General features: G+C 48.8%; 2 protein-coding genes across 3 annotated transcripts; one reads left to right on the forward strand and one right to left on the reverse strand.

Moving 5' to 3' along the window:
* Positions 1-14150: 14150 nt before the first annotated feature.
* On the reverse strand, positions 14151-18471 carry UTS2R (urotensin 2 receptor). 2 transcript variants are annotated; one of them, XM_009673984.2, is made up of 2 exons: positions 18284-18471; positions 14151-15826 (listed from the first exon to the last, which is right to left on the reverse strand). In XM_009673984.2, the coding sequence occupies exon 2, from the start codon at positions 15683-15685 to the stop codon at positions 14537-14539; it is 1149 nt and encodes a 382-aa protein (XP_009672279.1). In that variant the 5' UTR covers positions 15686-15826; positions 18284-18471; the 3' UTR covers positions 14151-14536. The 2 variants fall into 2 exon arrangements, with proteins under 2 accessions (XP_009672279.1, XP_009672287.1); XM_009673992.2 differs by lacking the exon at positions 18284-18471 and adding an exon at positions 17245-17325.
* A 12951-nt stretch (positions 18472-31422) lies between these two features.
* TRIM16 (tripartite motif containing 16) lies at positions 31423-38253 on the forward strand. The gene is given in 6 exon segments (XM_009673971.2): positions 31423-32441; positions 32443-32520; positions 32522-32752; positions 32754-33411; positions 37267-37535; positions 37974-38253. Coding segments are annotated over 4 exon segments (816 nt in total). The 5' UTR covers positions 31423-32108; the 3' UTR covers positions 32928-33411; positions 37267-37535; positions 37974-38253.
* The last annotated feature ends 32058 nt before the right edge of the window (positions 38254-70311 follow it).

Here is a 70311-nt window from a genome sequence, read left to right on the forward strand (position 1 = left end):
CTCTCTCCCTCGCGAGGTCAGACCGGCTCAGCTGCTTGCTGCCAGCGGGCCGTGTCCCAGCTGGGGCTCTGGCACGTGGAACAAGGAGGGAACCTGAGCGTGGCTGAGCTTTGCGGAGAAGCAAGGCGGGTCCTGCTTGGGTTGGACCTCAGTTTTATGCCATGAAATCCTGCCCTGGTGAGCCAGGTCATCTCAGGGGAGGGGAATTTTCAGTTTGGAGCACTGTAAGTAACGGAGATCTTAAAACTACAGCAAAGCAGTTGGGGTGTCCTGTCCAAAAGTCCAGGACACCTCAATCCATCCTGCTCCTACAGGAGCAGGAGAGGGACAGAGACCAATAAAAACCCAGGGGGTTTGTTGCACTTGTCAGGCACTCAGAGCAAACCCGAATTCCTGAGTATGAAGTGCTTTGGGTGACTGCTGCTTCTGAAAGTAAATGATACCAGGCCACTAAATTCTTTGTAATATCCATCCAGCGTGACATCAGTGTTGGAACGAAGATGCCTGTGTTTTGTTTCTCCCACTGCTGTCTGCTTTTTCACTCTCCTTTTTGCCATCCAAAAGCCACTACTGTTGCTGCCGACTGGGATGAAAGAAAACGCAGAGTCCCATCGGAGAGCTGTGATCATTTAAGGAATGAAAAAAAAGAGAGAAAGAAAACAAAAACCAGGAGTAAAGTTTGCTGCTCACGGACGATGAAAGTGCAGAACGAAGAACGCTCTCAGAGCAGGCGCTGTGTGGGTATGGGTTTCTCCCACTCTCACTGTGCTGCCAAGCCCTCAAATTCAGCAGGGATTTTAGTACTTGGTCTGTCTTGGATGGAAGGAGAAACTAGAAGGGCTGGTGACTTCATAACATGGAAAAATGTCCATTAGTGAGAAAGCTGAAACTGTCGAGCTCTTCTAAAAAGACCCATAGTGAATGCCAAGGTAATGTTTCCATAAGATTTGACATTCCAGGATGACCCCTAGCGAAAAATAATAATAATAAAAAATCTCTTCCTTCTGGGAAGCACTCGGATTCCTTTCTTGCCTGATGTATATGGTCTTAGTTTCTAGACATCTGTCTACTTAATCTGTTTTCATTGCTGTAGTAGTACTAACAGCCAAAGTATATGAATTTCAGTCTGTAGATGCCATGCCTTGAAATGGTCATTTGTTTCTCAGGCCTGGAAAAATACAGGACCTGGATGCTTTCCTCATCCCATGGTTCTGGGGCCAGCTTGTCCCCGCCATCAGTAGAGAGGACTTTTATCTTCCATGCTTCTAGCCCAGTGCTGTTGGTGGACGTCTGCGATGCAACAGCCACGGCTCTGCAGGAAAGTTATCCTCAAAGCGCTTTCAGGGATTTGTCTGATAGATGAGGGTTTTAAAGGTAGCTTTTCATGCAAGAGCAGCTGTCCAAGGAAATAGCAAACAAACTCTCTTCTCCCTTTTTCTCTGGGCCTTGCTGACAAGAGGTTGGAGTTATTCTACGGCTTATAAACTAGAGGTTATTCTGTAGCAGTTTTAAAATTGCTACAGTATGTTGGTCTGAGTCTGGATAGGATTCCTTGTTGTAAGCTTGCAGTAAATCTTTTTGCTAGACTTTTGAGGCAGTCTTCTGCAGTTAAATTGCTTCATTTGATGAGAAGAGCAAGGGGCCAGGAATTAGAGATGGGTGAATGTGTGAGATGGCAGAAAAGGAGCTTGCTTTTGAGAATGTACCAGCGTTTTTCCTCAGACTCCAGCGCTGGCGTACAGGGAGGAGCTGGGGTGCAATTACACAAACAAGTCTCCATATTTTTGAAGTGCTTTGAGGGTGAATGAAAATTTTCCTATAAATGTGCTCTGCATCCAGCAGATTTCTGTTGTGCTAGCATTGTGGAATAGGTGCCCTGTCAATCCTGCCAGCTGTTAATGTGGCATTATCTAAGTAGCTTCAGCTACAACATCATTATCTGGTAATTAATTCAAAAATGCTTGTTTTAAAGCTTACCCACCTATGCACACCTGCTGTCTCTCTATAGTAGCTTCTTTAATTTCTGTTGTATTGAATACCCCAGGGATTGTCACAGAAAATACTAGTAGTTAAGACAGAAAAAAGATCCTCCCTCCGTGTGCTGTCTCCTGCTTTTCTTGTCTATATCCCTGCTGAAATGGGAAGCATTCATTTCACACATGAGTGAGCTGGGGCTCGGAGAGCTCTACCCGTGTGCTGCAAAATGTAGGCAAGGACTTTCGGCAGCGGGAGTGCACAGCACTACGGGGCCGATCCAAAGCCCGTCGGAGTCCGTGGGGTGTTCTTCGCTGTCTGTGGTGGCCTTTGAACTGGTCCCACATTTATTGCTTCAAATAATAGTGATTTGCTGTAGGGACCCAGTGCTTTGAGCTGCAGAGTTATATCAAGCTTCTTTATTGTGGCTTGGGCCAGCAAGGTACAATTTCCTGTAGGATAACTACGTACTGTATGATACCAATTATACTGATTATCTGTTGCTGTCAGGTACCGAGTAATAGAATTCAGGCTCCGCTAGTTAGAGCGGGTGCACGCTGTTCCTGCTATATTGGACTGTGGAGCCAACCAAGATTTCTGTAACTCCTCTGCTATCCGCAAAATTATGAATCAAGTTGCAGAATCTAATGTGTCAGTGCTTGACTTCTGTGTGATGCAGAGCTGTCCTAGAGCTTAGTGGGCACAAGCATTAGGTCTAGGACCTACAGAAAGGGGCTCTGAGGGACCCCTCATGCCCCTTCCTCCAGCCATTGACTGATTTTCTGGGTCACGTGGATCTGGGCAGTCTTCAGATCAGTTTGCATGTTCCTGTAGTTTCAGGTTTAGCAAAATGCTTGCAAACGACCCTTTCCCCACCGTTTGCATGCAGAGCCAGGCCCTCCTTCCCTGCATGCTCTGTGCAGCGTGCAGAAGTGGGTTTGCCAATTGTAATGACCTTTCTGACATATTGATGTTGCTGAGTTTTTTCAATGTGATGAATGCAGAGAACATAGAAATTCACTGGGGTCCAGTTTAGCTTTCTGTTACAGGAATGATGAAGAACAAATTGTTTCTCCCTGTGGGGGTTTTAGGTGCCATTATTACACGGTTCTTGTATTCCCCTGGCTTTGCTAAGCCTGTTTGGCACCTTGCAGCAGGAGCTGTTTAGAGGCTGTGGGTGTGAGGCTAAGCAGATCTTTGTGATTACGGAAGTCTTGGAAAATTCATTGCATAAAAGTCATTAGTGCTAGTGGCTCTTGATTGTCTTGCTGTGACCCCTTACCCAAAGCCTATGCACCAGAAGATGGCTTTGTTATCCTTACTGCTGATCCACTGGGAATGCTACAGGGTTGCTCAGGGTTGGGAGGAACGGGGCCATTTCACTCAAGTGCATGGCCCTGTGCAGGCACTGAGCTCCTAACTCCTCTCTCTCTGCCCTGCGGGCAGGCAAACGAATAACCCTTCCAGGTATTTGCACATGGACAGCTACATCCATATCACTCGTACACATCCCCTCTCTTACTCGGTTATTTTGCTGCCCATAGGCAGTTTTCAGTTCCTCATCAGTAGGCACTGCGAGTCCCTGCCACCCTGTGCCACGCAGGCTCTGCACAGCCCCAAAAGAGAGCTTACAGATTCACAAGGAGTACATAAATAAATAAAATGGAGACAGAGAAACCTCCACAAGAGTGCCGCCTTGGATGGTGCCAGGACAATCCTGTTCTGCATCCCCCGCCGAACTTCGGCCTAAAGAAACATCTGCCATTTAATTCAGCTTGGGTATATTTTTCTTTCATTTAAAAGAACGCCCTTATAAACATCACTTCAGCTCTGGGGAGAGGTGCCAAGGATAACTCAGCGTTGTCCTGCCCTGTGTGAGCTGCAGCATGCTGAGCAGCGTTCGCATTTCAGCCTGCCTCCCAGGAGGGCAGATTTTTCCGTAAGCTCACCAGGTCCTGTAGTGAGGAGGTGCTAAATCACTTGGTGCCGAAGCCATTTTGCAGCCTGCCAGGTAGACGGCTTTAGCTCAGCGTGGCCTTAGGCAGAGCTCTCAGGTCTCCCTGCTTGTACCCCAATGTTACTTACTCCTTTTCCCAACAAACCTGGCAAATCCTTTCTCTTCTTGAAAATTATTTAGTCCAGAAATAAAGAAAGCATATAACCAGGAGCTGGCATGTATACAGCAAGCTGCACTGTGAAGTGTTTCGTGCGCGGCTCCCAGAGCACTTCAGAAAGGAAAATGAATATTTTGAGCTTTCCTATATAGATAGAGAAGTAGCGGGACTTGGTCAATGTCCAGACCTGGGACGTGAACTTATCTCTCCCGGAAGGAGAGAGGCACACCGTCTCCCCCGTTCAGAGCTGAGCAGTTTTGAGACGCGTGCTCATCTGGAGGAGTTTCCTCACCCCTGGGAGAAATCCACAGCCCTTCTCAGTTTCTGATGGGTCAGCTCTGTTATCCAAAGCTGCAAAACATGCACAACACCTCATCTCACTGTTTGGTAACTGTGTGGGGGCATTTGCTCTGGTCTGATGTTTCCATGTCCTCCTCCAGAAGAACTTTTGGAAAATTTGCTTAAGTACGGTGGGGAGTAACACGTCCAGGCACTTGCAGATTTATGTGGAGAAGCCCCATGGAAGGTCCTTAGACCTTTCGAAGTTGGCTTTCAGATGTAGCTGGAAGGCTCAGATTGGCCTATGGGCAGCTACAGTGGGCATTAGTGCAAATGCAGGGTAGTGCTGGGAGGACTTCACGCTCCCAAAGCTGAAAATTTGGCTTGCTTCTCTTAGGAGAAATAGCTGCATTTTACTACTCCTAAGGTCATCTGACAGTAGCCCAGTTTCCTTAGCCAAGATATGCAAAGTGATAGCTAATCCATTTGGGCAGCATTTTTAAATGTCAGTGATTGATTTGCCTGACCAGTCAGAGTAGCTCCAACTATGCCAGTGCAGCTCTTCCACATAAACAGATATTCGGAGATATCCATTCTTTTCACAGCAGGGCAGAAAGGTTGCTTTATTATTCATTGGAAAGAAAAGAAAAAAAGAAAGATTTTTACTGCAATGATTCTGGAGCCAGCTCTCTAACCTGGCTCACGCCGAGCCGAGCCGAGCGAGCTGTCCCCCGGTGCTGGGTACGCTCGGAGCAGGCTCTGTCCTGCTGCAGGGAGATCTCCAGCTGCTGTCTTGCTGGGGACTGCAGGTGTGGATTGCTGTCTCTGGATGGGTATCAGACACCGCTGCACCAACTTTTTGCAGGATTAAAGCTGTTGTAAATTTTCAATTAGCAGCTGAAAGCTGCTGTTTATATCACAGTTGCATTTGAAGGTATTGGTCGCTGTTGTGGCCCTACTGCACTGACCACCTAACGTAGGCCTTGGAAGAGGTAGTCTGTACCCCCGGGAGCTACAGGCTAAATAGGCAAGATGGACAAAGGTTGGGGAAAAGGAAGGACAACTTATTGATGAGAAGCTTGAAAAAAATTAAGTGACTGGCCTAGGCTCTGTGTTGAAGTCAAGAATTTAACCAAGATTTCCTGAATTTCAGCTAAGTGTCTTCAACACATCGCCATTGCTCCTCTCTGTTCAGGGAGAAAGAATGATATATCTGGCATGGGAAGGCCGCTGTGACCATCTCCTCACCCTGGAAATGGCATTTCTTTGTCTCAGCAGTTCAGCTATTGGGTTGGAGGCTGAGCTTTTGCTTTTCATGGCTTTGAGGAGACTTTTTCCTCCAAGAGAAATGTCTAACGTACGTATCTGCAATTCTCAGAACGCCCAAGATAATCCTCGGGCACTCCAAACGCAGGTATCAAAGCCTATGGGCTTTGATTTTCAATTAAGGATTTTAGTAGAATAGTGTTCCTGTAGAATAGGCGAAAGATGACTTTTACATCTACTGGGGCTTAGTGCAGCTTCTTCACGTGCTACGGTCAAAGTTGTTCCTTTAACGTGGACCGGCAGAGTCTTGATGCCAGGTGCTGTGTGTCGATGTTTGGGGAGCACCCGCAGTTGGTAGCTCGTCTGCCTCCCTCGCGGGTGTGGTGAGATAAGGCCTTGGGACCCCTCTTGGCTGGGCTAGTGTGAATGAAAGCCCATCTCTTGCCATGGTGCAGAAGTGTGGTGCCATATGTGTTTGCTTTAGGACATGAGCTGTCACAGACTGTCCCAAGGACAGATTTTTTTTCAGACGTCGCTTTCAAATCAAGGCAGAATTTTTAGACAGCAGAAAATGAATCAGGCTCCGGCAGCTCACCAAGATATTTTCTCTTTAATTAACCAAACTAAATTGTAATCAACCCATCAACTACCACTGATTAATGAGGGATTGCTAAATGGGAAACTGCTCTTACTATTTTTGGTCCGTCAAAAAACCAAGGGACACGATGATGTTCTAATGCAGCCAGATGGCCAGTGCTGTTGTACTGAAACGCAGCTCTAGCGGAGGAGGCTGGGTAGAGCTCAGTGGCACAGGGAGGCTCAACACGGCCTGCCGTTAAAGAGCGGAAATGTGCCGTTTTCTGATATGCCGAGGGCTGGAAAGCTTTGGAAATTCCACCTTATTTTTTTTGCGCTGGTTTTAGTGTGACTTATGAATAGGCCTCGCATTCGAATGCTGCAACTCTTAGTAAAGTATTACCTTATCATTCACAATATCATTTCATATCTTTGCTGTTACTAATGTAGATGATGTAAATTGATGTTTAATGGGGTCAAAGGGTCAAATTCTCTCTCTCTCTCTCTCTCTCTCTCTCTTTTTTTTTTTTTAAGCATAAACCGGTTCAACTGCATTGACTCCAGTGGAAATCAACCTATTTGTATTGTTTGGAGACTTGGCTCCACGGTGTTTCCTTGGTAAGTTCAGTGTGCATGAAATACGAGATTCATAGCCTCAGTTGGAAACATAGCGCAGGCAGACTTTGTACGAACTTAAACACACAGTCCTTCCAGAGAGCTCAGCCTGAACTGTAATATATCTCTGTATCAGCCCCGGCTCCCCACGTGGCTTGGCCCGTAGCCTTCCTCGTAAGCCTTTCTTTTCCGCGCGGTACCTGCACATGTCAGCCAGTGCCAGGTGGGACCCACCTGCGGCTCCACTCCTGGCTCGCTTCTAGCCAGATTTTGCTGAACGTTGCCAAACTGTCTGAATATTTTGGCAATAGGCAAGGAAAGGATGAAATCCACAGAGCTGTTTTCCTCCCTTGGCTACAAGGGAGCTTCTTCTCTCACTTGCAGTCAGGCCCAGCATCTCCCAAGGAGACTTGCTGGAGCGTTATCCTGATGCAGCTCTAGCCCCACAGGGAGAGGTTTTCCTGCAGGGGCGGCTGGGTCCGTGGACGCTGCAGCCGTGGAGGCTTCGGGTGCGCGGTGCCCTGGCCGCCTTGTCCTCGGTGCTGAGCTCCCTCCAGTCCCTGCTCTGGAAACAGAGACTTGGCTCCAAAGATGCTGCAGAGTACAGGTGACTCATCGACTCGCAGAGACATTTTGGATGCAACAATTCTGTTTGTAAAATGCTTACGGTTAATGAATTAATGATGTGCCGCTCTCCTTAGAGCAGCAAACCATAAACGAAGCAAGTAATCGGCAGGAGGCTGGCTGGGTGCGTTTTCCTTAGCGTGTAAAATTGACACAAGCAGAGGAAAAGGCAGAGCACGCCGGTGCTGACCGCGCGTGCTCTGCTCTGTGCACCTGCAAAAGAAAACCTTGGAAGGAATAGTTGTTACATGCATTCTTAAAGCATGTGGGAGCCTGCTGCCACTGTGCTGTAGAAATACCCCCTTCTTTTTTTTTTTTCTCCTGCTTTTTGCAGTGTAGTGATTAAGAGCTAGAGAGGTTGCTCTAAGGTTAGACGTACCTTGCGTCCAGGGGGCTGAAAGCGCTATACTGATGTTTGTATTTGGCTACTGGTGTTTGCCTTTCTTTTCCAAAAGTATTAATTGCTTTTGAGGATCTCTCTGTTGGCGGTTAAACCATTTGTAATGCCTGAAAAAACAGGTCTTGGCTCTTTGGTGGCTGGAACTGCATTTGGTGCCAGTATTTTACCCCTCACTCTTGCTGGAGTTACAGGATGCCTGAGATAAATGCGTGATGCCTGAATCAGCCAGGTTAGTTGTCACAGTCAAAACTCCCGTGACAAATCCTCTGCTGTCTCATCCTGTGTCAGTGGATGTTTTAATATATCATGGAGGCAGGTTCTTTCACTTATTTTTAATGTTTGCCGTTATTGTGTTATATTATAGTCTTTCTAGACAGCTGTAAGCTAGTAACAGCAGCTACTTGACAAATAATTAAATCTAGCGCCAGTTAAAATTCTGACTCCTTGAGTGTTTTGCTCTTTAAAATTAAATTTATGATATTTGCACTTTCTCTGGTGACAAAAACATGAGTTCTCCTCACAAGCAGATGGCTTTGCAGATGAGAAACATTTGGGATGGCTGGATTTAGCAGCAAGCCTTCAGTTTGCATATAAACTTCACCATGCTCTCTGACTTTTTTGACTGGCAGCCTCCCTGATCTCTAGATCTGTCGACGGGGCACTTGTTCTTGGGAAATCAGAATAAAATCAAGTGAAGCTGTCTCTTAAGGTGTTTCCAGGGCCTGTTGCAGCAGCCCTACTGCTGCTGCTTGGCTTCTCATTGCAAGGGGAACGTTGCAGCCGGCGAGCCACGCGCGTGGATCAGATTTATGTGCCTTGTCATCATCCGTGATCGGAGACTGGCTCTGTTCGGTCTCTCCCGACGCAGGCGGCAGAGCCGTAGCTAGCCCCTCCGTTGCAGCGGCTCTTCCCCTGCGGTGCAGCTCTCCAGAGAGGCTCCCGCCAGCCTGGGGCCCTGGGCACTTCCCCAGCGCAAACTCTTTCGGGGGCTGGTTTAAGGGAAGGTTGATCCACAGCACATTCACAGCCGTGGGACCTGAAAACAGGCCCATGTGCAGCAGGAACCTTCCTCCGCAGGCCTGTAGTAGTTTCAGTTGATGATACTCGAGGTATGTGCCTAAGTGAAGTGAATTAGCTTGGGTCATAGCATGTGGCAGACTAACGTTGTATTTGAGTAACATGAGAAGTGATGAAGTCGGGGAAATGCCTCAGTTGTAAACAAAGGTGGAAGAAACGTGTAAATGGCTGGATTGGGTCAAATCATTTTGCTCTTGGTGCCTTTCTTCACAAGTGGCATGTTTGCTTCTTGTATTGCTCCTGACTGTGAAGCTGGTGACTTGGGACTGGTCCATTGTAACTCCAAGGTCTCTTTCCTGAGCAATAAGAGTTAGTGAAGAGTCCATCACTGTGCATGTAAGGATAAGAGTATACTTCCTCCTATGCATTCCTTTGTCAGCATTAGCTGTGGACTTTATCTGCCACTTGGCACCCACTCACTCGACAACGTGAGAGGTTTCCGCAACTTTTGCAGTCAGCTTTCAGGTTTACTGCTCTGAATAACCTAGAATAGTCAACAAACTTTATCCTTTTGCTCTACCTCTTCTTTTCCAGCCCACCTACAGGCATGCCTCTGTTCTTGCAGCACAATTTGTTCTCTGATGTTCTCCACCAAGTTTCTGGTATGCCTAAACCAGGATCCTTAACTGCAAATCAGATGGACTAGAGCATCTTACAGTTGCGATGTTGGATTTGGAGATGCAAAGGTGATCAGAATCACGTAGAGCTGGCAGTTTCTCCAGGTATGACATCTCATACGATGAGTAGATGGAGTAGATTTCCATGCATAGCTCACCCAGATTGAAGGTGGGCCTAGGGGAGTATTTGGCATGCCTGGGTGTCGCTTTAAAGCAAAGCTGATCAAATACAAAAGAGGATCTGTTACTTTTTTTTTCTTTTTCCCAAAGAATTTTCCAATTGTGCATCAGAGACAGCAGGATTTTGATGTGAGAAAGGAGTAATACCTGAGCGAGGCTCCCAGGATTTGATCTTGCATTTTGAAAAGAAAAAAAATAGCAACCCTATATGTGTGTGTGCTAACGTAGCAGCTCCTCTGGAAGATGCGTAGGGCATGGCTGGGGCAGCTGCACTTCACCTGAGGTGTCCTGGTGTGGCAGCCACCGTCAATGCAAGTGGAGCAGCCCTGGCAAGAGGAATGATCTCTTCTAGGGAGTTCTGCCAAGGTGCGGATTTGCTATTCAAGATCCGCTCAACCTTTGTCCTCCTCTTTCAGTGCCACCCAGTAAACATTGAAATGAAAAGTTTCCTAGCAAGCACCCCTGAGAAATGAAATGCTACTGATTGAAAAATTCCCCCCTCACAACCCGGCCAGGTATTGAACTAGTGACCTAGAGCTAAAACCTCCTTACATCTCTGCTCCTAATTCAGCCAGTACATGCACATCTGACAGTTGTAAATGAACCAAACCTCTGTTGATTTATTGCCCAGATCCTCTTCTGGGAGCACACGCCAAGGCTTTTCTGGCCGGTTAGCGATAAGCTGAAGAGCTGCTGGCTTGGCCGTTCTCCCTTGAGACTCCAGGGTGGTGGGAGGAGGGTGGCCCAGGTTTGCCCCATCCTACACCTATCCTTGCAGTCAGCGAGGCTGCGGGGATGAGGAGGGGGCTCAGCCAGGACATGGGCCGCAGAGCCGCTCTCCCTTAGACCGGTCTGCAGCCGCTCTGGTGGCTGCGAAGGAAGGCTTCGCGCCGGTGACTCCCGCGGCTCTGGAAGCGGAGCAGGGCAGAGCGGGTGGGCGCCCACCCCGTCCAGGCAGGTGTTGGACGAGGTGAATGGCCACTCTCTGCTTGCTGAACTGCGAGACTTTTTATGAGAGTCCTGTGGTTTGAACAAAACGGAGAGAGGCTTTTTTTTAAATTAGGTTGAGGCAAGCTGAGGAGTAAAAGTTTTTCTTGAAGTGAGAAATTGTGCTGTTTTGCCTCCTAAAGGCTGAAATGAGGCAATTCAGTATTTTCAAGAAAAAAAAAATCCAAAAAGATTCTCGAATTTTTGGGTAGATTTGCAAAAAGTTTGGGTAAACATGAACATCATGTTTTTCTGGCAAAGACAGATGAAAAACATTGCCTGATCCTAACTGTAATTTGCTGCCCTGTTTCAGTCCCCAGAGGTGCAGAGGCCCGTATCTGCATCCTGGGTTGTTTTGGACATCTCGCCATGGTGCGTTTACAGCTAGAGTTTAAGTCTTGAGCTGTTACTAAATGTTCCCTGGCTTAAACTAGCAAAAACCTGGACTTTTGACCTCACCTATGTGGAATTTAGTTGGTGAAACCTGGCCTGCGGCATGCCAAAGCCCCAGAGGTTGGGGGGGGATTTAAGATTTCAGGATGGTGAAAAGGCGGAAATACGAAGCAAACGGGGCACAATCTGGGGTATGCAAACACACGGACATATATACGCACACCCCTTTCACACCAATTTCAACCTGCAGTGGTCTGTTTCTGCAAACCCAGGGGCAACAATTAGCTTTTGGATTTTTGGCTGATAATAAATTTCTGCAAGGGGGAATAGATAGAGCACAATAATTATTTTACAGCTGTAGTTAACCAAGTAATTCTTCTTGGTCTTGGAGGAGGCAGTTCCTCCTCTGGAGTTTGCTGATGGTATGGGCTCCACTGCTTATGCTTGGCTGGTGTCACGGATCAGTTGCTGTTTGGTTTTAGGATCAGGACAGCCATCTGTTTTCTGGTCTCTGAGGGTGGCTGGCACCTCATGAGGCTAGTTGGGAACACAGGTCTGAGACACATGCTGCTTGTAGATGGCTCAGAGCCTTGTTTTTTTATCTGTGGACTGGGTGTTATGTTCCCCTGTCATTGCCTGAGCTGGGTCGTGATGGTTGCAAATGTTTGAAAGAGGAAAAAAATCAGCCTGGGGTGGAAATGAAAAGGCTTGAATGAAATATCTCATCATTCAAAGATGAGCCAGTATTGACGGGAACGTCACCTGCAATCGTTCCTTACTCGTGGGTGTCTTCTTTTCTCTTGGCTTTGTTGTGCTGATTTAACAAACCCACTGCAAACCCCTGCTGAGAGCACAGCGCCAGCCTCAAACAAGAAATGAGAACCAATGGCCCTGGGTGGAGGCTCTGTGTCCTCCCTGAGAGGCAAGGAATCCTGGCCGCATGGCCCCGTGCTGCAGGAGGAACACCTTCTGTGGACATCGAGCCCAGAGAACCTCTAGGGGCATGGCAGGGCTTCTGGCACGGCCCTGGTTTCACAGCACATTTTTCATATTGCTTTTAGGGTTTATTTTTTGCATGTATAGAGCCATAATAGAGAGATACGTTATGGAGATGCTTTCGTTGTGAAGAACTTGGTTATGCTGATCAGTCCCGTCGAGGAGAAAGGGGTTAGGCTGATTAATGCTGGCAGCAGAGCTGCTCCCTTGCATTCAGGTAACGCTTCTACACTGTCTTCATTGATGTGTAAAACCTGGATGTGCTGAGATTTTCAAAACAACCTCTCATTTTGATTGTCTGATTTCAGAAAAGATGGACTGCATTTTCTCAAGGCTCAACCTGCGGTAGCTTTCCTTCAGAACAACGGGAAGTTCTGGTGCTGAGCTTGTCTCAGACCTTGCTATTTCTGGGCAAGGAATAGTTAAAATTGTGACTTCTCAAGCAGGAGGCTTAATTTTGCGTTTTATTCCCCGGCAAAGACCCGAATAAATAAATGGATAGCATAGGTTCATGAATAAAGCAAGCCTCTTTATCTCTCATGCATTGGCTCCCCCTTCCCTAAAATGGTGTGGATGACGTTTTCCTGTCTCTGATGCGCTTTGACTAGTGTGACTCCAGCCTGAGGAGTCAGCGTGCTAATGAAACATTCTCAGTGTAGGGAAGAGCCAAATAATGAGGGAATGTATAATCGGGAAAGAGCTGATAACAAAGGAGGACTTGCTGTTCAGCGTGGTGCACCTCCAGAAGAGCACAGGGAAGGAGTCTTGACTTTGCAGAACCAGTGGTGCATGGGGTGCGTGGAGGAGGTGAGGAACACAAAGCGAGGCTGTTCCAGTTTCTGCACCAGTTAAATGTTTAAGCTGTGTGCGAGAGTCCTCCTTCACCACACAGGGAACCTTCCCTTTTCGTAGTATGCTTTGAGACTGTGTGTGCAAAGGCAATATCTGGCCAAGCGTATCATCCAGGTGGGCTAGAAGCAGAGCTTTTGTTGTCCCCATGAGGAATCACCAGCTAAATACCCTGAAGGGGAATAGATGGTTTAAAGCTGAATTCAGTTCCTCTGTAAGCAAATGCAGTTTGCTGCCAAATGGAGTATCATGCCACAGCTCTGAGTTTGTTCCTAAGCGTTAATTTACTTCTAATTCTGTAATGTGGTTAGAGTTTTGTTGGCATTGCCGGTTGCAGTCGTTGTATCCTTTCTAATGAGGCCACAGGTCTAATGCAAGCAGAGGACTCCTGCTCTGATATTGGCAGCATCCCTGTAAAGGTACTTTTAGACACATTGGAGAAGTGCCAAACATCAGGGAGGGTATATTTATACTAATGAAGCTTTATTGTCAGTGAAAGGCAGGACAGGCAAAGTGTTCTCGGTGTGTCTATATTCACACTTTGTGGCAGTAAAGCAAAACCAACCCCTGTGTACAGAGCAAGTTGCCTTATTAATGGGGAACTTTTGCTTTTGTAATTGAGGATATTAGAGACTCCTGCTAGCGCAGCTCTGCCAGCTGCAGATCCCATCTCCTCACCCACCCCCTTCTTCCTTTCCCTGCCTGGACTGTGCGATGTAGGTCTGGTCTCTCTGCTGGATGTTGCAGTTTGCTTGTGGATGTCCTAAGAATAAGAAAATCAGAAGTTTCTGAGTCTTCCTTGGAGGAAGGAAAAGGGAAGATATTCTGGTAAAGGAAATGTTTGTCTGGGACAGATGATGTTCTCCCCATGGGTGCTCTTGTGTTCAGAGTGACCGTGTTAGAGGATGTTGAGTGTCCCCTGATGGTGGCACTGTCACGGGGATGCCTACCTGCGTTAACATGTACACCAGCATGCTGTAACTCTACTATGGACAGTTGTGTGGGTGGAAAAATTAAGCCCCGTGCATATATGCTAGTGTAAGATGTGAATGAGTAAACGTGAATGAGACCAAAACCAGGATGTAAATGTCCCTGGATATTCTTCCTCCAAACTGTTCATTCAGTTCTACCCCAAACTCAAACTGGATTGCATGTCACAAACATCAGCTGCTTTGTCTTTATTTCATTGTTTTCAGTCCTCATACAACTACTAATCGAGCATTACTGCTTTAAAAAGAGCAAACTACAGCCATTCACAAAATAACAAAACTTTTAACTCCATGAGACAGCTGATACCATTAAAAATCATGGCCCTATTACAGGCTTTTATTATTGATGGCTACTTGAGGAGACATACACTATAAAATACAAAGATAAAAAGCAAAAGGCTACGTAGACAGATGTTCAGCTGAGTGTTGCTAGCATCAAATCAGTGGCACTGAAGGAAATGAGAAGAGACATACGGCACAGTCTCTGGACTAAAAGTATGCACATTATGGATCTGCTAAGGCCTTGCCTTCACAACGTAGACTTTAAATGAAAGCAACTTTGAAGTCAATATTGATTGTTCTTGGGGATATATTTTACCTTCAGGCACTGCTGTTTCCCAAAGGAGCGTGAGCAAGAACATATGTCTCTGTGCAGTGCTGACTGCTCGTGGAGAGGGATCTCCCTGAAATCCTCTGAAATCGATTCCTCCTTTGGAAGTACCCACTGCTGCTGCTAAGAGACCGTTGCCTGTTCTTCAAGTATTCCCGGTAGTTTTTGGTAAGCAGGGTATAAAGGAAGGGGTTGATACAGCTGTTGCTGTAGGTCAAGCAGGTTGTCAGGTAATTAATGTTTTTCATCACCTTGGGAGACAATGGAAAGGATTCATAATACTGGAAGAGAAGCTGCCATATCCAGAAAGGCAAGAAGCAAGCCCAGAAAACCAGCACTATAGTGAAGATTAAATAGAGCACCTTTTGATTCGGCAGCCGCTTGGTCTGCTTGAAGGATGCTGTTTGCGACACCCAGTAAATCTTAGCTAATCTGATGTAGAGGTAGCCAATGATTACCCCTGGGCCCACGATGCTGGTACCAAAAAGGATGGTGAGATAAACTTTGTAGGACAACTTGCTCCAGGTGGGCAGGCAGATACTTTTGTTGTCCCTTTGCACGAGCTGGATCATGATGAGCATCGGGAGGGTGAGCAGCAGTGACACCAGCCAGATGACAACGGCAATGGCCTTTCGGTAGCTCTTGGACCTCTTCACTGTGTCCAGGGGCTTCAGCACGGCAAAGTAGCGCTCCGTGCTCATGACTGTGAGGGTGAAGATGCTGGCATGCATAGTGAGGAAGTCCAGACTGAAGAGGATGCGACAGCCAATGTCCCCAAAGTACCATTTCTGAATGAAGTAGGTTCCGACAATGAAGGGGATGGTGAGAAGGTAGAGCAGGTCTGCCAGCGCAAGGTTGATGATGTAAATATACATGGAGGCAGACGATCGCAAGTAATGGCACATCACCAGCAAGGTGTAGACATTGCCTGTCACCCCAATCACGCACATAAGGGAGAGGATCGTCCCAATGGTGCAGATGGCGATCATGTCCTCCATGGAACTGGCAGCTGGAGGGCTGTCCCAGGTGGCATTGACAGAGGCGTTGGGTCTGATCCTGAACAGGCCGCCATCACTTGTATCTGTGACCATGTAGGGAGTTGCTGAAAAGTGGCTCTCTAGCTCGTCGGTTAGGGACATCCTCCTGGTCTTTTAATACTGGATGCTTTGTTCATGCCACAGGGGTCTGGAGATCTGTTTTTTCTGCTCTGAGAAGTGTGACTGCTGGGAGCTGGTAAATCATTTCTTAGCAGATTCTCATCCGAAGGTGTGTTTTCTCCACTAGAGGAAAGACATCAGCAACCAACATATTAGAAATTGGGCAGAGCAACAGAAATTATCATTCAGAAGTCACCTGTCCTGAGTACATATCTGCACTGTCTGCAGGTATCAAGGGTCTTCTGCGTTGAGGCTACTCAACAAAAAGGTTGTGCAGATGCTTGGAACCACTTGCTGCAATCCTCAAAGTTAGTTTGGGGTTGGGGAAAAAAACCCATCCTTCCTAAATTCATAATGGCATCTTACAGACCTATCGGCATGATTGCTGAAACCTTGGTGATCTGGCACTTGCTAAGCTCTTAATGTGAAGGAGTCCAAGACATCAGAAAAGGGAAAGCAAACCTTAACTTTCCATTTGCAGCTAAACCAATGCCTATCTTGTTTTAGTGACACACTCCAAGTCCTGCCCAGCATTTCTGCAGAGTTTCCACAGAACAACTTTCCTTGAATGAGAAGCTCCTGCTAAGTCTCATGCTGCAGTTTCAAACTGTAGTGAGGTGATGGAAAACAAAGCCGTTTCCATCTATATAGCAAGTTGCACTGTATGCACATAAACTGTTTTCTTCATGCTCTCTATCTAGCGCGAACCCCCAGATATTCACGTGTCCGCACGTAGATACTTTTCTGACAGGCTTGTCTGTGAACATGCCTAAACAGCCTAATGCAGAGAGTTGCATGCTTGCTCTGCAGCATTCCGGGCAAGTAGTAGCCCTTCGTATGCTGGAGCTTTTGGTTAGCTCAAGCCCAACACTATTCGCTGGCTCTGGGTGTAGGCAAAGGGAGATCAGACCTGCCTGAGAAAAACAGTGAAGAAGTACCTAAAATGCTAGAATTTTAAGGTGCGGTACAAGTTTGTGCCAACCTGCACATAGATCTGCATTTGTACCATGTGTTTTATGGAGCTCAGATTGTCTATTTTTATGCAAAAATGTTTCAAGAAGGGGTCCTGGGCTGCCTTGTCCTTGCAGGGCTCAGCAGGCAAGGATTTCCCTCTGCCTCATTCTGCTGGGCAGGTTGGGTTTGTTTTATCATAGGAATTTGCCGAGTTTTGTGGCTTTTCGCAATGAATTCAGTATCCCTTTGCCTCCGCATCAGCTCTGACCTCTTTGCCCTTCCTCCTCCTTGCTCTTTGGCAGCTAGGTAACAGCACTAGGCTCTCCTCTGGCTGTACGTATACCACAGACCCTGACAGGGTCACCACTGCAGCGCTAGAGGTGGCCAACATTCATCTTCTTCATGACTTGTCCTCACCTTCCCTCCCCGTTACAACCTGCTGTGATTGGTGCTGTAGAGATGTTATGCCAAGAGTCTGTATAAAAAAGGGCAATCCAGTACATAGAGATTTCTCCTCACTTAACAATTGGTAGAGGAGTGCAAAAAATAAAAAAATAAAAAACCACAATACACAGAACCCATCCCACCTAAGTCCCTTTGAGAGCAAACATCCAAGGGGTAAAGGCCGAACGCGATCCTGGCGTGGACAGTGCTCCTTCTGTGAGCGGTTTCTCCTGATCTTGGCTCTGACAGTCTCACCACCATCTCAGCTATCCTGGACCCTGCAAAACCAAACCTGCCTCCTCGCTGCCCCGCTGAGCAGCACGGTCCCTTCCTGCTCTGGCTTTGGGCATGTGCAGCCAGCCTCCCAGCGCGCCAGCTTGCTTCCCCGTCACTCACTTTGTCAGTGTGCTTCCTTATTTGCGTATGAGCTGCCCTGGCAGCTAAAGCGCCGTGCATGAAGGAGACATATATGCTCACAGGCTCTGCCAGCGCCTCTGTCACCCGGTCGCTGCTCACTCCGTCGGGAATGAAGCGCTCTGCACAGGATGCTCCAAGCTAAGCCCAGCGCTGGTCACGCATGCTTGCCCTCAAGCGCCGCTGGTTTCATGCTAGCTCATTTCAGGAGCATGTTTCCATGGCCCAGGTGCTGTTTTTTTTTGCAGCTGCCCCGACTGTGTTCTGGGCACTGTGAAGAAGGGCAGATTTGCCCTGTGCCTGTACACATTTGTGTGGTGTCCCCGAAGTGACAGCTCGTGCCTGAGAGAGCTCAGCACACCACGTCTCCCTGCCCTGTTCTTCCACTGAGCCTGCGTTTTGCTTAATTCATCAAATTGCTACAGCCGCTAACTTCATTCAGATGCTTCCACCTGTCTTGACACAGAGCTGGCAGCTAGGCAGGTCCTCAGTCCTCAAGGAGGAAAATTAAGCAGAATGAGGAAACCCTGCATTGTTTTAATGCTATTGTCCTTCCTGCACTCATGCATAAATGCATATACTCACACACATGCACACACACACACACACACAATAAAGAACTTGCTATTCCAAGCAGCAGTTTAAAGCATCTTATGGTCTAAGCATTTTTCTCAGCCGTTCCTGCCTTTTGCTCTGCAGTATCACCACACAGGGGTACCATGCACATCCCATTAGCTACAAACATAAATTAATTTGTCCTGCTCAAACCTGGCTCTTAAATCCAGCAGATGAAGTTTCCTACAAGAAACAAAATAAAAATAAATCTGGTTATTTAAAAAAGGACTTAAAACTGTAGCTTAAAAATAAAAAGACTAGAACAAAAGAGAATCCTTCTTCGTGGGAAGACAGTGAGAGATCCCTGGTGCTCCGTCGCATCTGGAAAGGCAGTGGCAAGAAGTGAGCGTGCTACCTAGCCAAGTATGTTTGAAATCTGTGCGCTCTTAATACTCTCATTCTCCTCCCTTAACTCACGCCTGCTATTTCTGTTACTCAGTGACGTTAGGCATAGCGTGGCTTTGACTGCAGCCAGCGAAGATCCTTTTTAAAGAAGCAGCGTTTTGATAGCTGGGGCTTGTTTTGCCAGCTCGCCCTGCCTGGCCATGAGCCAGCTGGGAATGCAACATGTCACTGCTGTTTTCATCCCAGGACTGGTGATAGGAAAAGCTGGCCAGCCCCTCTTTGCGTTGCGCAGAAGAGTGCGAATGTCTAACGTTACCTGAGCAAACGGTTGTGTTGGGGAAGAGGTGTCGGGCCAGGGAGGGTTAAATTCCTCTGGGGAGAGTTGGCAGCCCACGGAAACGGCCAAGCTCCTCAATGCTGTGATCGATTCCAAAGTGAAGGCAAAGTTTATTTAGGTTGGACGGCACATGAACAAATCTGTGCGGTGGTATCACGCACGACAGCATCTGAGATATTTCAGACTGGCAATAACAAAACGTTAGCCAGGTTGTTTGGGGTTCGGCTGGTTGCCTTTCCCCCGTGATACTCAAGGAGTGCACAGACAGAGTGCGAGCTACCAGGCAGCTAGAAAAACAGCAGTGCTGAGGAAGGGGCTGGCGCTGAGAAATGGCTAAGCTAAACTCAGGAATATTTTAGCAGCTGAATATCGTGTAGGTTGTTTGCTTGTGCTAGGCTTGATCTTTCTCCCGCTTTAGCTCCGTGGAGAGTTGCCTCTGATTCACACCAGCGTGAGGCAAGGAGTGCCCGTCTCTGAGGGTGGCCCCCGATGGATGCAGATATCGGGGAGATGCTGGTCAGGCCTGTTGCTTTGTCGCTGGTCTGCATTCGATGGTGCTTCCGAGCTAGTGGTTTGGTGCTCCTGCAAGGCAGCGGTCAGTGGCACGAGCTGGTCCCTGGCTCGTTCCTGTATCTCTGCTGTTACTAACCGAGAGCTAGCTCCTTCTCTAGCTTGTTCCCTTAATACCTATATTGTTTCTTTGTTGTTCTCTACCTTTTACACTCTGCTGTCTGGGAACTTTCGGATGCATCCCGTTTCTCAGCTCTTCCTGCAGAGTGAACTCAATTCATTGCTACGTGAATAAGTTCAGTGCAGCCTGAGAGCACCCTCTGAATAATGCCTGAGCTGTGTGGGGTGACTGCCTTAGCACCTGGCAGGTTCGGTGAGCACCAGCCGTGGCCGTCCCCGCAACGGGCCAGCTGGAGTTCAAAGGAGGGTGCTACTGAGATAAGGGCTTTTTTGTGTGGTGAAGATTCCAGTTAGGAGCTCAGGTGGAGGCTTGATTTTGCAATGAAAATAAATTTCACGTTAGCATCTCTAACAAGGGCTGGCCAAGCTCTAAAATCCTAGCCCAAACAGCCTCTTCTTTAATTCTCTTTGCTCTAAATCTGCACTTTATGGCTAGATCCTAGAAAATCTTTCAGAAAGTGCTGGCTGGGAAGATGAGGGTGCACCAGGGCTATCCACACTGACTCTTGAGCTGCTCTCCAGGCTTCGCCGCAATGAGGTGGAGCAGGCTGTTGACACTGGGTCGCTGCAGTGGCTGATCAGTGAGTGCTGACTGCAGACCTGAGCTCTGAATTGTGAGAGCAAGAGTGTGGTTGAAAGTTGTTATGCGTAGATCCCACCTCTCCTCAATATCAGCGGCAGTTCCTGCAGTCATCCGTGGGTACCTGAGTTCAGCACCCAAGGGTGGCCTTGTTTGGCACCCAGCTCTCATGTCCTGCTGAGGAGCTGATGCCCTTAGCTTGGACACAAGCCCTGCTCCCTAATCGGTGACGCTAATTTGAGACATAGGTGCCTCCACTTGGCATGGCTTGGATGTGCCAGTTCCAGTTTGTTCTCCAGCATGTGGAAGGTGTGTCTAGAGGCCGCTCTAGGCCGCTCTACTGGAAGCATCAAACGCTTGTCATTCCTTGGTTGCTGAGGCTGAGTTGGTTTTGAACCATGCCCTGGAAGGCAAGGGAGAATGGGAAGGCTTCTGCCTAATCCATCAGTTCCCTGGACGAGTTGGTCACAACCTGGTATTTTATCTTTGGTGTTTAAACCACTTGAAAAACTTTATACCAGCGTGCTTGTTTATTAGGAAATATCCGTGCCCACAGAGCTGCTATTAGGGCAAACTGGATTCACATACGGTCAAAAAGCATTTGTGCCCTGCGGGAGTCATTAGAGAAGATGTCTGGAGAGCCGTTCGAGAGCACTGTGGACAGTGTCAGGTTCTCAGCCCTGGCTCCGAGGGTTGTTTGTGGTTTTATTTTCCCTTTTTCTGTTCCCCTTATTTTCCTCATCTGCAAAACAGAGATCACTGAATTCACTGCGTTTGCTCGTCTCCCAGTGCCTGGAGTATCAGGGCTTTTCAGATCTATCAGATACTTTTAGAGCTATAGATAGGAGTCCCAGCCGTTGTTTGTAACATGATTAGGAACTGCACAGTAAATATCGGATGAGGGTACAAGCCCTCTGAGTGACGAGCCGGGTCTGTTTAATCGTTCATACAGCATTCACTGCCACAGGGCTCAGCTTCTGCACGGGGGCCTTTTGAAGTTCCTGCAATGGCAATGACCGTTATTATTCTATTATATACAGGGCAAAGAAGACCTGTTCTCCCCCTTGCCATAGGGATTTATGCCAGTGCTATGGGAATTTGATTGTGTTTCGTTGCTGATTCAAACCTCGGTCAAGCAGTCACACCTCTTGGGTCTCTCTAGCTGGGCTGTATACCCTGCTGGGCTGTCTGCCACCTTGACCTTGTCTGTGCAGGAGCCCATTTGGCACTTTCTGGTTTTGCAGGGGCAATTTTGAGAACAGATTTGTCAGCATCAACAGGCTTCCTTCTGCTCCGTGCTGGAAGTATGAGTTTGCCTACATATCACACTCTAAAAATGTAATAAAGTGCTGCTCCCTCTGCAGGGAGCAGCTTGTACAAATGTAACTAGAATTGATGAAGAGAAAAAATGTTTCGAATGTGTCCACGTTCTTAGTCTAGGTCAGTTCTAGAAACGCGTGCAAGCTCGGGCTAAGATGTGATTCCCGTTTTTCTAACTTTGTTTACTCCTCTCCATGCACGGACCCCCCCTTAATACCAGAAGCAGGCATGACATAATATACATCTTCACTACAGAAGTTATTGTGGCAGCACAGAGATTCAGGTTAGCTTCTGACAAACCATCCCTGACTTTGGAATCAGCCCAAAGAAGACCGAGCGTTTGCAGCATCGCAGATACTAATGTGGATTAAACCTAGGTCTCCGCAGGGCTTAATACCACTTGTCTTCCTCCACGGGGCTCACAGAGGTGTAGTCAGAAGCAGGCTCTTCTTCAACACCTTTAGTCAAATCCTTTGTCTTATCTGGGTCTCAATTTCTTCTTCTGTAAAATGGGAGTAGCAGTTCCTTGCAGGAGCAGAAGGTCAGCTTTTCTGGCATGCCTTTGGGGTGAATGGGCTGCACATCACAAGGCGTGGGATGCTGGTGTGGTGATGGGGTTACAGCTCCATGGGCTGTGTTTCCCTGCAGTTGCCCACCCTTTAGGTACCCGCTGTGTGACGATCCCTCCACTGCCACGTTCTTCGCTGCCGAGCTGGCAGCACCTGGGCCACAGAGCTCAGCGCCAAGCTGGGGTCCTTCCTGGAGCTGCAGTCAGAAGTGCACAGAAACAGCGACCGCTTCTGAGAAAGCATTAGTGAAAGGGTTGTTCGTTGCCATGCAGGGCATAGCAGTCCCTGAGTCACCTCTTCTTCTTAGGCTGGGACTTGGGCACAGACAAATACGATATTGAAACTCCCAGGCGGGCCCTGACCTTGGAAATGTGCTGCCTGTTGGTGGCTTGCCTTCTTCATCCTTCTTGCTCTCTGTCCTTGTCAGCTAAAGAGCCATCCAAACTTAGCCAACACATTTGGAGACTTCATTCAGCTTTTTTGGCCTTGTGGTCTCCTTTCTTCCTGTTTTTTTTTTTTTTTTCAATATGAAACTCCAGTTGTCCTTTATGAGTCAGTTTTGATTTGCTCTTGGCTGCTTTCTGTGAAAGTGAGACACTGGGGGCTGAAATAACCAGCTTGTTTTCCATCATCCAGGTTCCTTTACACAGATATTGGGTTTATAGCTGCTTTGCTCACGGAGGGTGTTCATCTCTTGCTGGGCCATATACCAGCAGCAGAGGATTTATGTATTGATAAAGGCTTGCTCCCTCTGCACTGGGGTAAATTGCATGCACTGAAATGCAACTGAGACTGCTGTAATAAGTTTGTAGCTAGCAAATTTTGTGTTGTTTCTGGCCTAAAAAGTGTCGTTATCCGGGGCAGGGAAAGCAGTTCGGATGTTCTCTACTGGTATCCTGATGTTCAGGTAGGAAAGGGCAGAGGGCTCAAGCTACGACTCCCTAGGATTTGTAGATAAATCCTGCTACCAACTCTGTTGCTCTGGAGCATTGTGAAGCGAGTCCTGAAAGGATGGAAAAAACAGAGTATGCTGAAGCGGTCAGAGCTTCTCTCAGCTCTTCCCTAGGGATTCCTGTTCAATCTCTAAAGAACTGCTGCTCCTCTCTCTCCTGAATGTTACCGTAATAAATCTCTTGCTCTTACGTGAACCTCTTCAAGACCATAGAAGTCACCTCTGTTCTTGTGGCACAACAGTTACAGCTTTTGGTCTCCTATTAGCTCTGAAGCCTGTTACAGGGTGCTGGGAAGTGCTCTGTGGTCTATATGTGAGTGTGGTGGGGCAGGGTGTTTGCTGAACATGCAGGCTAAACCACTCTTGAATAACTGCGTGGTCCAAGACTGAGGTTCATGATGCAGGGAGTCCTTCTAGGCTCAGGTGCCTGTTCCTGGGAGGTGCACAGGGTCAGGATGCAATTCGTGCATAGCGGCGGTGTGGTGAGCCGGGGGGAGCTGCTGGTGGGATCGCTGCACCGTGACAGTGGGACGGAGGTACGGAACTCAGCAAAACTCTGTGGCCTTGGTGCTGGATGGGCTGGGTGGGCGGAGGAGCTTCTGCTGCCTCCTGGGCAGGGCAGGGTAGGTGGGCACTTCAAGGGGCTTCTGCCTCTCTTGCTCTCCTCAGCACTGATTGCATCATCCAGCAGAGGAGACTCTGGGCTGCCCTTAGGTTAGGCACACTTTACAGACAAACCATATTAGGAGATGATGTTATTCCATCTCCACAGCTGATCCGACTCCAGCCCTGAACTCCAGACTGCAGACTGGATGGCATTCGTTTTCCTGTGTGAAACGAGTGAATGGGATTGTTTGGCTTCCATTTCAGCAGCCCTTGACATTCACAGTCCAAGCTGAGTCTCAGCAAGGTGTCCCAGAGCCTGCTGTGGGCACCGGAGCGCTGCCTATGACAGTGCGGAAGCAGGGGAGCTGAAAAACCCGAGAATCTGATTTAACATCTGGTATTTGACATGTGAACAGTGAGAACTTCACCACGCTGGAGGAGTCATTATTTTGGGGCTGGCCCTGGACATGGGCACTGAGCTTGGCTGGGCGCTGCCAGTCTCTGGGGGAACGGAGCCAGAGCTCTTCCACAACAGCTTGGGATTGCGGGAGCTCCCTGAGGAGGGAGCAGCACCGTGTCCTTCAGGCAGCTATGGCTCCACCAGCTCCTACCTGGTCCTGCCCCCTGGGGCACAAGCTCTTCACCAGGAGGAGATCTGTTGCCTGCATGTCCTGCAGAGCATCTGAATCCTGAAGCCTTTCCCAGCTACCTGGCAGGACAGCTGGACGCTGCTGGCTGAGCACCCTGTGCACCTACCAGACAGGTGAATTTGTCCCTTGTCTAACCTGCAAGGCACATTGCAGAGCTATTAAATCGGCATCACCATGAAACTGCATGCCAGATCCTGCTGTGCTCTGCACAGTTGGGAGGGGAGCCTGTGACCACCAGGTATGACGCAGACCACCTCAGTGGTGGGTGATAGGAGGGAGTTACAGCTCCCTTAATCTCTCTCTTTCCCCCTGCCCTCCACAAAATCCATATCTGCATCCTGAAGAACTTTGTGCCTTTAAACAAATGGCCACTGTATCTTCTCCTCCATTCCTCATCCATCCATTCATCCCTCCGCTGTTTGGTTGCCCTAGTGGGACATGGTGACTTGGACATCTCATGTAGGTGGTTCTTCCTTCCTATTCCAGTGCTGCTAGCGTTAAATGCTCTCTGACCAAGCTATTACTTCCTTGTAGTTTTTTAAGTATTGGTGGCTGGCTGGGGCACAAATGGATTTGTCACAGCTGGTCAGGGCTCATTCAAGATTTGGCTTCTGTTTGCAAACCACTTAGCTTGCCCTCGGGGTATGGCTGGGGAAGCCCTGGTGGGGTGAGCCTGTTAGGAAGCTATATTTATACAGCAGATATGACCATGCAGCGGCTGCCGCTGAGATGCAGGAGGCCCGTGACCTTTCTTTGTCTGCAAATAGCTGGCCCTGAGTGTCTATCAGCCTAAATGAAGTGGTTCTGCTTCATCTTTAGGTCCTGTATACAGGGAATGGATATTCACTTGGAAAATGAGCCTGCTGGCGTATTGCGGCTTTGCGTAGGCATATTCTTGCCCTCCACTGAACTAACGGGCTCGCTTTGCGCTGTAGACTGCTCTATCTGGGCAGAGGCTGGTCTTGCGCCTCCTTAGTCCTGGAGCCTGGTAAAGTAAAGGAGATCCTTACTGCACAGTGGTGGGATGTCTGAATTAGGCTGTTGCTGCATGGAAGGAGGGACAGAAAAGTACAACAGTGTGCAGATTGGGGTTGTACTCAAATTCACTCCGTGACAGTTCACTCAGTCATAGCCCTCTGTGTTACTCTGGTATGAAATTAAATGCAGTGAACAACATTAACACAGTGCTAGGGGGTGATTTTTCAACTGCATAAGGCAAGGTATTCAGTGTTACCACTGCCACATCAAACTGTGGCTTGACCACGGAGCACATCTGCATGTAAAAAATCCTGCCACCAGGGAGGCAGAGCAGCAGCTCCTTTCTTGGTTGTTTGTGTGTAAAGCTTACTCTGTTTACAAATTTCTAATGTGCTCATAAATGAGCTGCAGTATCAAATGCCAAAGGGCCTTGGTACAAATGCAAACAAGAACTTCATTGAAACATATTGATTTACAGTATATTTAAGCTTTGCAAGTGTGCTTTGCCAAGCCCGTTTACTCCTCCAAGTATTTTAAAGTGTAAACTGCGTGGATAGGAACAATAATTAGACCTAATTGATGTACTGTGATTTTCATCAGAGGACCAGGAATGTCTCGCCAGAGCACAGGCTTTCAGAGGCTTTCCCCCAACTCATCACATTTACACACAGCAGCTGTTATCTGCAGTGCAATGGTGATCATTCCAAGCCCAGGTAGTGAGTCAGGCCTTAAAAATTATGAGATTGTCTAAAATGTCAGGATCTTTCCATGTGTCTTTTTTGAAACTTTATAACTCATTTGCTCTACTTTTTTTTTTTTTTTTCCTAAGCTCTTTGGTCTTCTGTGACTGTTAGAAATTCTCACATAACTGCTTGTGTCCTGGATCTTGAGACTTCTGAAGAAGATAAAATCTCCAGGAACTGCCAAGGAGAAGTTTTACTCATCTCTTTTCTATTGTTACTGCAACAGTTGTTCTCTGGGGTCAAGACAACTGCAGCAGACAGAGGTAAGGGTACCAGGAATCTTTGCTGCTGAGCATATATTTTGTATAAATATAGCAAACCATAATAAGCTGTGAGTTTTATCTAAAATCAGCGATTAATATGCCTGCTCACTGATTTGTCCGAGTCGAACATGTCCCTGGCCAAGTACTGTTCGCTGTGGTGGGAGAGATGGGTCCTGACTGAAACTGCCAGTGTGAAGTTGTCGGCTTGTCTTAGCCTGAGACAGTCTCTGGAAAGGCTTTGGCGGTGCTAAAGCTGTTTCGGCAAGGCTTTCGTTGAAATAACCTGGTGACTTTGCAGACAGCCTTTTGCACCATTTGGTGTAGCTAATGTGTCATGCGCACAGCTGCCTCATTAAAAATTTTGGATCGCACCAACCTCCCCGATCTTCCATGACTTTGTGAAAATAGCAGCCCCCAGAGTTTGCACAGTCCCATTTACATTTTTATTAACGAGGTCCGTGATATGCTATTTGAGCTTGTTTATCCTCCCACCTCCCCAGCTCCTTTTCAGTTCCTGGAAGAACTGCAGGGACTCGGATTACGCTGGGGAAGGGAAGCAGGCTGTGCTAGCCAGGAGTCATTGCTTCCCTCTGAAAACCATGAAGCGCTTCACTTTTACAAATGCTTTTTGAGAAAACCTCTTCAGCACAAAAGTGAGTTTGGCCTGGGCAACGTTTCACATCTCCCTCTACAGCAGTTACAATCTGATGATCTTTTTGACCGTATTACGAGAGCGACAGTAGTAAGGGACATCAAAAGTTCCCTCCTTGGGGGCTATTCTAAATCTTTCAGCCTCATCCCTCATAGCTGGGAATTAGAGATGATTTGGGAAGGTGTTTTGGGGCCAGAAGACTTGTGGGGAAAGTCAGGCTCCCAGCATTTCCAGGTGAAGCTTCTGCTGCTATTTCTTAGGCACTTCCTCAGCATGGAGGGCAGTGCAAATCCGCAACTTTTGCCTCCTACCCGGCAGCAAAGATTTCTTCTGGGGCTTTTGAAAACCTCTTGCAGGATATGTAAGGCAAAGCCAGAAAGATTGTCTGGTGGTGTGTAAAGAGCAGCAAATGTCATTGCATAGAGTTTAGGGCCCGGTAGACTGTGGTAGCATTTGCCATGCATGGGGTAGAGCTGGAAGGAGCTGGAGATGGTGGCAGTCACTGCAGTGTGTGTGGAGGTAAGGGACACCTCTCTGAAGCCACAGAGGCTAATTTAAACTCTCTGTTAAAAAGCAGCTTTTTGGATAGTAAATTCTAATCCCATGGAATATATTTTCTTACTTAGTCTGAGAAGCAGATTTTTTTCTTACTGGTCAGCGATAGCTCAGTGCTGATCTCTAGGGCCCTGATTTCACATTGCTGTGTACGAGGAGACACTAACGCCTTCGGCCAAGGAACTGGCTGAAGGAAGTTGGGTCAAGTAGGCAGAGGATGTGGGCACTTCTGCCCACAGAGGGAACCTGTTTCACTTTGGAAATGATTGCTTCCTTCTTTCATTTCCGTTCGCCCAGGGGCAGCCAGTCACCATCGCCCACTCTCTCATCCGGCCTTCCCACCACTGTTTGCTCCTGTGTTTCTAAAAACGATACCTAGGAAGGATGTTGCGTTTATTTAGTAATTGGTATTTCATGCTAAAGGGAAATTCACGTGGCAGCACCTCTAACAGTGACACCGAGGCTTAAATCCCCAGTAGAAAGTTGGAGCAGGTGTCAGGTTTCAATTTGGAAAACATATTTATTATTCAGATTATTATTATTTTTTTTGATGGCTTGATTTGATCCTAAACAAATAACCCTTTGTTTATAGTAGGCTTTCTGGTAGCTGTGCGCTGCAAAGGGAAGAGGACTGGGTGTACGGTCAGGGTAGCTGAGAACTGCACCCAAGGAGTAGCCCCAGCGTGTGGGACCCACAGTGGTTTGCGCTGTGAGAAGTCAGAAGGTGTTGGGTAGGTTTGTGAGATGTGCATGAGGCATGGACAACTCCTTTCCTGGGAGAGGGCTGCAGGGTGGCAGTGGCTGAAGTTGCCGCTTCTGCCCTCCCTGTGTCCCTGCCTGAGCTTGACCACTTTAAACAAGTCTGACAGCGCCACGCAGCAAGATTAGATCATTTTCTTCTTATTCCTAGAGTACTCGGTGCTCCTCAGGACATGTGTCACCTCACCTAAACTCCACCGTGGACATGGCATCCTTCCCACACTGGCAAGCATTTAACTTCAGCTCTGTTATTTCCCAGCAGTAGCTGAGCCCGGCTGCTCCCTATAAAGGAAAAGCTTCCAGCAGGGGCAGCAAAAAGTCACCACGAAGCCACAGCGTAAAAGTCACTGCAGAGCTGCAGCAAGAAATGCCCCAGTGGCTTCGGGACATTTTTATTCTACCATTACTGCACATTTGGAGGCCTTGTAAAATCTTCATGTTTAAAACAGACTGTTCCCAGTGGGCTGGGAAACAGCCTTTGAAATGTGCCGCTGCCTTTTGATGCTGTTTGGCTGCAGGGTACAATTTTTTGGAAGAGGTGTCGAAGCCACAGCTGTTTTATCGCAGAGTCAGAGGGAGCAGCGTCCCTTGCACATCCCTTCCTTTTCAGGCTGTAAATGGCAGAAGGTACAAACACCTGCATCAGTAATAATAGAAAAAAATCACTCCATGCAGAAATCAACAGTAGATTAAAGCACTATTTTTCTGTGTCTCCAGACCCTGAGCATGTTACTTCTCGATCCCCATGAGGATGGTGTGGGTTGCAGTTTTCGGCCGCAGCACCAAGCTTTCGTCACTGGGGGTTGCTGTTCCAACTGCCCCTGGGCTGCCTCCTGTTTTATCGTAGCATTTGTGGTCCTGACTCACTCTCTAACATCACAGGGTTGTACAAACAGATTTGCAAGGAACTGAGGTGCTTCATTTTCATGCTTAAATATCGAAGCTGTGTTCAAAGCTACTCTTATTTCACTGCAAAAGGCTGCTTCCTGTGCAGATGGGAGACAGAAGATTGCCTCAGATGTGCATGTTTGGAGTCACGGCCCGGTATCCCACACTCCTGGGCTCTGTGCACTGCAGGCTTTTCCATAGTGCCTGCCTGGCTAGTTGCATCCCAGCCTTCTAGGTGCCAGCTCCCTAAATCCTCATGATTCTTTTTAACCCCTAATCTAGCTCTTTCTGGGGAGCCAGCGCCATTTTCACGTCCTTAGCAGAGTGTTTTGAACAAAGTAGTTCTTCAGACTAAAACATCGAAGCTCAGGGCCACGGATGAGCCTGCGTGGATGGGTTTGGCAGGATGCTCTTAAACAGCTAGCACTTTGCAAGTTCTCTGTGTCCTACACAAATGCGGGACACTGGGCACCGTGGTGCAGCACGTGGTGATGAACATGAATTGTGGGTGCACAGCCCATTGTTGCGAGCCCTTAAACAGCTCACACGTTAGCTCTAAGAAAAATGCCCATTTAACGGTCGCAGTGGTTTTAGGCTACTTTTGCTCACCTTCATTAGCAGTGCATGAATCACTGCGATCAGGTATCCCAATACCTTCTGCAGACAGGCTGTGACCTGTGCTTGCCATAATGCCTGTCTGAGTGAGTATGAGTCCCCTCAGGGCATTCCCGTGGTTTCATCCATTCTCTGGGTGACTGCAGTGTCTGGCAAGGTGTTTCCCTTGCAGAAGAGCAAGAGCTCCGTATTTCCCAGCTGGGTACTGAAATCCATGGGAACTGACTGCATTTCACTTGATCAGAAGGGAGGGAAATCTTTTTGACTTTGCTACCTGCTCCAGGCGGTAGCTGTTTCCAGCAGTGACAAGCATTTCCCTTTCAAAATCATTTCTTCTTCACTGCTAGCGCCTCTCATGAGCTGCCCTTTGCACCAGGCTCAGCCAACAAGTGATGTCCCTGTGCTGCTGCAGCACCCTACAGGGGGAAGGAGACGCGTCCCCAGCGCTGCGGCCATCCCTGCTGCACATGGCATGGTCGCCCCTGACTCGTCTAATTGCCTCAAGTTAATTACATTGCTCTGAAATATACAGTCTTTACTTATTTGAGGGAAAAAAGGCCTCAGTCATGACGATAAGAATAAACTAATGGTGCTTGTGTCTCGCCCATTTGGCTGGGTTTGGCATGAGCCTGTAGAGCTGGGCACAAGACGACATGAGCCCAAACGAGCCCACAGAGCACAGCATAGGCCCGTACAAACCCCTGGAGCTCGGCAGGGGCTTGTACAGACACGTAGAACCTGGCAAAGGTGCGTATGAGCCTGCAGAGCCTGGCCCGTGCCCATCTGATCCCAGAGAGCGCAGAACGGGCCTGTATGAGCCCACAGAGCCCAGCATGAGACTGCAGAGCCTGGCACAGGATCGCATGAGCCAGCAGAACGCAGCGCAGGCAAGTACGTGGCCATATGGGCCGGCACGAGCCCGTATGAGCCCAGAGAGCCCAGCATGAGCCCGTACGAGCCCTTACAGCCTGGCATGGACTTGTATGAGCCCGCAGAGCCCAGCACGAGCCCAGATGGGCCTGTAAATCTCAGCATGAGCCCATACCAGCCCTTAGAGCCCGGCACAGTTCCATACAAGCTCGGAGAGCGTGGCATAAGCCCTCAGAGCCCGGCAGAGGCCCGTACAAGCCCTCAGAGCCCAGCGCTCACCTGTACGAGCCCGTCCCAAGCCCACACGAGCCTGCAGACCAGAGCACGAGCCCACATGAGCCCGCGGAGCCCAGCACAGGCTCGTGTGATCCTGTAGAGCTCAGTACGGACCTGTATGAGCGCGAAGAACCCGGCACGGGCCCGTACGAGCCCGCAGAGACCCAAACGAAGGCGGACGACCCCACAGAGCCCAGGACGCGCCCGTAGAGACCGGCCCGGGCCCGTATGTGCCTGTATAGACCGGCCCGGGCCCGCAAGATCCCCGTAGGAGCCGAGCCCGGCCGGCCGCGGCTGCCCCGTGCCCGGGACAGGGCGCGGGGGCGGGAGCGGCGTTCGCAGCGCGTCCAAGGCGCTTCCGGGCAGCCATCTTGGCCCTCCACGCCTGCCGGGAGCTGCCGTTCCCGCCTCCCTTGGCAGTGCATGCCGGGAGGCGAAGTCTTCCGGCAGCGGGCTGCCCGTCGGCCATTTTCCTTGGCAGTGCATGCCGGGAGGCGTAGTCTTCAGGCACTCTACCGTCCGGCCGGGCTCCCGCGCTCTGCGGAGCATGCCGGGAGATGTAGTCTGCCGACAGGGCGCCTCGGGGGGGCCCGCCCTCGGCCGCGGGGCGTGCTGGGAAGCGTAGTCCTCCCCTGTCTTCCCGCTCCGACCTGCGTGCCGGCCCGGCCCGGGCTCGGCGGGTTCGCCCGCAACAGTAAAAAATTAAAAAAAAGGCGTCTGCGGGCTCGGGCCGGGCCGGGCTTGCAGGGATTCTTCTTTCTAGAGACTTTCTGGAGACTGCGGATGAGATCCGTGTCAGCTGTCCGGCGCCTGCCTCAGCTGCGCCGGCGGGAGGTCTCTCAGGGCCTGGGCTGACTCGTGAGGACATCTGAGAAAGCAAATCCACGTTAGGCAAAGCTGTGTGGGTGAAACTCCTTGATAGGAGGATCTGGCAAGGAATTCAGTTTACTTTCATTCGCTTAAGGAGAACTAAACTGAATCATGGTCACTTGAATTCTGCCAGGACTGGGACAAAGTAAATGTAATGCGGCTTACCTTAATCCACTTGAAAAATCAATTCAGATTAATTTTCCTGAGTTCCTTGCACAGTTTGCCTTTTATTTTTTGCATCCTAACTAGTTTTACTGTTCGTGGCTGAAGCCTAGCATGACCGTAGCTTCCGTCAGTCACTGGAAGCGCTCCTGTGGTTATGCATGGACTTGAAACGCGAAGCTCGTACGTTGAGTAGCCAGTACTGAGAACAGGCGTGGACAGGTTCTGCTAACCATTTCACAGAGCCACAGAACTGCTGAAGTTGGAAGGCGCCTCTGCGGGTCTCTAGTGCATCCCCATGCTCGGAAGAGGGTCAGCTAGAAAAGGTTGCTCAGGGCCGTGTCCAAGCCGGTTTTGGAATATCTCCAAGGATGGAAACTCCACAACCTCTCTGGGCAACCTATTCCAATGTCTGACCACCCTCGCAGTAAAAAAAAGGGTTTTCTTATGTTTCAAAAAGTACTATTTTTCTTTTTCCGTGTGCCTCTTAGTATTTGATCGAGACACAGCTCACAGATATTTCCGGCTCCTGGAAGACAATCACAAAGTGACTAACACTGCTGCCTGGGAACAGCCTTACCCGGATCATCCCGAAAGATTTGAACAGTGGCATCAAGTGCTGGCTGATACTTTGGCCGCTTGGTTTGTACTTTGGCCGCTACTGTTTTGAGGCTGAGATCTCCAGGCCTGGCATTTACCTTGGGATGGCGTACAAAAAGCATTGACCAGAAGAGTTGAGAAAGCAACAGCTGCATCTCAGGGAACGACTTCTCCTGGAGCATTGTATGGAACGGGAAAGGGTTCTCTGTGTGGCACAGTGATGTGGAGACACCCCTCAAAACTGAAGTGTTTAATAGGATAGGAATCTACCTGAACTATCCCCGTGGGACCTTGAGGTTTTATGGGGTCACCTCTGATGACATGACTTTGATACACCAGTTTGAGTGAGAATTTTGCTGAGCCGCTTTATCCTGCATTTTGGCTTTCAAAGAAAGAAAACTCTGTCAGGATAATCAGGCTGGGGGAAGATGCTGAGAAGACCCCAGCCTCTTTGCCTCCCTCTGTGGAAGCTGCTCCTTCAAAAGCATCTGAGTCAGAAGAACTGGCCAGTACTTAGGTTACGGTGTGATGCAAATGCGGTTACTGCAGGTAGCTGGGAAAAAAAGGGAGACAAGTTTCAATAAACACTCTTGTGATCAAATGTGGTTCTGGGCATCTCATATCTTAGGGATGGACAAGACTTGAGAGTTCATGTCCTCGCTCATCAGCCAGTGCGAATTGTTCCCAGCAGTATATGAATACTCTATTTGGTATGAGTTAAAGGTGTTTTGTTTTTTGCTTTTTTCTCCAGTGAGGGTGTTGTGCTTAACGCCCCGAGGCCCGATTTTGGTCTTACAAGTGGGTGTGAATGGGCAGACAGAAGCCAGGAAGACAAGAGTGTGTTGCCATTTTCCCTGCTGGCTCTGGATAGACAGTCGCAGCCCCCAAGGACCAGCTCAGTTCTCAGCTGGCTTCAGGATCAGAGTGGTGGCATTGAGGTGGTGAAACATCCCTCTTGGTCCTCGCCCTCCCCGGTCTGCACGGAGGGCAAATAGCTACGGGTAAGGCTGATGCGTGGCAATACTGTTAGGTGAGGAGGAGTCTGTTCAGTGTCTCCAGGAACAGCCAAAAAGCTTGTTCCTTCTCCCGGGGTAACTGGCAAGCAGGTGGAAAGAGGTTGTGGCGAGCAGAGAACAGCAGAGGCTGCGAAACTGTAAAACCACGAGGCTGAGAGCAAGCGTTGGCTCTGCACTAGGCAGAGGGGTGAATTCCTGGAAGAGGAGCATGCAGCAGAGCTTGGGAGCCCACAGGAGGGTGCTCTCAGCCCATAGCTCGCTCCTGCTGCCTTCCCCGAGAGGCAGAGGAAGGACTGGAGGAAACCCTGCTCCCTCCTTGCTTTGCAAGTGGTAATTGGGGCCGAGCCCCGCAGGCTGGGGCTTCTGGCAGGGCAGTCAGTAGCGACAAGGAGGTCGCCCGCATATTGCTGACAATCATTAGCCTTCCCTTCCCCATGCCCTGGCCTCTGGCACTGCTGCCGTCCCTCCCACCACTGCCTGGCTCTCGCCATGCTGCCTGCGGGACATGCACCCTGCAAAGGCAGCCAGCTGAGGGGTGCTCCCCTGTTGGGTGATGTTTTCTCTGCCCCAGTATCCCTGCCCCTGGCCAGCTCTTGCCTTCACCTTCGCGAGTTGCTCCAAAGTGCAGCTCTTGGAGCCCCATGGCAGCAGAGGGGATGCAAGAGGGCCCCGTTGCATGCTAATTTAGGTGTGCATTCTGCAAAGTGAGTTTTTGCAAAGCTGCTTGCTCCCAGGACCAGAAAACAAACAAGTGGTGGGGAGCTCCTCGCACTCTGCTGCTCGTTCAGCAGGATGGGTCAGGCCACAAGGGACAGATCAGCGGAGCTGCAGGGACTTCAGCGTGCAGCTGAAGATTTCCACCTTCCAGAAGCCAGCAGAGGGGGAGAAGCTTTTACAGAGCGCTTTGCGGAGGAGGTCAGTCCATCGTCACCCCCATTCCACAAGTGGGGAAACTGAGGCAGTGTGTGGGGAGACCATTTGTCAGTGGTCACCTAGCAGAGAAGTGCAAAAGTGGGAGTAGCAGTGGGCTATTGGGGAGCCTGGGCAGCGCTGTATAAAGTACAGCATTAAATGATAGAAATGGTAAGGTGAGGGGGAAGAAAATGGAAAGGGAACAAGGCACGGGAATCTGCACATGGTTCTTCTACTGCTCACCAAAAGGTAGGCTGAAAGCCAGGCTTTAATTTTTGAAATTTTTGACAGGGGGAAACAGACAAAAGAAAAAAAACCCAAACCCAAAAACAATCAAACAAGGCCAAAACAAAGTCAGTGGCTGTTGAAGTCCAAACATTTTGAGGCTATTTTTATTTAACCTCTACAAAAATATGTGAAACTTAAAAAAAATCCACTTATGACCCAATGTCTGAGGAGTTATGTTTCATAAAATGGTCTGACAAGATCCAGTGTCTTGGAGATGAAGCTGGACAATGGTATCTAGGCATGAGATGCCCATTTTCATAGTGAGGGCAGTAACAGCTGGGTCACCTTAGTGGGTCCAGCGCAGCTTCTCCTTTGCTGAAAGCCCGTAAATTAAGAGTGGATGTGTATCTAAAAGATGCTGCTGTTGTGATAGGGCTGGTGCTTGTAGAGACTCTTTGGTCTGTGTTATGAGAAATGCCAAATTAGACAATTACATTGGTCCCTTTTGGTCTTAAGCTTCCGCTGATGGAAACTGACTGAAGAGGGACAGCCTGGCCAAAGCAGTGGCTTCCCACTGGCAGTGTGGCCCTCAGGGGGCTTTGGAACGAGGTTACCCGTAGCACTGGGGTTTGAGTGAGTCTCTGGCAGTCGCAGGGATGGGGGCAATGCGTTGCTTCTCCTTCCTTTGCAGGCTGAAGTTTCCTCTCTCCCTGCAGCACTCTGTACCCACACCTGGAACGTCACTGGCTGTATCCCTGCTTGGGCTTGTCCTGCCAGAAATAAAGTTCCTTACAGGAGAGACAGAGTTCCAATTGCACCCTGACATGGACAAAAAGGAGGAACAGCCACGGCACTTGCTCCTCTTGGGCTGTTACAGAGTTGGGACCAGCCATGAACTCAACTCCCAAGTCTGGTTGCAGCCACAACTCATGTTTCCGGGCTTAGTCCTGTTCCCTCTTCATCCTGGGCACAGACCCGCCAAAATCTGCTTCCTTGCCCCCATGGCAGCACCAGCGTGGCAGGTGATGCCAGACCCTGTTGGGGAGCATGGTGATGACACTGTATAGCCCCATACCCCAGCGCTGCACCTTGATCTTGCACTGGGAGAAACCTCCACCCAAAGCTGGCTCTGGCTGCTCTGGCTCTGCTCAGCTCTCATTTTAGCTTGGCAGCTCCTGCCTGGGAGTTACACATTTTATTCCCAGAATGCCAAGCTGCTCCATCCCTCGGGTGCATTTAGGGATTGGCATGCAGATAAGCCTGTCGCTGCATCAGGCTGCGATAATTAAAAGTGAAGTTGTAAAACAAGCAGTATCAATTTTGGTGTACGTCCCCGGCAACACAGGGTGATTGGACTGAGATGGGAGGCATTTCCAGCTAAACAGCAAACTGGAAATAGCCTGCAGAGAATATATGAGAATTTAGCTTGTGCAGCAATTTCAGATGTCAAAACAAGTTTCCTTGTTAATATAAAACTATTTGGACTTTGCATTTTTAATTAAAGCTTTTAATTATCCAACTGTATTTTATTAGCTTTTATGAAGACAGCTGCTTTAAATGCTATAAGCCAAATGTGTGCTCTGAAGCACTACTTGTCCGAGTAAGGATTTCGGTTCTGAACAGCCTTCACGATGAGTAAATGGGGTTACTGAATTTAAACTGTAATTTACTGTCCCGGCTTGACTGAACCTCTTTTATGGCAGAGACAACAAATAACCCTGGCTGGAGGGTTTGCGTGCCCGTAGCTGGGAGAGGATGCTGCATTTACAGCATGGGGACACGGCTGTTGGTTCCTTCCAGGGAGAGCATCAACTGCTGTTAGAAAGGGCTCGTCTCCCCACCTCATTTCCCTTCTCAGGCTGTTTTTTTGCCTTTGAGCACCAGAACGAGACTGAAAGCTCCTGGGTGCAAGCCTCTTGCACCCTTGGGAGGAGATGAGATGCCAAGCCCCACAGCGGGAGCTGTGGCTGTTGGCCCATCTCTGCAGAGCAGCAATATTGCCTTCTCCAGCACGGGGCCCCAGGGGAATTTGCTGGTTTGCAGGAGGTCAGACTTTGTATCTGGTCATAGACCATGCCTGCTATTAAGTACTGTGATCATAGACTGGCTTTATTACACAATAGCTAGTGCTTGTAGTTCTATTCATAACCTGCATTACTTGTTTATTTGGATCCTGTTATTTACAACTGCAGTGTGGCCTCTCTTGGTTTGCAGCATGCCAGTAGTTTAACAGCTCGTGAGAAGCCTTTGTGTCCTACGTACACTGGAGAAGAGGGAAAGAAGAACAGTATATCTGAATAAAATTGCAAGGGAAGAGCTGACAATCAGAAGAGGGTTTCTAGCTGGTGTGCACTGAGCTCAGTGCCGAGTTCGTGGGAAGTGGTTTGAGACCTTATTCTTCATCGCTGCCAAAAATCAGCACAGTGTACTAAATCACCTGTAATTTGGAGAGAAGAAAGGTGAAGTGGTCAGTTTGTAAGCCCTGATTCAGTTCATAGCTAGTGGAAGCCAGCAGGCTCCCAGGAGGAAGCGACGGTAGCTGCGCGTGAAGCTTAAAGGGCGGCTCAAGAGACCTTACTTGTGTTCCTGCGTTAGAGGATGGATAAAACCCTTGGTGCTGAGGCAGGACTGGTGTCTCTAGACCTAGTTATAACTGCTGGCTATAAACTATGCTTTCCTCTGTCCTCTTTTATGTTTCAGGGGAGCTTAAGCTGGGATTGATACCAGTGCAATATTGTTCAAAGGAGACACCACTACTCAGCGTGGCCTGTACATGCCCACATGTACAGAGGTGCTTACACCGTTCAAGCTGTTAATGAACACGTCCGTGTGCACATGCCTGGGCTGAAAGAGCAATAAATTGAATGTCTTCTGGGTTACCTTAGACTAATGCCTGTGCTGATGATTTATACCTGTGCAGCATTTCACTTCAGATGACAGATGGATTTCTCCAGCAGAAGGATTCACAGGTATCTGTCATTTTTCCCGATCACGCAGAAACCTACTCCCCGTGAAAGCTGCTGTTTGCACTGACAGCCGTGCAGCGCTGGGGGATGTTTTTGCTCTGATGTTAAGCATCTGTGTCCAGCAGTGCACTGTGAAGGGCAACGATCCCCAGGCAGGGGCACTTTCCAAGAGAGCTCAGTGTAGAAATGATGGCCAGTGATGGGGATCGTGTCCAGCTGGCCTGGTGATGCAGGTACACAGAGCACAGGGACTTAGTGGTGCTGGGATGATGGCAGAGAGCTGCTCTAAAAAGCTTATGTTCTGAGTCCTGGTCACAGTCCAGTTGCCTATCCCTTAGCAAGAACCCAGTCTGACAGCTCTGCTGTGGTCTGGTGGGGTCATCAGGAAAACAGCGGCATAATTTAGTGTGATTTCCTTTCTCTATCCTTTTCCCTGCCTAGCCTGAGCCTCACATTGACACCAAGACTCAATCAGCCCTTCTCCCCAGTTGTGCTGGTCTCCCTGGCGCAAGGCTGAAAGAACCTGGTGCAGCAAGCGTACGGAGACCACTTCTCCCAGGTGAATGATGAATGTAGGACTTGGCTTCTTGTTGCTGCCAGTCTCTTCATCTGACTGTGATTGTAAGAGGGAGGAAAAGATGGAAAGGAAAACTGAGAAAGCTAATGAACTTGAAAAATGTATGTAAGAAAGGAGTGAAAGTAGAGCTGGAAGAGAACAGGCTTGTTGTCACTTAATAAACATGTTCCTCTTGCTGACAGCATCTCCCTCTTGATTTGTAGGTCGAGTTTTTAGAGCAGAACAAGGACTGGACTCTGGCTCTGCTAGGCTGCCCAAAGGAGCGAGGCAGCCAGGCAGGCTAGACCACTTTCCCAAGGGGGTTTTAACAGGATATCAAAAGGGTGGGCCTGGAACAGAAAGTCTGACTTCATCCCCTCCTAATTGCTGAGTTACATCAACCAACGGGCTGACTCCTCACTGGGGATGATGGTCTATTCCCAGAAGCCCAGTGGAGAGGGCTGGGGCTATGTAAGTGTTTTGCTGTTGAAAAGGCACTGAGAGTTCAGAGGGAGATCAAGGAGATTTAAAATCACAAGTGAATGTTCCTGTGGTTCATGGATGTGATGGTTTGAGTCTTGCCAGGCTCTACCCATCGACTCCACATGATGAGGAGAAGCACAGTGATCTCCTGAGATGGCTGAGTGCTGCTTACCGAGCCAAGTGCTGCCAGGGAGGGGTGCTGGGGCAGGTGCCAACACTCTGCCCAAACTGGTGCAGGCTGGGGCTCTGTGCCCTGCTTGTCCTGCTGCTGGATAAACATGGGCAGAGCTTGCACTGTCTGGGTGTGCCTGAGCTGTGGTCCTGAGCATGCTGAACCTCCTATTCCTTGCTGAGTATTGGCCAGGGGGTGGCTTGTGCCTCCCGAGGGGTGGCCAGAGGTGGCCTGTCACAGGTGGCTCAGCATGTGGGTGCCTGCCTTCCTCCACTGAGGGTTGCCCACCTGGTGCAGGACTGTCCCTGGCACAGACCCTGTGCAGAGCCCTGGGCAGACTTGCCTTTCCTGTTGATAAAACGCAGATACCAGCCCTCTGCTCCTGCACTTGGGCTGCAAAGCCCTCGCAAGCCGTGTCGCACAGCAGAGCGGGATCTTAGTCAGGGCTTTGAGCCCGTCACACTAATTCTACCTGCTGGAAGCAGGAGGTGAGCAACCCCAGGAGGGCTTTGCTTCTCTGGAAGTCTTGGGGTTGGAGACTACGATGCTGTTTATTTTCTGAAAAAGGGTAGGGAAATCCATCTATGCACAGCTTCTTGCCTCAGAGGAGACGATTGTGCCACGTTATGGACAGCATCGTTCATATCTGGGGTGAAGAGCATAGGCGTGGGGGGTTTAAAACCAGCTCCCAATTTGCCTGGGAGAGCAGCATGTGTTGGGTCCTCTGCTGTTGGAGATAAATCACAGGAGGACTTGAGGCTGCCGCCGGAGTTTCTCGTGCTAGATGAAATAGCAGCAGGATGAGCATCATTAGTATGCTGGGCTGAGAAACGGAGGTAAGAAGCACCAATATTAAATACGTAGCTCGCTCCTGCTCTGCAGCAGCACTCAGGGCAGACACATCCCCTCTGTGCCAGGGTCCAATGCATCCAGAGGGACAAGGTCTCTAAGGCTATTTTAAGGGCTCAGGATCAAAAGTGACTGACCTGAAGGAACAGAACTATGAAGCCCTGCTCAGGGTGGAGAAGAAAATGCTCCACTTTAGCTGGGAGCGATGCCGAAGCATTTTGGGGGGAGAAATGTCATATTCCCACCTTGGCCTCCAGCTTGCTGGGGACTGCTGCCAAAACTCTTCCTTTCTCTGCACCACATTTGCACTTTGCATACATGAGGATAAAGGCATTTGTTGAATCTCTTCTTATAGAGGGCTTGAGGCCAAGTTGGGAGGGAAGCGTGAGATACCAGCGCTCATAAAAAAAAATGCCCAGACCAGATCCCTCTCCCACCTCTTTGGAAATACTACCCTGAAGCTGGTGAATTCCTCTTACTTTACTTTCACATGGGGTGGATGAGAGTCCCATGTTGATGTGCCAAGGAACAGCAGGACCACTGGGCTCTCCCATAGCTCCCAAGCGTCCACGGTGGTTCTGGAGAGAGCTGAGCTCCGCTGCTGGCTGGTGGACACTACCGTCAGAGTCTTGGGCCCATCGGGACCACACAGAAGAGGCCGAGCCCTTTCAGGGTCTCACCTCCCAAGAGCTCTGGAACACAAGTTGAGGCCATTCTTCAGGCTCCCTGTCTGCATGGTGGGAGAATTGAGCCTCGGGTGAGTCTGGACTAATATTCTGCTGACAGTACGGACAAACCCTAGCTCTGCTGGAGCTGGGATTTGAGTTGATCCAGTCTGCCTTGGTTATCTAGAGCAAGTGGATAAAGCAAGGCTGTTAGGCTTTTCTGTAAGGCTTTGAAAAACAGTCAGGAGAACATGATGTCTTTGAGGAAATGAAGCACTTCTTTGAAAAAAGACTGATTTTCCCAAAAGAAACCCTCTTTTAATGGTTCAAAAGAGACAAATGATGAGAACAATTGCCGCCAGTTCCATTGCAGGCATTACAGCTGGGTCAGAAAAGAGTACCAGGAAAGCCTGAACTCTCAATACTCAGCAGCGAGCCTCTTTCCCTGCAAAAATCTCTCTCATTAAGCAGAAATGAGGAGAGAAAAGGGAACAACAATGCACTTTCTACAACCCCATCCCTGACGAGAAGGAGCACGAGCAGCATCTCAGACGTCCCCACTGGGCTGCCCGCGGGAGAGGCAGAAATGGCTGTTTCGAAGCCGCTCAGTCGAACCGTGCCAGGAGTTTGGTTTCAATCGCTTGCACTCGAGCATCATTTTGCTCCTCATCCGCGAGGGAAGGAGGTCGCCGTTTGCTGCTGGCACAGCTGCTGCCAAGCCGGTGTCGCCAGGCCAGATCAGGCTCTGCTGATTAATTACGAGTTAAAGGGCACATGTTAAAGTGGCGAGAAAACAAACTTTGGGCTGGCAGATCCTTCTTGCCTGGTGCTCTCTGCTTCCAAAGGTTAAAATAACTAATGAACGGCCTTATCTTGCATATGGCCTGGGTGTCTTGTCACACCAGACATCACTGCTTGGTCCCCAGGTGACGCCTGGAGCGAGGATGCTGGGACGTGCCAGCCACAAGGCTCTTGGAAGGGCAACATCTGGCCAAGCCGTGCAGAGGCTGCCTAAGGAGGCTGCAGGGTGCTGGGCCGTCGCCACGTTCGTCAGCAAGTACTTGGGGCTTGACCTGAAGGCTGAGAGCACCGTGGGTTCACTTTTCCCTTTGGCTGTTCCTTCTTTGGATTTTTTTTCCTTGGGATCTTCAAGGGGAGCTTTCCAGAAGAGAGACTGTGCTTTTTGTCAGCGTCTGGTCTGGGTCTCGCTGCATCTGAGAGCTTGTAATGATGGAGATTTAATGCAAATCAAATGGACTTTTCATCTTAGCAGAAAAGTATTTACAGCCCATTAAGTAGATGGGAAAACTGGTAATTTTTTTTTGAGGGGAGCAGAGAAAAAAAAAATACTGCCATACTGCCATATAAAAAGTGGCCTCAAAAGGCTCTTACTTTGAGAAATTTAAACTGAGAAATTTGTCAGCTTTGGGGATGGAAAACTCATCATTTATATATAAAAATATATCACTTTTAATTACACAGCCAACCTCAGCTTTACTCATTAGCTGCTTGCACTATCCTGCCAAGTTACACAGTGGTGAGCTGGCGGGAATATTTTATATGGCACGTTATCCTGGATCAGAAAAGCCAGCATATGGCTTTGCCGGCCTTTGTTTTCCTCTGCTGAAGGGTAGGGAAGAGGATGCAAAAAAAAAAAGGGAAAGGAGGCTAGACGATGGGGCAAGAAGAGGAAGGGAACGGATGCTGGGCAAAAAGCTCAAGGTTAGGTGCAGGGCTAGCCGGGAGCAAGCGGGATGCGGGGCACAGTGCCCCGTGGGGCTGCGGGCGACCACGGGGTGCCCCGGGGCGCGTCGCAGATGGGTTCGATATGGGTGGATTTGGTAGCAAGGGTGCCAACCTCAAATGAGGTATTTTGGATGTGGGTCTGGTATGCCTCGGAGGCTATTTCAGCCAGCTGAAATATTGAGGGAGGTTTGGAGTATCTGCCCAGCCCGGAGGCGCTGGAGCCGGCTTCGGCTTCGTCAGCGGCCGCGGCCAAACGTCTCCCGAGGGCAGCAGGCGCCGTCCTGCTCCCGTCGGAGGGACGGGCCCGGGTGCCTGGCGGTGCCTGATCTTGCCGCGCTCCCAGGCTCGCAGCTGATGGTTGTGACGGGGGGAACCTGGGTGACGGGGTCCAAACAGCCTCTTTTAGGTCACCGAGTGTGACCCCTCTCCTCCACCTGGATCATGCCCCTATCTCCTTCCTGCTCATGTTTATGGCATCTTCAAATACCCCGTTGATAAGGCACCGGCTCGTTGCTGGGATAGCCACCGTCTGCACCTAATCACTCTTGCTCCTAAGACAGTTTTTCTTCATGTCTTGCCTGAAATATTTCCGTTTGTAGCTTCAGGCCCCAGCACTCCTTATTTCACCGTTTCCAGATCGTTTGAATAATCCCCCTTTCGCCTTTGATGGTATTTCCCTGAAGGTATTTATAGCGTTATCACGCTCCCTATTTAATCTTTTTTTTTATTATTTTTTAACAGGCTGTATAAAATTAAACTCCCGCCAGTCTCTTCTCCTTTGCCTCTCAGCTCTTTGTATGTTTGCAGTGGCTTGTTTTGAGCTCTCCCTGGTTTGTGTGACCCCTCGGATACGACTCTCTGTCTGAGAGTCCTACTTCCAGCTCTTCCACCTGGAAGGAGTCCCCTAGCAGTAAGCATTGCCCCGGCTCCCGCAGGTGAGGAGCAGAGGGTGTTAGGGGCAGCACCCATGGGAAACCTTACATTGAAGGTCTTTTTCAGGTGTCTCTAGAAACAAAAGTCTTCCAGGATAGGTCTGCTTTCCTGTTTTTTTTTTTCCCCCCTCCCTTCAGAAACAGAAATGTACTTTTTACATTCAGGAAGAAAAGTCAAACATTTCCAGTGAAAATGGAAAATAGCTGATATTTTGAGAACTTGCCCCAAAGGAAGAAGACCCCCCCTCCTTTTTTTTTTAGCTACAGTCTCCCCGGCCAAGCTGGACTACTGCACAGAGCTGCTAAAAGTCTCCAGACTCTGGGTTAGAAAGAGGTGGCTTTACCTCTGCCCTGTGCCAGCTACAAAGGTCTTGTTTTCTTTTGATCCAGCTGTGATTGACATTACATCCACAGAGACTGTCTGAAGAACAAGGGAAAAGCAGGGAGCAGGACTTCAGGAGTATGCAATTGCTTTGCAGTTCAGGGAAGCCTTGAGACCTGGGCAGCAGCAGGGCACGGGGGATGCTTGGCAGATAAACTTGCATCCAAGGAGGGTCGTAAGCCCCACAGACTCCTGGGGAGAGGGAAAATAAGCCCTTGAAATGCTAGTAGCCAATCGCTAACTTTGAAAAGATATCACTGTGGCTCCGTTACACTGACTGACGAGAGGCTTTGAAACCTGGACTGGAAACTATGGCCCAAAATGGGAAACTATGGCTAAAGTCAAGTCTAATTGGGGCTCCTGCCGAAACAGGGAGATGGAGACCTTGGGGTTCCCACAGCCAGGTCTCGGGCGGGAGCTGCCCGGTTTCCTCACATCCCCGTTGCTCTCACCGGGGCATTGCCGGGGGCGCAGGGTGCTGGAGTGTGCGGCTGGCCGTATCTCACCCCGTTGGAAACGGTACCAGCAGCGGCCGGCAGCGCCGGGCTGCCGGGGCACCACGTGTCTGCAGGCGGGCGGGCTGGAAGCGCGGCCTCACGCTGCTTTCTGGCTCATAGCACCCAACACCTTGTGTCACCCCGTAAACTGGAATTAATGGGCAAAGTTCACAGTAGCATCATTGTTTTGCGTGTGCGGGACATTGAAGGCAGCCCTCCCCTTCTTGTAGTTACCTACCTGGCAAGAAATCAAGGGACGCTCAGAGCAAAAAAAAAACCCCAAGTCTTCCGTCAAACCTTCAGTCGTATGACGGAGCAGTAAATAATGGATCTGGTGACCTAGACCTGCAAATATTTACATTCCCTTGGCTTGGCTGATAGCAGGGGTTCATCTTACCATGTCTCACCTAATTAGCGGAGGGCTGCAAGAATCCAGCGGAGGGTTCTGGTTTCTTTTTCACCTCATTTGTAATGCATGCCGCGCTCTCTCTCTTGCCATGTAGTTTGCACATTGGTACATGTCAGCAGTAACACACGGGCAAGGTGTGTGGTTATGCCCGGGGACTGGCAGGACTCACATGCATCAGCAGCTCGGAGGCTAAGAACAAGTTTCTGCAGCCACCCAAGAAGATGCTGGCTGTGATCCCCTGTAGTTTCTGTTGCAAAACCTATCTGAGGGCTGCTAGACATAGAAAATTCATGGTGGACTGGGAGCTCCCTGATTTTAGGACCCTTCCACCCCAGGGTCTCAACTGGCTGTATCTGTGTTACTGAATAAAACCTTGCCCAGCCTGCTGACTGGAAACAGTTCCTGGCCTGTGCTCTACCTTGAACCATGCCCAGGCATGGTTTGGGAAGATATAAGTTGGCATAGGTCAAAACCTGTGGTCAGGAACATCATAAACAATTAAACTATAGATTGCAAGTTCATGTTTAGGCCTGTGTCATAGTTCGCTTTAATTTACTTGTCTAGCAGTAGCTGGCTGAGAGCAGGACCTTTTCATGCTAGGTGTTGTAGGAGCATGTGGTAAGAGATATGTGCAGCTTTGGCAGGTAGGAAGAAAAAAGATGAAATAACATGTGGCTACATTTGATGCAGACTGATGGATGGAGGATGTCCAACTCAGCTCCAGCTGGGTGGTGGGTCCAGATCAGTCATGCCTGCATGGAGCTCGGTGGAGTGATTTCCCTGCTGCAGCTGCTCCTGGGGTGGAGGTGACTGCTTGACGTTACACACCTGGCAGCAGGAGAAGCAAGGGCAGATCCAGCTGCAGATCCATAATGCCAGTCAATTAAGCTTTCTCCATTTTGAAAGTTTATATTTAAAAAAAATCTCTCCTGATAGAAGCCTGTCTATGCTCCTTTTCTTGTTTTTTCCTTACACAGGGGTGGGGATAGATGAGGAGCACAATGAGACAGCCTCCTCTTCCAGAAAGAAACAGCATTTAGTACAACTGGTTCTGAAAGAGCCGAGTGATGAAATATTTAACATGACAGACAATGGCAGTTTGTGAGTAGGGGTGATGTCTTTGTTACACCACCTAACAGACAAGCCCCTCCGGTCTGACATAGGAAATGCCAAAGCAACAAAGAATTTAGTTCTTTCTTTTTTTTTTTTTCCTCCATGCTATATCGTTACCTCTTTTCCACCCACAGCTTTGCCGCAGGCAATGCCCCAGAGATTCTCAACTTTTTAAAAAATTAAAGGCTTGTATAACCCCTTAGAAAGAAAAGTCTACCGTCTAACCCTTCTGATGGGTTAGAAATAGGGTGGAAATGGAGTGATCGATTACGTAACACCTAGGTAAATATCTTTTCATTATTTTATTAAATTGTAACTTACTGTTTAGAATTACAAATATTTTTATTGGGCACAGAAAGCAATTGGGAGCAAACCCTCGCTTTTCCATTGCATGGAAATGGAAATATGTGGCTTTTTAATTGCATTTGTTTTATGGACTATCTTCTGATGTTCATGGACCATCAGTGATTTGCAGGTCACAGTGGAGCAACTCTTTCAGCCCACACAGTACAGATGACTTTTGAACTGTCGTCCAGGAGTTTGTCTGGCTGACGAAATGTGAAGTATGAGTGCTTGGTCCTGACACTGGAAATCTCTGCCCGCTTTCAGCTTCTGCGTGAGGTCACAGCGTGTCAACGCCTCCAGAGCAGGCTGGAAAATTCCCCGAGTGACAGGCTGGGTACATGTCGGGAGTCGGAGGCTCCCAAACAGCGTCTGGGTACCTATGCTTGAGGCAGCTTGCTCGTAGTTGAAGAGCATGTAGAGTTGAAGTTGAAGAGTACTTTCCCTGAGCTCTCCACGTGGTTTGAATGCTGTGAAGGCTGTTTAAAATGACTTTACATTGTTGATTAGACCATTTTAGCCAGCCGATGCCTGGCTTCAGCCTTGTGGAAAGCCTTGCTGGTGGGACTTCTACTTTCATTGACCAGCTCCCACCAAATAATCAATCAAATCTGCCTCATTTTGGTCTGTGAGGCACTTTGCCACCAACCGCCTAAGAAAAGCAAGGTGCACATAGCACCCCTTGGAGTGTCCACGCACACAGCCACACACGCTGTCCTGTCCTAGCCGCAGCTATGCTGTGGTGGTCCTTGTTTCTTTACCGCTCCCTTTCTGCCACGGCTGTGCTGCGGCTGAACGGGTCCAGTGTCTGTTCCCTGACGCTTGTGGTAGACTGAGCCTGGCTCGCTCAGCTGGGAACGAGCTGGTGCAGGGCTGCCGGCAGGCTGGGAGGGAGGTGTGCGCCCAGGCAGGGGACATGCTGGGGCTCGTCGGGTTTGGTACTTGGGGCAAGCATCTGCAGATATGTACACCACCACGGGCATGGTCAGGGGTGCTGCTGCGTCTGCGACTGCACTTTCATACCTGGCTGTCCTTGCCTCAGTTCCTCAACTCCTTCTGGTTTTTAGCTTCTCCCTCTATTTCCTTTCCTTAGTCTCTCACCAAAAATAATGAGCACAGAGAAAGGCCTTGGAGATAAAGATGGGCAGTTTTGACCTGCTCAAAATCTCCTCAAATCAATTTTTTAAAAAAAAATTTTCTGGTAGCCTTCCTTTGGCGTGGTGCCTCCCAATGGGATGTAAAGCATCCTCTGGGTTGGATGAGTACTGCTTGGTGTGAGAACGAAGGACCCCGGGACCTGCAGACAAAATCTGGCCTTCAGCTCCTGTTCTGTTGATGACCTTCAATTTTGGATGCACAACAGGCAAAGCCTGGGCATTGCGTGCAAAGGCCACTCATTCTCAGAGGTGCAGGCATTGCTTACAAATGCATTTTTCCCTGCCTTTCATGGGCATTTCAGTGGCATCCAGCACTGAAAAATGCAGCATCCATTAGCTCCATTTCTTGGCCGAACAGCCTTTGCTGGGGCACTGGGCTGGTTCTTCTCAGCATCCAAATTGAACTTTAAATGAAAGAAAAACAGCCCAGAAATGCAGGCCTGGCTGCACGATGTGCCTGCCCTGCTCCGAGTAGCTCTGCTGCAAAGGGATGGCCTTGTTTTACTTCCTGTAAATCCCGGCATGCAACAGAGCAAAGCCCCTTTGATTTAAATTATTAAACCGGTGATAAGAACGTCATGTTCAATTTGCCAGTATTCCACTAAAATGTCACATACATGATTTATATGGAGGAAGGGATAAAAAAGGGGCACAATTACGAGTTTGACCCTACATAAATTAAGGAGAAGAACCCACCCGAAAGCCAAGCTGTTTTTGCTGGGGCGGATTAGGTTACCAGAACAACACCGCTGTATTTAGCAATGCTGACGGAAGGGAAAGCCAGGGGCCTGGGTTTAAAGGGGCAGGTTGGATATGAGAGGGGTGATAGTAAAAGCTGCTATAATGGATCGGGGAGGAAAAAAGTGGTGAGAGTCCATGCAGTTGCCAAGCAGGAGCAGCAGCTCTCAGGAACTAGCACCGGGGGAAAAGCTCCTGCCACCGGACTGTGTGTTTTGTGGTCGGGCTTTTTATTTGCCAAAGCGTTAAGCCAAGTGTGCACCTCCAAAGTGCATGCATCAAAATGTTTTAATGGAGGGAGCAAAAAGTCCCTCCTAGCTGGGTGCATGAGCCGGTCCCAGAGCAATGAGGGGTTCCCGAGGGCGGTGGGGGAGGTTTGGGGAAAGCCGGGAGCTGGCCAGAAGCAGGAGGCGGAAAGCCCGGGGCTCAGACCCTGTCTGGTGCTGGGTCAGTCCTGGGGCCGGCTGGCCTGCCAGCAGTGGAGCCCTGCAGGAGGACCTGTGTGCAGCTGGGCTATGCGCTGGAGCTAGAATAAGGATGAAGGGGTTTAGTGGCTGCTGTGTTGCCCTAGGCTGTGTTGCCGATGGGGACAGCTGGGTGCGGGAGCATGTTTCGTCCCGGCTCCCTGGGGAGTGTGGGAACAGATCGAAAGCCCAAGGTCTCTGCTCTGTCCAGAGCTCCCCTGATGCAAGCGAGGGCACTCGCCCCCCAAGCCTGTGTGGCTCCAGGCTCCGTACCCGCGGGCTCTCCCGAGAGCACTGCTGCACTTGCTGCATGGCAGTGGGCTCCTGCTGTGCTCTCAACTCTTTGCTCTCCCTTCCCAGGCTTAGCCTGGGCTCCTGGCTCCCCAATAAATAAGAAAGCTCCATTTCCCTGTGTTTACATACGCCAACTGTGTTCGTAAGGCTGGTGCTCTTTAACCAGGGAGGAACTGTACCTTGACTTTCTCATGCAGCGATTCTAAGCTATGCAGTGCAGAATTGGAGGTACGCATTACTAACGCATGCAGATCTCCCCGATAGCTTTCCCTGCCTTTCCTGTCGCCTTTCCCTACCCCTCTTCATTGCTCAATGTGAGATGGGTTGCTTTTCTGTCTGCTCTCCTAGCCACCTGGCAAAGGGTGGAGGACAGTGTGCTGGCACTGCTGTTAGCCCATGAGGCTAGCAGGAGATAACCTAACTGTTGTGCCTAACCAAGGCAGGGATGTAGCTACTTCTATTAGGAGATTTTGTCCCACCTTCCCAGGCTCTGTCCTTGTTACCCACCTCCAATCAATGTGAGGCACAGGTTAGGGAGGGACATGTAATGATAGGAAATAAAGTCCCCAATAGGGCAACAAGGCACACTTGGGGAAAGTATTGCTAGGACAAGGGACTACACTACAGCCCAGCTAAAGTGATTACTGCAGCAATGAATGTTGTGGTCCCCAGCTTGCTGTGCCTTTCCTGGCAATGGCACTCACAAGGATGTATTTGCACATCTCTGATTTGATCCTGCGGACTATGGCACCTGGGCAAAGTCTGTATCACATTTCACTGCCTGTCCTTCTGCCAGGACTCCAGCAAGCCTCCAGGGCAGCAGGGACCATGGCTTGCAGATTGCCGCTTACAGTGAGTTACAAGCAGAACTCGTGCTATCTGATGGAGGCTCTTTGTCAAAAGCTGGAATAAACCTACCCTCTTGTCTTCAGTTGTCTTTTCTCACTGTGGTGCTTGATGTCAAGGAAAGATGGGAACAAGGAGATGAACAGGAGCTGGGCTGCAGTAGCTGAGAACCTAGAGAGTCAGCCAGAAGGCTATGAAGATGGACTCAAGTTGTCCAGCAGAGGCTAATCCCTGGAAGGAAGGTGCAAAGGTGCACAATGAGCCAACAGATGCCAGAGGATACAGCGACACATGGTCTATGGCTGGCTAGCTAAAGCCTGAGAGAAAGTTGAGCTGTTTTTCTGGCCATGTGCGTTGTGTTATTTCTTTTGGTTTCTTCTCCATAAGGTGGGATCGTTGTCTCTGCTGGGGGGGGTGGGAGTCTCCTGCTCCTGGTCTCAAAGGTGAGTATGATAATGACATTTTGCGCAGCCAGCAAAGAGTTGTGAATATTTCCCCAAGGGCATCTTGAAGAACATGCATTGAAATTGTGACCTATGGGGCCTCCAGCTACTGTGTGTTGGACCGCACGCAGGCCATGTGAATGCCTCTTTATCCTACTCTGCCATGCTCCTTGCTTGTCTAGGCTGGGGGCCTTGCATCATTCTTACAACACTTCTCAGCCTGACCTCTAATGCCCTCGGCTGTACAAACAGTCACATGAGTGAATGTTATTCATGTCTCATACAGAGCTTGTACTATGTCTTGGGCAGTGCATTGCAAACTTTTTAAAAGAAAAAGCAACTGAATAAAATTCAGTCGGCTTTGCTCAAGGGCCATCGTGCTTGCTCCTTGTGCTGCAGCCAAGGAGGCTCCGACAGGGCTCTGATTTGTTACAATAGCTCTCTGTGGCTGATGGAGGCCTGTGGAAAGCTTCCCTTCCCGCTGGCAGCGACTGCAGTGTTTGCAGCCATGGATAGCTGGAGTCAGGGACAAGCTTATCTAGGAGGGATGCAGCGGCTAGAGGCTCAGATGCTATCATGAGCCTCGTAACTCTGTCCCAACCTCATGGACATGAGAATATGCCCTGATGTTCAGATTTCCAGAGCTCTTTGGGTTACATAAGCAAATGTAAGGTGCACAGGAACCTAAAACCCTGAATGACCCATCCTGTTTTGCTCCAACAGCTTTAGCCCAGCCAAATCCACCAAAACCCCCAATGAAAAAAAGAAAACCCAGGCACAGGCACATTAGCCTCAGGCATATTAACATCTTAACTGTAATTGAAATTCTTCTTCCCAAATTTGCAAGCCTGGTTTTATGTCTTTTAATATTGAGTAAATTAGGCTTGACGATAAGATGCACTGACTTGCTGATAGATGGTGTGTGGAGAGATGTTTTATGGGGCCATCATGGGGCACTTTATCCATTGCCACTCGGAAGCTATCAATCCGCTTCTTATTTATTTTCAGAATTAATTGTTATTGATTCCTTCCCTTCTCATTCCCCCAGCTACCTAAAATTAAAAAAAGAACAAACAAAAGCAGGCATGGGCAGACAGGACATCAGCTGGCTCTAGGGACTGCCACCAGAATAAGCGTTTCACCCCAGGTCACTGGTTCCAATTGAGGCTGGACTGGGAGTGTCTGTAAGTCATTACGTCTGCTGGCTCCGAGCTGACCTATGTGAAATGAGTTGCTGGCCTAGGTTTGGGTCCAGATGCTGCTGTTGTATAAACCATCACCCAGGCCTGGAGGCTCCTCAGAGAGAGTAAGGGCTGAATAAATAAGGTGGGGAGCATAAGGAGTTCAAATATGCCCTGGTTGGAAACAGAGCCCCCATTAGTCCTTGTCACCAAAGGGCTGTGATTGCCCGAGGTGATGGGAATCGGCTTCTCTGCCAGTCAGCCCTGCCGGATGTGAGGTTGTGCCAGGATCGACAGCCCCTTGCTTTAATGGGGTATCCCCACGGCTCATGTGGGGCTGGCGCCAGGGGCTGGGCGCAAACCCCGGGCGTGGCAGGAGGGTGCCCGGTGTTCCTGGTTCCCCAGGCCTTTTCAGGGGCCATGATGCTCTGTGGGTTAGAGTGACAGTGGGTCAGTCCATGGCTGCTGTGGGGACCCAGCTGTGCCTGTGATGGATCGATGTCCTCTGCTGACTTGGTGGGCAGGAGAGGAGGAGGTGTCATCTCTACACATCCGCGCTAAGACTTGCCTGGAGAGTTCAGCTGCGAGATGGGGACCCCTGGGTCACTTTGGGTAGTCTTCATGCCACCTGACTTTGGGGCTGAGGTGGGGATGTTTTTGCTGTGGAGTCGCTGGAGAAGGCACGAGAGCCCCTCCGGTGGTGACCGAGTCGCTTTCTTTCCTCGCCGGATCCTGCGGGAGGGGAGGACGACTACACAGCTACCCCAGGCAGCACCGTTAGGCTACGCAGCACGAAATCAGGCCACTGTTTGTGTCTGGTTGCCGGCTGATGCTGGTTTTTAAAAGTGGAAACATCAAGCTGAGGATGAAGGTGAACACGGGCACCCATGGGTCCAGACCTGGGAGGGTCTTGCCAGCTGCCACCTCCTTCCCATGCAGTGCCACCCTCTTTGCCAGCCAATGGGAAGGCGTAGGAGAAATTGCTGCAATTACCCTTTGTAGCGCTGACTAATCAGCTGGCACAGGATCCAAACACAGCTCTCTTGGGCCTGGCAAATAAGACTGGGGGACATGAGAGCATTAAGTGCCCCCTTCCCTCCCCTCCCAATGGGCATCCACTTGCGTTGGAGGGCTGGAGTGCTTTTATTTTGCTAAATCACTTTGAAGTGGAGACCAAATTGCGTGCCTCCTTCTTTGCCCCAGCTCCCCTGAGCCCTCCTAGTTTTAATTAGTTCCATCTGATGTTCAGAGACTTTCAAGAAATAAATATGTTTTTAAACAAGTTGAAAAAAATGCTGGTGGCAGAGCACAAGGGAGCTCTTTTGCTGATGCGCTGGCTGGCAAAGGGCATGAGGTGAGCACAACGTAATCTCAGTTCCCCTCCTTGGGCCCAGGAGACGGCCCTGTTGTCCAAGCATCCTAGCAGGAACCGTGCATCAGCTGACCCTAGTGGCCGGGTACCTTTAGTAATGTGATGGGGCAAAGGATGACGGAGGGAGATGCGCTAGTCTACTGCTGAACAAGGAATGTGCTTGATGAACAGGCTTTAATGTTCGTCCTTCTGCTTCTCCACCCGCTCATGCTTTGCTCTATACCTTCTGGCTGGAATCTTCTTGTGGCCTTCCCCAGTTTAGCTTCTCATTCAGGCTGAAGGAACCAACATCAGAAAAGAGACAGTACCTCATAGACAGCTCATCTCCTTGCTTTCAGGTGTGTCACCCTGCTGTATACAAACCTTTGCTGAGAGATACTTGCAGAATATGCATCATCTCCACTGGCATCTGAAATAACTTAAAAGGAGGTTCCCAACTCAGCACGGACACTGGGTAAGCAGGAAAAGAGTCAGCATTGTAGAAATGGTGTTAACCGGAGTACTTTGGGACAACAGGGACAATGTCCCCCTTCAGCGCTCCCATTGCACATCTTCTCCCCATCGCCCCTCCATTCCTATGCCAACTACTGCCCTCAGGACAGGCCGCCAGAGGAAGGTTTTATTCCCACCAAGGTTAACCTTCAGTTTGGTTTCCCTGGTTCTCCGGGTAAGCAATGCTGGTTATCGCAGCAGCGTTTTGCTCTTTTGAATCACGGAAAGGTGAACTGGAGTAGATCCCTGTTGTCTTCTCCTACTTCATCTGCTGTCTCCTGCCCGAGGTGTCCCCTGCAGTCACTGCACCTCCCAATCCTGCTCATGCTCCGGGTCAATTCCACGTGCTCCCACCGTGGCCTGGAGGCTCGCGGGACCAGGGATGCTCCATGGGGGCCAACCCACCTTTCTGACCGAGGTTTTGGCCAGCGATTTGGCACTGTGCCATCCCCCTGCCGTGTGTTCGGGGTCCAGCCAACCCCCACGCAAGGCCGCCGAGACCCTCTGATGCCCAGAGGGTCCTGCATATTATGTCCCTGAGCCATGGGGTCCCACCCCCGGCACCCAGGTGCTCCAGGATTTACGCCGGTTACGTCATGTGGGTGCCTGCCTGAGCCCTAATTTTATCCTTGGATGCCCGTTTTGCAGCTCCTCTCATTTTTATAGCTATTCTTAGAAACGTTAGGCTGGGAGGGGTATCCAGATGACTTCTCTTCTAAAGTCCTCCCCTTCCCTGCTGAGCCGAGATCAAGGATAACCAGAAAGAGCCTCAGCTGTGGGCAGAACTGAGCTCCAAAGAGCTGAAGCAAAGAGCATCTCTGTACACTGGGCTCTGCCGGCCAGGGCTGCACCCCAAGGAGGACCTGCCTTCACCAGCCCCTTGGGAGCATCCCTAAGCTGGGTGGCAGGACTGCCAACTGGCCACCAAGGGGTTAAGGGGCTGCCTGTCCATCACAGGAGCCCACAGAGATTTAAAGGAAGAGGCGGGACACTTTGCCCCCCCCCCCCCCCCGGCCTCCCAAAATGGAGAGCTCTGGGGGTTTCCCTGGGCTCTGCGGTGGGTTTGGGCTGGGAGATGGCTTGGTGCTCACCTAGGCTGGGGTCACCTCTGGCTTTTTCCCATGCTGAAGCTCCAGCATGCTGCTGGTGGGAGACCTGTGCGTCCCAGGTACTGTGGCCCTGATTTTCTTCCCTCCTGAGAGATCAAGTTTGCAAAGAGCTTGGTTTTTTCAATTGTCCCAGGAAGGCTATTTGCAAGTGCATGCAGTGCAGACTGCGTCTGCCTGGGGCGAATACCCCTATGTGGGCTATGTGCAAATTGCGTGTTTTCCCTGTGGATGCAGGGAAGCTATTGGTGCGGTGTGCTGGTTGCAAGGTTTGGGCAAGGGGCTGCCTGAAAATAACTATTTCAGTCTTGGTGGTTCTTGTTCCTGCATCTAATGTACAGATGTGAGTGTGGGCCAACTTAATTCCTGGTGAAAAGGTATAAAACTTCCCCTGGAAGCTGTGACCTGCAGCAAATCTGATTTTTCAGACCTGCCACCTGGCCTTCCAGATTTATGCCTGCATTAATTTAATTTTAATTTTTGTTGAAAATCCCTCTTGCAGTTCAGTGAATTTTTCTGGGTGGAAGATTTTGCTTTTTGTTTTCAACAATAGCTCACCAAGTACAAAAAAAAAATCCTCAAGTGCCAGGAGTCTGGTGGAGCCCCACTCAGTTACAGCACATCTCCTGAAGTGGTTTCCTTTTCCAAAGGATACTTCTGCTATCAAGTATGATTATGCAGTGTCACATTAGTGAGAGCTTTGCAGCTGTGACTCCAGCTGTTCTTTCCTGGACAGTGTCCTGGCTGTGAATGAGGGAAAAAATATAAGAAGCAACAAGCAGATTTAATCATTTGGTGCATGCTGTATCCACAGACAACAGATCGGGAGGAGGAGAGGAGCCTTTAGGGGAAAAGATGCAAGTGAATTGTGTTTGATGTTGTGTATTAGTTTTATATGCAAAAAAAACCTATCCAGATCCTTGAAGTGTCAATTTTTAAAACTCCATGATCTCATTCTGCTTCTAGATCTGGTTCGAGGCCCTGACTTTGCTCTCCAAAGCCCTGGATGATCTGCAAGTCAAGGTAGGCTTGTGAAGGCAGTAGGTTTTCCCCTGATTTGTGCTGCATGGCTGAGTGCAATTGCGTGGTTAATTAATGGCAGCCAGGTGCAGGTATTGCAAATGCAGTCAGCTAAAGAGAAATAGGCAGCGCCCTGCTCAGTGATGGAGGTGCTTGCTTTTGTTCTGTGCTTTGTTCGCCCTTCCTCCCTCCACCCCCGATTCTGGTGTTAAGGAAGAGCAGTGTTTTCCTGTTCAGAGATGGTTTTTTTTTTTTGGTTTGGACTTGGAAGTAGGTGGTGTAGTCTGGCTGATACCAAGTCGTGTTGGTTTGCGTATCTTCGGGCTGTCACAGGATGCAGGTTCTCTCTTTTTTGGTGGTTTCCCCTTTTTGGCGTGTGGCCAAAGGGGAGCAGTGACATCTGAGTAAAGGCTGGCGCTTTGCTGTGCCAGTCTCGGGAGTCGCCTTTGGAGCCAGCTGAATGAGAGGAAACAGCACAAAGCTATAATGTGGGGGTAACATGGGGACATTTGTTGTGCTTTGGTAGCTCCTTCCGGCTGAGGAGCTTGGAGGGCTTTGGCTTCACTAGCAATGGTCTGTGTCTGGAGGTCATGTGGTCCCTGCTGTCAACCACTGTCCAAATGCACAGCGGTGGTAACAGCACTCACCTGCAAGTGTGCAGACTCGATCCCGTTCATTGAACTACCACAGTCTGCGCTGTCTCACAGGTGCCGTGTATCCACCTCACAGCGATGGTTCTTCAGCACCTTCCTGAGGCTCCCCCGGGGCCCTCTCCCATTTGAATTTTCTTGCCGGTGTCCTAATTTGCTGCCTATATGCTGTTTAATATCCCAGAAGCATAAGTCAGCTGCTCTTTTGGGATATGGCTCCTGCCTTGGCTGGTGGGCCCATGTGAGTGCAGTCAATTGTGGGCCACTTATGAGTTAGGTTTGCAGGCCTCCAAAGAGCTTCTGACCGCTAAGTAAAGCAGTTCCCCAACATGATGGGTGTTGCAGTGCTCAGACCAGAAAATGAAGGTGGAAAAAAGGACTTCCTTGATGTTACCCATTTGACCTCAGAGATGAGAACAGGGCCAAGTTGCCAAGTCTCCCTTCTGTTGCAGTAGCTGTTCAACCAGGCTGGGAAGACTCCCTGATACTCCACTGATGCAATTCTCCTTCTAAAAAAAATATATGTATATACATACATACATATAGCTGTTAAGATGAAAAGTCAGTCTCTTGAGGGTATGTGTGTCTTTTTCTGTATCTTTTTATTGTTATTATTTTTTTATTGCTTAAAGCAGATCAGGATGAGTCTGGCAGAATCGGTTGCACCAGGATTTTAAAACGGCTTCCCCTGGGAATTAAAAGGTGTTGAGAGAATAGAATATTAAGGCAATGCAGTGCTTAGCTGAAGGCTGCTGGGCTAAAATTTGTCCTGTGCTGGTTAGGAGATGCACCAGGTAAGTAAGTGCACCAGATGCGCTGGTGAAGTAAGTGTGAGGAGAGCCCTGGAGAGCTTTCAAATGTTGCTTCCTCTGCAGAGGACTCGGCTGCCTGGCTGGTCCTGGGCGTGCGTGGCTTCAGACTCCTTTTCAGTTGCTGATAGTTTGCTGTGTTGTTCTGCATGTACCATGCATCTTCCTCCTCTTCCCACCCGACTGCAGTTAGCGCTTCTGCCCCCAGCAGCATGCGAGGCACTCCTGACCTTTTGGTCTTGATAAACATAGCAACAACTTCTTTGTCGTGAGCTTGTGGTTTAGTGTGGACTGTGCTCGTGTGAGGGCCCAATCCTTTTAAATGCAGAGCATCTTGGCATCTGTCGGGGGTCAAGCCCAGCGTGATTTGTACAAGCTATTGAAAACGAAAGGTTGGTGATACTCTGCAACTCTCGGCGTGTCTCCTCGTGCTGTGATCTGGTCAGCCCGAGACAGTGACTGAGTATCTTGGATCTAGACGTGTGTTCTCACTGGACTTCTCCCCGCACTGATCCTTTAAGCTCTTTCCACTAGTTTTTTTGTTTGTTTCTCCTTTTCTTTGTCACTTCCCAGCATGCAGATTCTCTTTGCCCTCTCTTCATGCTAAACACTCGCTACAATATATCCTTCTGATAACTTAAGGCTAGCTGGGAAAGCAGTTTGACCAGAGAGAGGCAAAATTTTGTGTTTTTTTAAAAAAAAAAAAAACAAAACAATTCAACAAAGTTGGACTATTTCAGGTATGAATTTGGTTGAATTTTTTGAATGAGAAGTTACCTATCCCCTTTTGGATGTTTTCTGTGAGCTTTGAGTTCAGCAGGTTTGATTATAGTGAAAACGGCAAGATATTGCTGAGCCTTCAGAGGACAGTAGAGCCAAAATTTGATATATCTTTCACTGAGGATGTTATTTTTTCCGTTATTTGTAGGGTTTATCTGGACTTTTGCCCAATTTCTTTTTTTCTGGGTACAGTGAGATGCCCTAGCGAAGAAATATTGTATCTTGCTGAAGTCTGCAAAATCACAACACTGTCAAAAGTAAGTTAATTTAAGGAGAGATGCTGGTCTTAAAATTCAGTCAAAGTAGATAACAAAGAATTGAGATCATATTTGTTCTCTGCTGCCCGTTCTCTGCATGTTTAGTTATGTCGTCTTTTCTGAAAAAATGCTCTCTTTCTACTAGGAAGAGGCACGCAATCTTCATATTTGGGTAAGGAAGCTGGAATTGCCCCTTTAGAAAGTATTCTCTAATAGATTTTTGTAGCATGATGTTTTTCCTTTCTCTGTTTTCTTTCAGTTGCAATAATATTTTAACAGTTGTGTCTCAAAATTGTGGGCAAATATTTGTAGATCCATGCACTATGTGGTGCGGATGGTGTCTGTGATCCTAAACAAAGCTCTTAAGACTGTGGGCTTCGAATTTTCATGGAAGTTATTTTTCACCATAATTTACAGATCTATAATTTAAGAGCAAACCCTTGTGAATACGTACTTATGGAACTGATGCTATAGCCTTTAGCAAATAGATATGTGATAGCTGTGATAAGAGCATCCTGTGTAATTAAGCAACAGCAGCAGAACAGTGCTGTGCTCTGTGTTCCCTAAGTATAGCTTTTGTACAGCAAAGCACTTAAGCAATGTGCTTAACTTTAAACGCCTGAGTAGCTGCACTGAATTCAATGCATCTACTATAGGCTTGAAGTAAAGCACTTGCTTAAGTGCTCTGCTTGGTTGACGCTTATAAGATTTCCATAAATCAGAAATGACTGCATTCCACCTTTCAGCTCCACAGCAATCCCTTTTAAGCCCTTTAACACATGTATCCCGCTACTTCGTATGCGGTACTGCGCTCTCCTGAAAGCAGCCTTGCAGAGGGTGTCTCAAATCACACTCGGTAGAGCACAGGGTTGCTGAAGAAGTTCAGATTGAAATTGGCCATCTGTGGTGCTGCTTCTGCATGCAGTTATATGTGAACCCTTAATGACGACCGGCAATTAGGAAAGAAAGAAGCTCCTCTGCAAAGTCCTTCTCCAGGAAAACTGTGTTCTGACTCGAAACAACATTGCGCTGTGCTATTTTAGACGTATTCGTAAGAACATCTTTCACGTATTTCTGTGTGTTATGCTGGGAGATGTGGAATCCTTTTCCTTTTCCTCTCAAGCAAAGCAGTGGTGCAGGGGGAGCAGGAGGCAACTGGTTAGCTTTGCAGTTCAGTTGGTAGACTGTCTGGAAGGGAGCCAAGGGGCCTGGGTTCAGTCCTCTGATAAGTCATCAATTTCTTTCTCACCAGAAACATCTGGTTTTGGATGCTGAGTTATGAGCTAATATTAAATACAAAAGTTTATAGCATCACATATATAATATTGTTGATTAGAAGCATCAAGTAAAGTAATTGACCAGAGGGGACTTGGTGTGAGCAGCTGGTAGAGCATCTGGAGGGGAGCCAAGGGGCCTGGGTTTAATTCTCAGGTCATCTATTTCTTTCTCACCAGAAACATCTGGATTTGGATGCTGCAAAGCTACAGACTATTGTCTCACGCGAATGTTTCTGAGATTGCACGTTTTCCTGGAAATGTGATGCCAGGAACGTTTCCATTAAATGTTTACACCCAAAGAGCCCTTTAAGAGTGACAAGGAAAAGGTGCGTTCCTGGACCCTGTCAAAATCAACGGCAAGGCACAGTTCCGCCGAGCCGTGATTTCAACTCGATTCTGTATGAATACCTTCGTTTCGAGTATCCTGAAGCATGCATCTAGCATTTTAGGATGGTCCTGGAAACCTGACGCTGCTCTGAAACGCAGCAAATTTAAGATGACGTTATCTGCATATGTCAGATAGGTGCTTGCGGCTGCCAGCACGCGGTTTGTTAGCGAAACAAGTCGGGGTGTCCCAGACTGATGCGGTGGAGGTGGGCGATGCCCTGGACTGGGCTCCGAGCGGTTTGGGCGCTAGGTGTCAGACGAGGCTCACGCTTGCGCTGGCTGAAGCCTGGTGGCAGTCCCATCGCTCCCCGAGCTGTCACCAGCGGCGGGGGCTGCGGGCGAGAGCAGCGCCCTGCTTCCAGCAGCGCAGGGGCCGGGGAGGCGTACCTGCGTGGGGCTTTATTCTCAGCGCTGGTCACAGCAGGTGCGTTTCTTAGCCCTACGGAGAATATCTTGCAAAGAGGCTGTCATGTTTTCATTGAGCAAACACTGAGCTCAGGCTTAGAGCAGACTTCCACTGCTCCTGCTTGTCTTCAGCTCTTTCCCTGCTGTGTTTGCTCCAACCCTGGGGGTGGGTGGAGGCCCCTGGCCGGTCTGGGAAACAAAGGGTAAAGGTACCCGAAGGAGAAAGAAGGCCAGTTCCTAAAATGGCCTTTTACCCATGCCACAAAGTCCTGCCTGGATTTCCCAGACAGCGGTTGCTGTTGGCAAGCAGGGGGTTGGCTGTCACCTGCAGCAAGCTTGGTTCGATCCGTTAGGTGCAGTAAAGTGACGCCGGTTAGCGTGAGCTGAAGATCCGGCCCCTGTGCATTAAAGCACTTATTAATAACTTAGCAATGAGTCACACTTGCAGGTGATTAACCAGGATATGGGGGTGCCCCACACAGCTCAAAAAAACCCAAGGTTTACACCATCGCTGCTGGCTCTTGACCTCTGCAGTCACTGTTTGGTGGCCCTATGCCTGCGTAGTCTGCCAGGGTCTCTCCCGAGTCAGGGAAGAGATTACTCCGGACTGATCCGTTCCCTGGAGGGGCCCGTGGCTGTGGACCCTTGGCTGGCTCGCATGCTGCGGTTCACGTTCTCCCTTGTTTAGCTGTCCAAAGTAGCTTTTGAGCAGTGCTAAAGTAAGAAGACGCTGAAGTTTGAATGAACGGTGCTTTGATCCCTTGGAATTTTTGCCTTTTCTTTATTGGGAAGAGGCACAGCTGCCCCTCCTTACTTTTTCTGCCAGAGGTCTCACAAGGGTCTCACCGCGGTTTTGGTTAGAGGAAAAGGTGGCTAAATGGAAATAAAATATTAGTCTACCTGGGTTTACCAGCTGAAATGGTTTAGAACATCATTACTAGGCTAATTCCACTACTTCTTCCCCTCCCTGCCCCCCTCAAAAGGAATTTTTTTACAAAATGAAACACAATGGTACATTTCCAGAGGAATATTACATTTCATAAGTATGGATTTTAACAGCCAATCTCGAGCAAACAATGCACTATATGGTGCCAGAAATAATAAATCAGTGCAACCCTCAGGACTGAAATGGAGAATTCCCTTTCCTCTTGTAGCTCCTTGGAACTTTAATCTGAAATATGCCAAGAATCAAAGGATAACTTATTGGTACACAGGAATTCCCATGCTTGGTCAAACCTGATTTCCACCGAGTCTAGCACTTTGCTGCTGGCACTGGCCAGAACCAGATGCTTCAGAGAAAAGAGTTAGTGGGGGAATATCTGCAGTAATATGTCTGCAGAGGGCACTTCCTTTAGGAAGGACTTCAACCTTCCTAAATTTAGGCATTCAGAAATTAGTTTGTTAGTGGAGCCAGAGACATGAATCTCCAAAAGGTAGTTCTCCACTAAGATATGCGAAGGCTTTTTATTGCTTTGATTATGGAAACGCCTTCATGAGTAGCTGCCTAAAGGTAAGTGTCTGATCCAAGCTACGGTCAGGTGAGAGGAATCCTAGCAGCTATTTTCTGCTTGTAAAGATGGACTCTTGTCATTTTGTCCTTCGAGGGTCTTGTCTCTGGGAGGACGTCAGATAGCTCAGGTCTTCAAGGCAGTTGGAAACTTGCCTCCTGCTGGTTGCAAGGAGACAGTAGGAATGGTTGCAAATGAGACAGTCCTTTCTCATAAAGATTTTGCTGGATGTGAAATACCCTGGAGGCTTCTCTTGTCTGGTGCATGTGCCTTGCCCAGGAGAAGGCATCCTAAAGGCTTTTCCCTTGGTGTTTTACCTGGTCTCCCTTAATCCAAACCTGACTGTGCTTCTGGCATTAAACAGTGGGGATAGTTGGCAAATTTGGTCTCGAGGCTGCTCTGGTAGATGTAGGCTTCATGCCTCCGTTCCTCTGAAAGGCTCTTACTAGCACCGCTTTCTCTCGTGGGCCTATTGTGGAGAAAATACAGGAGGTTGAGGAAATAGGATAGTGCCGTGGCTTTAAGTATTGTGGGTACCTGGTTGATGGGGCTATGTTTTGACAATGTATTCCAAAAATTGCCTAACTGCATTAAAAAAAAAAAAAAAATTCTAACAACTGAAGTAAAAGAAATAGTCTTTTTTTAATTAGCCCACCTTTTTTCTCATATCATAAGGAAATTTAAATAAGATGGTGGGATTCAGTTTTGCTGTGCGTTGTTCTGTGTACTGCTGTTAAGGCCTTTTTTTCAACTGTAGGATCTTGAAATGAAAGAACCTTGGTTTTTCTGATTGCTCCTCGTGTGACCATCTCACCAGAGCGGTAATCATGCACGCTGCTATCCAGGAGTCACTTCTGTATCTCTTGTTCCCTTTCTGCTTTGGCTGGAGTGCTGCAGGCAGGGTGTCTTGCACCAAAGTGTATGCTTTGTGCTGCTCTTGGTTGAATTTCACAGTATTCATGTTTTATTTGCTTATTTTGACCCCTGGGCAGTGAATTTCAGAGCTGCCCACAATGACTGCAGATTTTCGCTTGTGCACTGCTCATTCTGGACTCATTTGCTTCCTCTGTTTTTCACTGGTATGTATTTGCCAGGGTGTGTGTGGGGAGGATTTGCTGTTTATGAAAGTGGGAGGTTGTTATATTCTCCTGACTCACCTTCCTGTATAATTATGTAGCTTTGACGTGCCCCAGGCTATGTAAGAGCTCAGTATTATTGTTATTAATAGCACTCCCCTGTCCCAAGCATGTACGCTTGCAGGAACTTCCCAGCATCTGAGAGCAGGGCCAACCACCGAGTCAACAGGAGGACTCTATTATACGTACGCTTAAGTGTTTGCAGGCACCGAAGCTTAGATTTTCACGAGCAATTAGTGATCCTGCGCGCCTCAGCTTTGATGCCTCGTTCGACACATTTTAGAAGGGGCTGTTTATTGCAAAGCGCTGAGCTCTCCCCCTTTGAATATCGGGCCCCTTTCAGGTGTCTGGCTGGGCAATCAGCGCTGCAGGAATTTGCTAGGCAGTCAGTTCTTGGATTAAGAGCTTTGGCAGGGAGCTTGTCAAATTGTATGTGTCTGTAAATGTCCTGGATGGATTGAATGTTAAATGAATTATTGTGCGCGCTTTCCTCCCTCCCTTTGCTTACAGTACGCGTTCTCGGTGGCTCTTTTCTGTGTGCATCCCAATGCAGGTCCATTGTATGATCGCACATGCTTCCTTGGGATGTCACTGTCATTTAGCATGTCCTGGGGTGTCCTTACCCGTTTCTGTCCTGTATGCAATGTGATATCTCTGTGGATACCTATCCCCGGATATTTTAAAAAAAATATTTTAAAAGCAGCTATGTGCAAATGAAGTACAGAGTTTATTTTTAGCTACAGTATAAAAGCACCACCTCATCTGTCCTTGCAAAACATTGCTTGCTCACTGGCCTGGAGAGATTAACCGTTGGGACAACCAAATAAAATGCTTTTCTCTCGCTGTATATCTTGCAGGTATGTCTTGACAGAGGGATTTTGATGGTAGCGTTGCCAGGCTTGTCTAAGCTAATTTTCTGGGCTGGGAGCATGAGCAATTTTGAAGTAGGCACATCCTTGTTCAGTTACTACGAATTTTATACTTGCTTCTTCCTTCTTTTAAGTGTAGAAGTCTTGGGTTAAGTTTAGAACAGGAGAATTAAAATGACTTTTGAAGGGGGTAGTTTTGAGCGCCTGCGGGGCCAGGCGGTATAAAAGTGAGAACTGGGCTTGAGTTGTGCGTTTTGGTCAAGAGCCGATTTCAGGTGTGCGTGAACAGGGTTTGAAAGTGAGACTTGTCCAGCTGAGTGCACAGTCTGTACAGCTTAAGCTAAAAGAGCAAAGCCCAGGATCACCCAACTTGGGCTGGCAGTTAACATGTGAGGCATTTTGGCAAAGGTGAATTTGACTCCTTTTCTCCAGTCTCTCTGCTTAGGGCAGATTTTAATGGAAAGGGATTTTTTTTTTTTTCTTGCGGTAGCTGAAATATCTAGAAAAGACAAGAGCCTTTGGTTCAGATGTAACGTTCCCCTCAATGCCCAACAGATGTGTTATGAAATGCTCATGAAATACGTAGAAGTGCTGCTGTTCTGAACCTTTGCAAGCCATCGACAGCTTCGTGCGGGAAACCAAATGAGTGTAATTTTGTGGAGAGATGGTGAATGCGGCTGCTAAATGAGCACCACAAAAATAAAACAAAGCCAGCAAGGGTGTTTGCTGGAGCAGCTGGGAAGGGGCATAAATGACAGCCGAAGGATGTGCTGACTTGTAAATTGGCTCCTCTGATGGCTTAAAAACTCCTCTACTATAGAGAAGCCTTGGCATTTAGTAGGAGCCTATAGCGATGCCTGCAATAGAATCAAGTGTGATATTTGGAGATATGGCTTAGTGCGTTGCTATGTCTCCAGGTCATGGCATCTGTTGGGGCCCCATCCAGCGCATGTTTAAATCCAAGCATGTCCTGCACTGCTTTTGCTGCAGAGGGATGCCGAATAGTCCCCATTACATGAGCTTTCCAAGAGTTTTGTGGCTTTTTTCCTGATATCACAGGAAATGAAGGCTGTTTCCAAGTTTGGATAACCCCAGCCTCTTCCCGCCCCGTTTTGAACTTCGCCGTCATCTATAACGCTTGAAATGAAGAAAAGGAAAAAAAAAAAAAAAAAACCCTTCCAGGTTGTTGAAAAATGGCTTTTTACTTAACTGGAAATTACTGCTTACAAATATGTTTTTGTTTGTGGTGCCTATTTAAAATAAATAGCAATCTGTCTCTGAAACATCTGAACAGTACTGAAATGGTTGTTCAGCTGTCATGATGCCAGGGAATCAGGTTTTGATCCTGTTAATGTTAGATCTATTTTAAACATAACTTTTTTTCTGAAACGAGAGCTTCAGGCTGTGGGGGAGGGGAAACTGGGTCTCTTCTAACATTTTGACATGAAAAAGCCTCGAAAGCAGCTTGGATTTCACTTTGGGCTTCTGTCTCCATTGCTTTTTTTTTTTTTGGAGGGAAAACTCAGTGTTTTAACTAGGGCTCCAAAACTTGGTTCTGTTTCTACTACTGGATCTTCCATCCCAGTCCCCTGTGCCCCTGGGCATCTGCTGTCTCCGCTGCAAATTTCTGCTGGTTGCAGTGCAGTTGCTTCTGGCTCCTCTCGGTGACCAGGAGAGGAGAGCTGCGTCCGTGGAGCGACTCCTGCAAACACCGGACCGGTCGCTCGGCTCTGTGATACGCTCTCCTCCTCGTTCAGCTCGCGCACCGCTATGTTTTCTTCCGTGCTGGGAATACCCGCTTGACCATCTGGTTTCTGTTTGCTTTACTCCTGCCGACAAGAAGATGAACACTTTGGAAGGGAGCCGGAGGGGGAGGACGAGGACGGCGGAGCGGGCAGGATCTCGCCGGAGTCCGGTTTCTCATGTAACTAAGCCCAATCAGCGACACGCCGGGGGGCCTGGAAGCACTTCCCGCTAACCTGGCTTGGCCTCTATTAGCAGGAGCAGCGTGGCACCCAGAGCGCAGAGGCCCGCGGTACGCGCCGAGCGGCCGCGGCAGAACATCTGCTGATAGTATGGGCCGTGTCGTAACAAGGAGCGCTTTAATCACCTAATGAAAGCCACATTGCAGTAATTGTGTAATATATGGCTGCAGCTTTGTACCATCGCTTGTCTGGATGTGAGACAAATTGGATGCAGAAGCTTAGCCTCTTTGGCAACAGCTTATTTGAGGATTATTATTTTTATTTATAATATAATTTCAGTTGACTCCCTCCTCATTTGATGCCTGTGTATTTATCTTGATGTTGCGTTGGAGTTAACCTCCTGAAGCTCTGCTTAGCTAGACCTCGCCTGGCATCCAGGTGATTGCACTGCTAATGGGTTGACTGAGTCCGACTGAGTCCTGAGTCAATAGTATCCACATCTGGATGGATAATAAAAATACTCCCAGTTACAGCAGTTAAAAATGGCACAGCCCTTGTTCTTCAGAGCATGAACTAACCACTGGCTGATAGGGATTAGGAAGGCGTAGTGCAGGCCTTCTCCAGAAGTGTGAATACTGCTAGCCAGAAGGAATAAAACAGAGTTGGGGTCCATTGAGCTGACAAGCTGCAGCAGTTGGGCAGTGGATGCCCAGAGGATCTGCCCCTCTGGGAGCAGAGCCACTGCTGCTCTTGGCTCATTGGAAGAGCAGAGGCCCAACCTACTTCTTCCTCTTTACCTGCCTGACAGATCAGGAGAAGCTTTCAGATGTGCTTTTTCTCCAGGGCGTAGATGATAAGAGTCAGGATAAACATGTGTGCAATGTCGAAAAATGTTCCTTTTGTTCCTGTTGTGCATGTTATGGGGCTGTCTGTCTGGATTGCTTGTGTGACTCATATTAGTATCATACTGAAGTGCTTGCTTGTCCCCACAAATTTCTTGGCAATCTGTCATTCCCCCTTTCAGAGGGGAAAGGACACTAAGGAAAGCAGGGCTTTGCCCCAGAGTCATACATGGAGGTCCACTTCATTGCCCTGCTGACCTGTGTTTTCCAGGTCTGGGCGCTTGCCTGTAGGAGACCTCTGATGTGGTTGTGACCGCAAAGGGCTTGGCTTCCTCAGCTGGGGTGTGGAAAATGGCCCATCCTGCCTCAGAGCGAAGGAGCTGACCAGCCAAAAACCTCATCCGAACCACGGCAGCTTTCTTCCTTAGCGCTGTCACAGAGCAAAATGGGACAGAAGCCTTTTAATACAGCAGCTGATACTTAAATGCTGGCGTTCTGATGTTGAATTGCTTTGAAGGCTTTTCTGTGGATGAAGGGTTTGGTTTAAGACCTCCTTCACCTTCCATAAAACTGCTTTCCTTGCTAGTGGCCTCAGACAGAACGGGACAGCATCTGAACAGGGAGTGCGAGTCAGGTCATGGGAGCCAGGTCTGCAGTGAGATTTTCAAGCTGTGGTGAACCAGAATTCTTTTTTTTTTTTTTTAAAAAGTATATTTGAGAGGAGTGGGGGAAGGAAGAAGCAGTAATTTCCTCTACTTGCATTCCTGGCTATTTTTTCTGTTCCCCTGATAATTACAGGTAGTGTATTTTTGGTTTAACTGGGGATTTTTCCCATCTGGTGCTGAAGCAGGCAGAACAGCAACCTCTTCCCTTCTCATAACGCACCATTGGGCTTTTTCACAGGGATTTGGCTAGCGTCTCCTTGCGCTGTCGTCTCATTTGAAGTGCAACAAAGTACTAATTTCTTAAAGTGAACTAAGGTGTGCATTTGAGTTTCCTATTCCTGGTCTGAAGCCATGACTTCAAACAGCCCCATGTTTGACCTGTTGAATTTGTGGGCTTGAACATTACATTAACTTCACAGTGAACATGCTAACAGCGCAAAACTGCCCATCTTGTGGTGTTTTGCTTGCTGTGTCGACGGTGATGCTCTAGAGCGGCCTCTTCTCGGAGATCTCAAAAATTACAAAGATGTTTCCCATGTCCTAATTCTCTACCTGCTGGCCACATTGCTCAGCCCTCGGGTGCTCAGCCTCCTGAGAGCCTGCTGGGTGTCAGAGGGTGCAAATGGTTTTGCTCTTGCTTCTATCAGTGTAACTCCAGTAAATCTGCTGAAGCTAGTAAATCTCTGCTGGTTTAAAACTGCCTTAAATGAGAGAAGGTCTGTGGATGAACCTTTCAAAAAGTCTAGATCTCCAGAGAAAAGTGCAGCATAGGAACTAGATGTTACTGTGGCAACTGCTGATTCTGGCACAGGAGAGTTGCAAAGTCAGGATTTTGGCCATCTTCAGATAAGCTGGGGCTTGTCCTTGTGTCTCTGCTGGGAAGCAGGGAAGGGAGAGAGTGAGGTACTGAGTTGAAAGTCCTTTTTAAAAAAAATAAAGTGATCAGTAAGTGCCCCAAATTAGCAGTGTTTGTTAGAGAATGATGCTTCCTTTAGCAAGAGAGGTCCTCTCTGAAGGGGGCCTGTGGAAGAAGATGGGCTTAGACATGCTTAGGTGACCTCCTTTGGAACAGACTGAAAGCATAAAGGTGTTATTTAGACCCACCTGCTCATGCAGGTGCATGCACGCGTGTGTCTGAACACAAGCCTGTATGCTACATGTGCCTATGTCTGCGTGTGGGCACACGTCTGCTTGCACATGGGCATGTGTGTAGCTGCAAAACTGCTTCTTTGTAATTGTGCTCCTTTCCAGGGAGCAAGGGGTGTTAGATGGAGAAAGAAAAAAAAACATGTTGAAAAGGCAGGAGTGGTAAGAAGCAGAGTATGAGAGGCAGGTGGCCCAGGTATGAAGTTTCACCGATCAGGAAAAGATCCGGACAGACAAGAAGCAGGAGCTCCATAGCAAATATTTTGAGTGCAGATTTTTTTTATAAGTCAGCTGGCTCGGAAGCCTGCCTGATTGCACTGCCCATCTTGTACAGCATATTCCCCTGAAGTCAGCAGAAAAACTCCGGAAAGCCAGACACTTTTAACCCTGCCAACTCCCCTGATCCCAAGCAGGTAGCATCTATAGGCAGCTCAGAACAAAAGCAGTGTTGGACCAGATACAGTGTAGGGGTTTTGTGCAGCTTTTCTGCAGGGGTTACGTGATCCCAGGGAGACTCCTGCAGTGCTGGCACGTGGGCTCTGCCTTGCAGCTGGGAAGCACGTGGGGTTGTAGCGCTGCAGGCATCCTCGATTAGTCTGCTCGCCCATCCCCTAGGGAGGCCGGCTGCATGCACAGTCCGTGCATTGGTGCAGCTGAGACTGAGCGAGGATCCTTGTGGCCTGGAGGCAGCCTTTCTCCTGGGTGAGAAGGGGGAAGCTGGACTGATTTGTGCCCAGCTGGGAGCTGTGGATGGACGTTTTATAGCTGACAGACCTTCAGAAAGCCTAGCCCAAGAACTGATGATATAATATCCTTTGAATAGATTTTCCCCTTTGTAATTATGTCAATTAATGGGACAGCTCGACTAGTGTTGCGTAGTGGCTTCAGTGAGAAACTCCATCTGATCTCCCTCTGGTTCCCATGAGGACCTTACAGATGTTTGAAGGCCATGGAGATACCTGCTGGGCTCTGGACAGTTACGTGTGCTCCCTGTTGAGGGCTGAGCAGGCTGGTGTGCTTGCTGGACCCTGAAGAACGGAAAGGAGCTTTGGTTGGACAAGGGCAGCGTCTGTCTGCTGCAGGCGTGATGTGTTATGTGCCAGGAGAGTGGTGCCCTTAGAGAGGATCCATGTGTGCCTGTGGAGGGTAGGCAGAGAGGAGATGGACTGCTTGCTCCCCTTGTGTTGTACAGTCTGTTCCTAGACTTTATGGGGAGATGATGCTGTCAGTGTGAGGACCCCTCCTTTCCCCGTATTGTTTCTTCTGTTGGGAATTTTGGTGCAAGCCACAAGTAGACGTGCTCAAGTGACAGATCCCACCAAGCAGATGAAGTTTCTCCCCTGGCGTGCAGCAAGAGTGCTGTCATCTGAACAGGCTTGTTCCATGTCCGTGCTGCGTGGGCTGGTCTGTTCAGTCTCATGTCCCATTTGTTAACACAGTTTGAGGTTCCCTTTGGTTCCTCGCTAAACACCATGGCTGGTCTGTTTGTCTTGTTCTCTCTTGTGCCAGGGACTCTTGGATTCATCCTAGACAAAGTGCTGTGCCTTGCACAGGTGACCTCTCCTGTTGTCAAGATTGTGAGAGCCACCAATGTGACTGCTAATTGGCCTATAATGAGCAGGGCCAGGAACTTGACTTTTATCTGGTTCTTTCTCCTTTTTCCCCCCCTAGGTGCCTCTTTTCGTTGTATAGTGTGAGAAAATTTGTGCTGCCATATTCTGTGCAGTCCTAGGGATCAACTAAGACATTCTGTCTTCATGTCCCTACCATTCCCAAACTTTGAATTCACTCAAGCCTAGTATACTCTTGAAATATCCCTTGAGCAAACCTGCTCCAGTGCATTTAGCTAATGCTTTGGATCATTCACATCAGTGCAACTTCCTAGCAGTGACTGCTGATGCCCAGAGGGGACCCACTGATGTGTTGAGAAATTGAGTATCTTTGCAACCTTATAACTGTAGGATCTTGAAATGAAAGAATATGCGAGATATGCAAAATTGGTTTTTTTTGTTTGAGGGGTGGGGATGTGTGTGTTAATGCTAGAACTAAAACATGGGGGAAATCCGCTTTACATTGGTTTGACCCAGCTTTTTCCTTTTATCCTTATCAAAAAAAGTAAATAAACTTGCCAAACATATTTTCACTTGACTCTTGGTTAAACACTGGGGTTTAAAAATATGTTAAAATCAATCCAAAGTTACCATTGGAAGATTTAGCAAAGCTTACCTCTAGAGCACCTGCTCTTAATCTAGAAGCGAATCTTCATTAAAAGTTTAATTTCAAGTTTTTCCCCAGATGGTACCATTAGAGGCATTTGACCTGAACTTGTGAATGGCTTTAGTCAACCTGAAACACCAAACAGTTCATGAGGAAAATTTCACCTGTAGCTAATGATGACTTGCTCGATTGCTGTAGCAGCTTGTCAAGTGATGTAGCACTGGGCTCCTCAAGAGGTCTCAATCTGGACAGTGAGCCAATTTTTACTTGGATAAAATCTCATCTTCGGCAGGATGTCTCCTATTTGGTACTGTCCTTCCAATCTTTCAGTTTGCTGTTCAGATGGAGGCGGCCTGAGCATGTCTGGCCCTCCAGGGTCGCAAACAGCATGCTCTCCTGCTGCCCAGAGGACCGTGGTAAAACTGCACAGCATAGTCCCCATGCAAAACACAGCTTCCCCTGAGGTTTTGGGGTACTGCAAATAATACTAGATAGTATTTGGAGATCTGTATCTCATCTTCCAGCACCCGAAGGGTGTGTTTAAAAATCTCAACCCAAGTTCACTGTCTCGCTTTTGAAATAATTCATATTCTTTTTACCAGGGAAAGATGAAAGGGAGGAGGGAGAGAGGGAAGTCTATTTGCAAA

Source organism: Struthio camelus, chromosome 19 (genome assembly GCF_040807025.1).
Source record: "Struthio camelus isolate bStrCam1 chromosome 19, bStrCam1.hap1, whole genome shotgun sequence".
NCBI classification, from domain to species: Eukaryota; Metazoa; Chordata; class Aves; order Struthioniformes; family Struthionidae; genus Struthio; species Struthio camelus.

Bases quoted from the DNA above. Each gene is read 5' to 3' on its own strand.
- UTS2R (XM_009673984.2), bottom strand. From the start codon at position 15,685: ATGTCCCTAACCGACGAGCTAGAGAGCCACTTTTCAGCAACTCCCTAC.